Source organism: Strongylocentrotus purpuratus, unplaced genomic scaffold (genome assembly GCF_000002235.5).
Source record: "Strongylocentrotus purpuratus isolate Spur 01 unplaced genomic scaffold, Spur_5.0 spur5_scaffold_8, whole genome shotgun sequence".
Taxonomy (NCBI): Eukaryota; Metazoa; Echinodermata; class Echinoidea; order Camarodonta; family Strongylocentrotidae; genus Strongylocentrotus; species Strongylocentrotus purpuratus.
Window position 1 is genome coordinate 8726799 of NW_022145614.1, and position 72089 is coordinate 8798887.

Genomic DNA, 72089 nt, shown 5'->3' on the forward strand with positions numbered 1-72089 from the left:
AGAAACACATTTACCAAATATATGAATTAGTAGGCGGTTTCCCGGCAAATTTGTTATCATCATGTATTAGTCAAAACATATTCTTTCACATGATTGGTAATGAGAGCTTCCATTTCATTTTTTGAAATTGGGGCGTTTCCAATACTGGTCTTTACCTTTAAGGAAAGGGGGGGGGTGGTCATCGTAAATATAATAATGTATGGTTTAATACAAGGTATCATATTATTACCCCGGCTGTAGCTGAGCCGCCATAAGGCGCTAAAGCATTTAAGGAATACCTTCCTACCGGGTACCCATTAACTTCACCTGGGTGGAGAGTGGCAAATGTAGATTAATATAGTGCCAAAGGACATTGGTGCCGCGGCGGGAATTGAACCGCGAACCACCAGTGATCCACAGTCCAGTGACGTATTCACTAGACCAATACACCTCTGTATTGAAAATGGAACATTTACATACTCTCAATCTCGGGAAAGATTAGAGAAAACATTTCAGGTAGAATTTGAGTGATTATTCTCCAAATCATGGAGCATGTATATTGATTTTGACATGTGTCATTTTTACTACTGGGTTCAGGTTAGAATGCGTCTGGACACATAGTACATTCAGGAATGCTTCGATTTGTTATGATATGAAATATTTCACATAATTATTTCGGCTCTTTGTGTTTGCCGCGTTAATTTTGTATATCATTCCGTCAATCTCCGTTGGAGCTGGTAATATCAGATACTGGAATCAAATTTATAATTTTCACCACCTAATAATTATTTGTATTTGACAATTTAAGCATAAGGCATCGGTCTGATTGGTTCTCGAGCACGTACTTCATGAAATTGATTAACGGACAATTGTTGTCATACACGAAACTACTTTTTAAAGTTGGCTCAAAGATATCGGTCAAGTGATTTTATAAAGCACCTCAAACCAGACCACATTTATTGGTTTCTATTTTAAGACGGTCTTTCATTTCAAAACAGTACTGTTATTTTATTGCCCTTTTTTTTTGGGGGGGGACTCTAAAATTCTAATGGAAGTATACAAAAATCGTAGTATATATTATCACATTTTCCCGAATTTGTGTAATACGGTATACATTTAGCTGATGATTTTTATTACGGAATGATTATCCTCACCCCGGATACTGAATAACACGGAACCATAATTCATAGAGAAATAATGATTTTTAATGAGAATTTACTGGCTTGTAGATTCGCTCCTTTTTATCATTGATCCTAACTTTTCATTAATTTGTGCCTGTAATTCTTTGTCTTTCAGGATAGTTTCTAACGTTATAAGCAGTCGTGTAACAGTAGTGCAATGTCGCGTTGTCGAGTCAGAGTGAGGACAAAATTGGCTAGACCCAGACAATTATAAGTTGAAACTGTATCAATTTTCATCTTTCTAACCTCAAGGCATTCTGGGATCGTGGTGTGAAACGCAAGTTTTTTTCCGGGCTCTCAATTAAAAGGTTACAACGCCACAAGGGAAAAACATTAATGAGAGAAAATACTCCCAAATCGAAAAATATCAAAATAAGTAAATGAAAACCTGTGCAACCTTCATTAGTTATTATCCAAATATTTAGACAAGAAACAGAATCTATCTGAAGTAATGAGAGAGGTCAAATTTGGGTCTCCGGTATACTTGGGACGGTAAACAGCGAGAGCCGACGAGTGTCAAGTTTGGTTGAAGTCACCGCGAAGAAAACATTTTTCTTGATTCATAAGAATTATCAAAAGATGTCAAATTAATTCTAAGAGGCATGATGATATTTGATACACTCCCTCTCATTTGCGACCAATAAGCCTTAGATCAACATACCGTTGTATACCATAATTCAGAATCTGGAATTTTAAAATTTTAGCTCCATCTATAAAAGTTATACTGCACATTTACTCTAACCTGTATACCTGAAGAAGTATGGGATCTTATTGTACCACAGATTTATGATAATTATTTAACGAGAGTAATAGGTTTTTTATTTGTTAATTTGATGTGCTTAAACTATTGCATCGATTTTTATTGTCAGTAGGCTTGCATGTGCAAATATAGGATAGCACTTACGTGTATATCAACTCTTGCATCAACCTCGTTAGCAAATAACTCGGACCAAAATCCTAGAAACATTCGTTATGATGCTATTATTTGTTAACTTGTGTTACCAAAATCAAATTTAATTTGTGCCAACCAATCTCTTTCGATTAAAGTTATTACGGATCAATATTTTGTTCTGTGTTTTTTTTCTTCTTGATTATGTCCATCCTGCTTTTAAAGAGACAGGGAACAGGTGCCCTCAAGCTGTCGGAGTTAAATTGTTGATCATGCCAATAATGCGTTTGCTGCCCCCACCACATCCTCTTGATAAATCGACACCCCTGCTTATTTATATCTATCTCACAGTCTCAAAAAATGTTGAACTATACTTCGCAACATGACAGCCCACTCCCATTTCCTCGATTGCATTGTTACTTTCTCTGACCTCTGAATGCTCGTTGTATTTATTGATTTTAACATTTCCACTCTAGGTTAAGTCCTAGCCCATATAGTTCTTGGTGGGAATAAACCCACTTTTCTATCATATTTACAATCATTTTGTGAAAGTGTTCGCAATAATCATTTCCCGAGGAAATCCGAAAAATAACAATCACGCGGTCACATATTTCCCATGCTGAAGAAGTGCAGACTCATCCTGAGATTTGAACGAATAGTGAAAGACGGTGCCAAGTTTGTGACGAAAACAAACGTTTGATTTTCTTTTCCTAATACGCAACTGAAAGCAATGTATTATCGATTTGAATGGGTAACGCCCAATATAAGTGTATATAACGAGTTGTTTTTAAGACTTTGATGATTTCGTCTACCAATCCATCTATTGACATCTTATTGGTTGATCTACCATTTGGCATTAAAGGTTTTGGCATACATGTATGTCATTTTTTGTGTGTATATTGTTTTAAGCGAGATGTGTGAAAAAAAACGAAACAATTCAGCATGGAGGTCTGGAAAAGCAAGCAATGTTCTCAAGATTAGCGACTGATTTAGACCAATTAACGGTAATAACCATTCTTAATACCGACTATTTCCCGACATAAAGACATAAAGAAAAATGGAACATTTTAAATGTACCAATAGAAAATTGCTTCTAACTCGGCACTCTACAAATGCAATGAAAATCGGGAATAGTTATCGTAAGTGTGTTAAGTCAACATTCAACAGGGTTGGTGGATCCTATCAAGGAAAGGGCAAGTTTATGCTCGGCACATTAGTTTTAGTTGTTTTGTTGACTGTTGAGGTGGGCCGCTTTTGCCTATATCTTTCGTTCCCATCCAACCCCAAAACTGTGTCTCTTTATCAACAGAATGATATTGCTTCTACCCCGTTTCATGAAAAGTTCAGTGATTTTTTTTCATGAAATTATGTCGAACGATCCACAATCGGATTGAATTTTGAATGACTGAATATTCAAGGAAAGGTCTCTTTTTTTCTCAAGTGGCTATAAGGCCAGTTCCTAAGAGATGTTATAGTCGAGTGGCTTTAACTACCGACTGGGGATGAGGTGATCTTAGGTTCGATCTCCGGCACGGCACTTATGTCCTTCAGCTAGACATTCATCTACACATTTGCTTATTCCTACCGAGGTGTTAAATGGGTACCCGGTAGAGCTGATCTCTGTATAAAACACAGCAACAATGACTGGCCGTGTTGTGCTCTGGCTCCCGATATCTATTCACATTTTTCAGACAGCCATATTATAGATACACTAAGCATGGCAATCAGAATAAGGAAACATTCATATAGACCTACCTCAGAAGATATCTGACCCGTGAGGATATCCTTTATGTAGCTGGTTCATTATCCTCTGTGTTTTATTTTAAGAATAAATGCTTCGAAACAAAAGCTAAAGCATTAACATTTTTAAAGAAAATATGTCTAGAATCGAACAAGATTGTCACCCTGTACCATATACATGTATATACATGTAGGTAACATGAATATACCGAGAAAGTTTTATAACCTGAGTTATTTGTGTGTATATGGGGGGAGGGGGGGGGGTTGAGTTGAAAACCGAGGGGACACTGACCTATCATTCATATTCCTATCGTGATTTCTTTCACAAATACCTAACCCGCCCCCTTCCCTCCCTCAATATTCCACTCTTTATACACCAGCTCTTGCGTTTATAATTAAATGCATTTTCCTCATACGCCAAACAGGTGTGAGCCACTACGAGCTCGGGTTTGAGCAAATCTAAATTAAATATGACATCAAGGAGGGGTAAATCAGTTAACCAAACTATGATTTTCCTTTAGTATTTTCCCGGAAGCATCTGTAGGCAAAAATACCTCGCGCTCCGGTGTGCCCAAGGAAAAACTACTCGGTATGCCATGTTGTTTGGGGTTTTCTTGACCCTCAGAAACTTTGAGAGGTTTTCCGTCTTTCGAAATGCTTATTACAAAATGTATTATATTCTTTATTCCGTGTCTGTATTGTAAAGTAACTCCTAATATCCTAGCAGTAATGTAAGATAGAAGACATGTATTTTCGTATGTATGTATCAATTTTCCTAACAGTATGTAAACAAAAATTGTATAGCGCATTCAAAATTATGTAGAGCAGTCAGATTGCATGTTTTCTCCAGTAATTTTAATCTTTGAATTTCACATAATTTGGCTGAAGTTATTTTTGTGCTATGAGTGAATATGAGTTACATGTGTTTTTCTTTGAACGGATATCTGAAATCTGTGTGATTACAAATATGTAATTTGTTATGTCATTACACATATTAAAACATGATTGCAATGTTCAAGGTAACTCGGTCTAGAAACCACAGGTAACGTAAAAAAGATACAAATCATTAATAAATCAGTGCGCCAATTCATTAATCTATTACTACTTCTCACCGTCGTCATTGAAATAAAATAATTAAACATAAGTTTGAGTCCTGGGCAACTATTAATTGTATCTTGAAAGAAATTGTCTAGAAGCGATTGGGAAAGCCCGATGATGTAGTTCATAAAACAAGTGTACACTGTGAGCTTTTGGAATCATTAAAATTAAAAATTAATTTGACTCAGTTCTACAATAAGTCATATGAACTGCACACAGAAATGGGTACATGGGACTACACAAACATGTGGCATAACAGTTTGGTCCTATCTTTTCAGCTATTTCCCGTCATATTTTGAATAAGAGGTCATTTGAAGCGCACATCCTTTGCAGCGGACTTTCTGATATGATCAAATATTACATCAAAGAATGAGAAAGCTTACAAATTGTGTTTCATGTTTATCAGAACCGAACCTCCTCTTTAAAATAAAAGATGTAGATCTGGCCAATGACTTTTATATATCGCACGAAATGATGAACTATTAAAACAAATATGTGTGGTCATCACCGGTCAAAGTTTTAGCATAGTTGACTAATTTCATCAACTGATGAAATGAGAAGTTGTAGATGGTAATTGATAGTGAGATATCGAGTCAGAGCAGAGCTTCCACCTGCATCCTACTCGTCTGCCTTGCATGCTAATGAGATATTGATGTCATATGTGAAAGGGGCGGGGTTGGGTTGGGAGGATAATTTTGAATGTAATTAACTAATCATGTTAACTAATGTTATCCGATAAGCATAAACATTCGTTCAGCACTCCTAGTGATGTATCAACAGTCTGAATCGATTAATATATATATATATATATATATATATATATATATATATATATATCAGTGGTGCTTTGTAGTGCAACCCTCGAGCAAGTATTAATTATAATTCGTGATCAATGAGTTAGTATTTCTTTTGTTTTCTTGTCTGTTTGGTTGTTGGCTGTTTGTTTTTTGTTTTTTGTTTTTGCTATCTAATGTCAAGTGAAGTTTCGGTATAAAGAAGCGACAGCAAATATTCGTCTTATTATCATTATTCTCAAATTATGACCACTACAAGCATAATCTTTATTAGTGCGTGCCTCTTCGAATTTAGAACAAAATTTCAACTTCACGTGTCCCAAATAAATGATGACCCCACACAGTCGATAATTTCACGACTTTGGGATTTTGCCAACGTCGGTCATAAATTTAAGGGATATTTTGTCTCCATTCCATTTTTAAGAAAGAAAATTGATACGTGTGCATTTCGAAGTGAACAATATACGAGTACTGAAATACGTCAATATCAAGATTTCCTTATTAAGAATTGATAACTATTCAAACGCTGTTGTCCTTAAAACAGCTCTGACATACCAGTGAATTGCATTTCAATCTTTTTATTTTAAAGACTTTAAAACAATGGAAGTTCCCATTACCTACAGCACCGATCGCTTTGATTTACTGTTCGTAATCTTTGCGATAAATTTTACGATGGTTATGAATGCCACTTCCAATATCAACATAGTATAAAGTAATGAGGGTTTAAATCATCGGAAATATACCCCAAAGTCGGCTGGCGCAACTGAGCTAACTAAGTTTTCAGAAGGAGAATGAATAACCAGAGATAAGAATGAGAGCACGTTTGAGAGATACAGAAGTAAGTGAAATTATGAAAGTCACGTTTAAGAATTTAATTGACCATAACATTTATTTGATCATAATTCTTAACATGTACACAATAACTAAATATCAATCAACGTAGTTATTACATTTCCAATACAAAAACAAAGTACAGAATATCCGCAAATAAATGTGTTTAGATTCTATAGGGCGTACCCCAAAAATGCGCTTTGGGAGAAAATTGTCAATATGTATATCTTCAAATATTATTCAGTTGATTATTCCATAGAAAAAATAAGATGACTTTACAACTGAATTGATCTTGAATAAATAACCAAAATTCCTACATAGCCTAGTCTTCATAATTTCATTACATGCTTAATGGTTATTCTCTTTCCCTTAAGTATTTTCCTGCAATTAAAATATGGACAGGACTAATTTCTTTACATTAAATTTGTGATAGATAACGATTTAAACGATTTTAAAACCAAATAAGTGTTTACCATTTGACTGGTTTACCCAAATGTGTTTGCATGTCTTTATTTCCGTTACCGATCAGATATGTGGATCACTATGTGACCTACAACTACATGTGCGTAAAAAGGGTTTAATAGTGCGTCTCAAATGTTTTGGGGTGAAAAGAAAATAGAAACATATGAAATGAACTTGGAAAGGGGGCAATTAAGGCTAAATACAAGAGGTCCATGGACAAATACGTGCTTCAGAGAATGACTCTTCTCTGGTTTGACCTCAACCTTCACTCACTCAGCTCAGAAGTAAGAGAGGAGGATGAGAAGAAGAAGAAGAAGACAAGTGAGTTGGAAAGGACGAACACTGTTGGCGGGAGATTAAGAATGGAAACGGAGAGAAAGTGATGGAGAAAAGGGAAAAAGGATTATGGGGAAATGCTTAAACCAGAAAATAGGTTTGTTTCAGAGATGTAATGCATGGAATAACTAAACCGAGAAAGGCATCGAGAGGGATCTGTTTACTTGTGGACATTTGGAGATGGAAATGAAGAAACACAGAAATAGGGGTTTGGGTATAAAGGATAGACATAGATGAACGAAAATACATTAAGAATATTTTCATCAAAAAATAGGCATACTTCAATATGTGAAATAGGATAGGGTTGTAAGGAAAACAAAGTCAATTTATATTTACCAGCATAAACAAATTAATTTGATATAGGAGGATTTGAAAAGGACAGGAATTAAAGTAAGATTGAAAGATACAAGCAAAGTGTACATTTAATACGGAAAGACTATCCGTTAATATTTTCTTTAACTAGAAGATTGTGAGAGAACAAGAAAGATGAGAGAAGAAAAGAAGGAGAAGAATGAGAAGAAAGAGAAAGGAAAGAAAAGAAGAAGACGAAGAAGGAAGGGGTGACGATAATGATGATGCGGCTGCTGATGATGATGACGCTGATGAAGAAGACGATTAAGAAGCGGGAAGAGAAGAAGACGAAGATGAAAAGAAATAAGATAGAGAGAGAGATGACCAGACATTCAGAAAGTCATCTCCACTCAAGTCCAAACCGATAAACTTGAAAACGCCTCTTGAGATATGACCATGGCGACAAAGCAGATCGTTTCTTTCTCACTTATCACCCATATTTTAGACCAGGATGTGGGACCTTTTTGTTTATTTATTGTGGACGATTATTAACGGGTCAAGTTTGACAGGTATCATGGATGTTTTATCAGACTCTTGACCTCTGACTGAGATTAAACGGTAGAGGCAGAGTTTGCTTGTTGAGTGCGAGTATCTCCATGTATGGAGGGATAGGGCTATTAGCATCCCTGCCCGAATGGAGAGACGGGGATGGAATGTATCTTAATTCTCAATGCCGTAGGCCTATAACACTATACATTTTCTTTCTAGCTGTTGTGTTTTGGTAATTGGTGTACCGTTGGTTCAATTACTGATGAGGCACTGGTGTCATTGTCATGGGGGTGTGGGTTTAATGCGAGGGAACAAAGAGACCGAGTATGGACAGTTGTAGAAATGGGGTCGCGTATCATATTCCATTCACTTTCTTTCACTTTTTATGCTTTTCTCATTCTCTTGGGGGCATTGTCCCTCATGCTCTATCTACATGCTGTCCTCTTGATTCATCCCTATACCATTATCGTGAGGTTTTTTGTTTTTGTTTTGTTTTTGTTATTCGTTTGTTTAAAAAAATATTTACAATTAATTGGCATTATAATCAACTTCTAATGATTTCATATTGGGTGTGTATTGCTCTATACTAGGTTATACATCCACTCTCGAATAATCTTCAAGCTGGAAATATAATTTTACTTTTCCCTCAGCATGAAGTTAGTGGTAAGGGTTGATTACCTCCGGGACAAGTTGCAGTGATAATTCCGCGGACAGACAGTTCGCCTCACACCTACATGTCTGTAGTAGATTTGAACAGTAAGTACTAGACATGGCACATTTAAAGCAAAAATACGAGGAAACAACTCGGATTTCGTTATGAACCCAATAAAGTTCAACCGTCAGGCTGATGTCGTAGGCGGCAGAACATTTTACAGGACAAATCACATGCCTACTGTGAAGTATGAGCATGACGATAGTACTTTTGCCGCCAAAGGAACAACTAACCACAATTATGTTACCGCCTCTAATTATCAAGAAACTTAATTAAGACTGAGGTCTGAGGTAAAGATAAAGAATTGCATAATGCTTTGTCATGGACTTTGTCAGGGCGACGATCCCAGGAGGGGCAACAGGTAGTAGAACCAGTGCCCGAATAATTACGACATTAAATATTTGTGTATCTTTTCCTGTGTTTAATCATGTTTCTTATAAACGAATTACCTCCCCTTCCTATCCAAGCGAAGGAGAAATGCCCATGTGGACAGAACACCTTCGATTTTAAAATAACAAATTATTAACATCTCTGCATGTATCGAGGAATATCATTTTCAGTCTCAAATGATAGCTCTTAAAGCCTATCTGCACTAGTTTGGCCAGGAGGGATTAGACCTCCCTGCATGGTCACTGACAGGTGGTTATCTCATCAAATCAGCTCTCAATTAACATAAAAAGGAGACCATGGGGTACTAACTGTCACTGATTAGGCAGTGTTTGCTATATAGAGGTGGCAAGTAGCTATTAGTAGTGCAGTGGGGCTTTAAAACGTTATTTTCACAGAGAAATGCAGACGAAATGTCTGTACAAACAAAATTAGCAAACACTAAGCATTTAATTTGCACAGCTTTTATCGAAGTATGAATAAAAAAAAACATTTTTGTAGCCTTGGATTTTTGAGGTAATTACAATCATGTTTTCAGTGTGTAGTATTTAAGAATTTTGGTCATAACAACAAGGGAAACACTTTGCGATTGAACATATGAACTTTAAAAGCTGAAGGCCAATAGTACAACCCTTCCCTCTTTAAGAAGTGCTCTTGTTCGAAAATTCCTATGGTCGTCATAAGCAAGTAGAAAGACATCACTATTCAGATGCAGACTGTTGATAATCGTCTCTGTATATCCGCCTCGAGAAGTCGTCGGCTGTTACATCAGTGTCAAAATTGTCTGTTGTGGAGAAACACTTGCTCGTTATAAAAATGTGGTAAATGTCACGGCGTCCATATGACGATAATAAGGCACTTGTTAATTAGTTGAAGAAGCCCAAAATAAACTTGGCAATTATATGCAAGGGGTTCTGTAAAAGGTGATAAAAAGTAAACGCTATGAAACGCAACTGTGTGTATATCCTCCATGTTATAATGACCTTTGTTTGTGAACTTCTTTGTTAGTAAAATGTTCTGAATCTTTAGCATGACGTCGATTATTATTACTATTTCCTGTTAACACTAATTACCGGTTGCAGAATGATGACGGTCAAATATTTTCGCGGAGATTGTAAACAAAATTCCAGATCATTACGTCTGTTGTCTCGTAACTGTGTGGCTTTTTCATTGCTCTCCCGTTTTCTCTTCCATGTACGTAAGCCACAACGGAGGGAAAAAACATAATTCCACCCCAACCCCTCTCTCAATCTCACCCTTTTGTACTTAGATTATCCTTTTATCATTTTCAGATTGAAAAAAAATGATTCATTGCAACTATTTAAAATATTTCGCTACCAAATAACATACAAAGACAACGAAATGAACAAACAAATAAACAAAATGTTTTAAGATGTAAACTAATCTATCGCTAGACAATTTGTTGAAAGAGTATTTTCTCTAAATGATCATGCGAAATGACTTAAAGGTTAGGTGGATCACATGTCTTGCTGCACATCTTTCAGCGAGGCCCGTGAACCCGGAAATGTAACTGTCGACGGGTCTATTTGACCCGGAACCGATTTGTGACACGATTAGACGGGAACAAAAGATGTAACGAACAACGCTCTGGGAATCAAATTGTTGAGAGTGAAAATCGATGTAGAAAAACGATGAAGAATTGTACACGAATCTTCAGAAATACGAGCAAAATTAATGATACCCTCATTTCCATCTATTGGTAGTTAAATCAATATGTAATATAAGTTTCCAACCTTCAATTATTTTTTATTTTATTTTTAGAAAACAGGATCGTAAAGGCTTTCAAGAAATCAACCCCAAGCGGTTTCAATAGCCTTAGTCGTCAACTATTGAAATGTGCAAACATTTCACAAACATTACACAATCCAAACATGATATCTACGGATTTCTTAAAAGCCTTTGCGATCATAATTATGTGAGTTGCAAGAACACCACTATTTTGTGCAGATGTATACAAAATATTCGAATAGGACCAGTGATGATGCCCATATCCCATCCATAATCCAATCAGGAAGAGTGTTATATGGAAAGGAGTGAAGTGGGGAAGCTATGGACGATAGGGACCTTGACCATGCCCGGAGGACTGGGTTTGTTTAGACGGACAGGCAGAGCTGAATCATCGTAGCGTGAAGAGTGACATAGAACTTGTCACGTATGAAAGTCACGGCTGCAAGGTGAGGCAAGGCAATGGGAACAGTGGCGTATCCAGAAATTGATGAACGCGACGAGGAGGGCCGGGGGAGGGGTGTCCTTCCCAGCCGCAAGTTTATACAGCTACATAATGATAATGGCCCGTATTCTGAAGTCGTGTCTAACTCCTGTTTAACTAAACAGTTGTTTAACTTTAGACATGACTAAGTTAGACACGATTTCAGAATACGGACCAATGATAGTATGGAATGGATTGATTTGAGCCGAGTTTCGTTGGCAACATTCGTGAATCGTCTTGGAAAAAGATTTCCTAATTCATTGGTAGAAAATCAAAATCTGCAATTAAACCATCACAAGGAATAATGCGATTCTATATGTTTAAGGGACTTTGACATATCGAAGACATAAATTATAAACAAATTATTTACCACTCTGAGACAACAATATTTTGAGCTTTAAATAATGTGTAAAATTTATAAGTCGATCACTTATTGTGACGTAGTATGATCGTACTTTTACTGATAACTGTTCTTGTTTGAAGGCCCAATATCGACCTCATTTCTATACTTACCCTGTTTTACTTTGCCATGCACGAGACCCCCAAGGGTACTTGAGACATGACAGAAAAAGGGGGATAGGAAGGGGTTTTTGAGAGCAATATTGTGAGTGATGTACCGTTCCCTAGGGTCTGACCTCGAATGACCCCTCCCTCCTAAACCCCCTTCATAATATACAGGTTGGTCATTCTCATTTGTATTCAAGGGAGCAGTGGCGTAGCGAGGGTTCGACAATTTTTGGAGGGGCAATGTTATCCTTTGGGGCGCAAAGATGGGTATAATGCGAGAGAAATAAGGGCATCAGAGTGTACAGAAGAGGTTCATATCATCTTATTTTCACCTTTCCTACTCCTCCGACTCACTCTACATTTCTCCCTTTTCCTTATCCGATGGGGGGGGGGGGGGTACGCGCCCTGTCGTCTCCGTGAATGATGGGCAAGTGAAATATACGATTGTATGGTAGAAACAGTGCACTTATCATGGTTTAGATCAAATCAAACCTTTCAGCCATTATTTTCGTAGTTGATGTTTGACCTATTATTTGAATACTTCATTTTGGGGCTATAAAATAACTGAGAGCATACCTTACGGCTATCCAAGTATTATTATTTTTTTTAAATATCTTCTTTTGTAAGTTCTTTGCCGGAGTTTTAATGTAATTAATTAAAATAAATAGTATATAGGTCTCAAATTTTAATCAAATTCTGCCTCACTTTAGTTGCCCATTCTTTGTGCTTTAATTTAACGTTCTTCAATATTTTCGACATAATATCATTTTAAAAATATGATTAAAAAAAAGTAGAATCTAACAGACCTGTCAGTCAAGATGACGTCATTTGTTCTGCTTTGAGCTCTGCTTTGGTATCGCGTTTCGCTGTCCCCTTCACGCTATACCCCTACCAGGTCAGAAACCCATTAGACGTGAGGTGCAGATGGCCCCCTCCCTAACCGTCAGTAACCCCTCGATATCTCTGAGATCGACCCTATTAAATGATTCTAGATACAATTTATTGAATACCTAGTTCTGAAGAAGTTATAGCGTAATCAGATAAATGAAATAGAATTCACAACAATGAAAGGAAAGTTCGAGAGACCAATAAGGTATGAATAAATAAAGCGAGAGAGAGAGAAGGAACGAGAGAAAGAGAGAGAGAGAGAAGGAACGAGAGAGAAAGAGAGAGAGAGAGAGAGAGAGGGAGAGGGAGAAATAGATAGAGAGAGATAAAGACGGGGGAGTGATACAAAGGGACAGTGTCTGATATATCCACAAATTGATAGTGTGGGGGGGGGGGGGGGCTCTATTGTATCAACATTTATTAGTTATCCGATTTTGCTCAAACTTGTTTTGATTGGTTTGTCTGATTTTTCTGCTTCTATTGAAAGTAAGTTGTTTTTCAAGTGGACCTGCCCTTTAATTCTGATTCTTTAATAGAGGGGCGGCGTTTAAATAAGGCTATACCGTGCTATATAGATAATCGAGAGAAAAGAAGAAGAAGAAGAAGAAGAAGAAGAAGAAGAAGAAGAAGAAGAAGAAGAAGAAGAAGAAGAAGAAGAAGAAGGAGAGAAGAAGAAGAAGAAGAAGAAGAAGAAGAAGAAGAAGAAGAAGAAGAGAGCGAGAGAGGTGGGGGGGGGGGGCTGACAGACAGATATAGAGATAAAAAGGTACACAGAGTCAGAGAGAAGGGCAGTAGACGAGCATTTAAAGCATGCACTGGCACAATATTTTGAATTAATTGGTCCCAAAGAGGTCGCGGTGATTCATCGTGAATTTTACTGTGACCTAATGATGCGATGAATGATCATTTCAATTATAATCGGTGAAAAACGGAGAAATGAAGGGGAAAACTTCTTAAAGGTCATAGACAGACGTCAACTTTTACAGCTATGTGGTATTAACCAAAAATAATTGAATATATATATATATATATATATATAAAGAATGATGTACAACAAATGGAATTATAGAAGCATAAACATTAACATATCATGTGAGGCCATTTTTCGTGATAATTAATTTTGTGGAGTAGATTTTGATTTTAAGTTCTTTGTCTCATCAGTCTGCATATGGTAAGGAAGCCCTATATTCCTGATTCAGGAGGCCAAGCATACCAAGAATACTAGTCAACTTCGTTGTGGTGGTGCTAGGTTTAAAAAAAAAAGCAGTTGTTTTTCGCATTCAAAGTGTTACAAGTTACGGAAGGACAACATCACATATTTTGATGTCGTTTATAGCAAGTGGCATGACCAAATTTACATTATTTTCTTTGAAGATTCGGTGAGACGTGAGTCGGTGGTAGCCCCCGGGCCCGTGACCCGGTAATGAGGTCTCGGCTCCCTGTAGGGAATCGTAAGCGGCGTGGTGCTAGTGAAACGCTCCAAGCGATGTATGATAGCTTAAAATCAATCTAAAACAAACATCACTTTGTCCAAAACCAGATATCTTCAAAAAATATTCAAAACTTCAGCTGTGAGCCAGCCTTCGTACATTCCTCACTTTCAAAACAACATATCATACCCAACACAAATTATGTGCATTTTCGTCTCCACGATATTAAAGGCGACTTTCATACAATTTTCATTTAGCCCATTTTGCTCGTTTTCAAGTTTTGTTCAAACTATTATTAATCTCCGACTTTACCTTTCATGACGATGATTTTTTTTTAAAGCACCATAGAGGCATCGTGTATGAAGAGGTTGGAGAGAAAAAAAATGTACTTCTGTGTAACAAGACTTGTATTAATTTCAGAAACGGGTTAAGAGGGGCAGGGAGGGGGTGGGGGTAGTGGGCGGAGGCCAAATGCATCCAGTGTAAATCCGATTATCTATTTTGTCTGTGTACTCATTCACAAGCTAGCGTATTATGCCGTTTGTTTGGCAAATGTCTTTATTCGCTCATTTCCTTTCTATTTTTAATCCTTTGTTACTATTATATAATTCTTTGATAGGTTCATTCGTTGGTATCACAGTTCTGTTTCCGGTATTTTCCTCTCTTCTTCTTTTGATTTCATGCATGCTCTCTTTCAGGTAATTATTTCTTCAAAACAAACACTTCAGTTTATTCAGAAAGGGAGACTACATAGGAAAGAGAAAGGGACATCATTATACGAGAAATAAATAGAGAGGGGAAAAACAAAATGATAGACAGATTGAAAAGCGGGAAGGAGAGTAAATGGTGAGAGGAGAGGGGTACAGATATATATATATATATATATATATATAGAGAGAGAGAGAGAGAGAGAGAGAGAGAGAGAGAGAGAGAGAGAGAGAGAACAACAAATTTACAGAATGGGAGACAAGAGCATCCGTCATACACGAGAGAAAGAGAGAGAGAGAGATAGAGAGAGAGAGAGAGAGAGAGGGGGGGGGGGGAGATAGAAAGAGAGACACAGAGAGAAGGGGCCGCGGCGGGGAGTATGTGGGGGGGGGGGGGTGATTTTTTAACAGAGAGAGAGAGAGAGAGAGAGAGAGAGGCAGAAATGGGATTACGAAGAAAGAACAAATAATAATTAATGAATGAATTAACGAATGAAGAAAAAAAAAGAAAGAAAGAAAGAAAAGGAGGGAAACCAATGGAGAGAGGGAAAGGGAGTGCAATTTTGAAAATAGATGGGACAAATACTTTAAAAAGTAGATCTGGTGAGGGTAAACGGAAGGGAGAGGGGGAACAGAGAAAAGGAAAGAAACAGATAAAGAGGGAGCGAGAGAGGGCGAATATATATTTAGGCCTATATATATATAAGAGAGAGGGGGAGAGAGAGAGAGAGTGAGAGAGAGCGAGAATGATAGTACTAGACTACTAGTTCACTACATGTAGTATCTTCGTCTGGGGATCTGCACCCTTGTCTATGACATTTTCTTCACGTGATGGTTTCAACGGGGTGCGGTCTTTTAATCGCTAATTCAACTCGACATGATTCTTACGCTAAAATCTTAATTAGGAAACACAGGTAATTAATGAAGCTCAGAATATATCGTCCCTAATCCAGGTTTTCGAAGGAAATTCCGGTTTAGAGATAACCATCGGTTGTCAGAAGAGTCTGAAGAAATTTCGTCCAGGTATTTATACATACGTACTGAGAAAGGTTAGGAGTCTAGCTCTTAGGAAGTGTAATGCTACATAGGCCTACTATAGGTACCACAGCGTCTATGTAGAAATAGAAATGAAATTGAAATGACCTTGTTTTAAAAGGACAAATCAGATAACAATTATTTCGCCCCGAAACAAAATTGACGGTATTAATTTCCCAAAAATGTCAACTGACATTCGACTAGATTATTTATAAATAAATTGATACTTGTTATCGTTATAAAGGACCGAGCTGTCTATTTCAATTTAAACAGAACAGATAGTCAAATCCAACTTAAAAAACTTGAAATGTAATATTTCAAACTAGTATGTACTAATAGCGTTCATTTTTAATTCAGTCGATTATGAAGAAATAAACATTTTTTTACAATTAAAAAAGAATAAATTTGGTAATGTGGTCCCTCATAGGATCGGGGAGGGGGAGGGGTGAGCTTCTTTGAAATTTTTGGACTAAAAAGTTATCGAAAATCCGGAAGATCTTTTTTTTGTGTACTTCTTTTTTTCTGGGAGAGGGAGGGGGAGGGGGGAGGTGGAGGGGGTAGGGGGAAGATTTGTCAGAAAATGTTAGGAATGTTATGCCCCCTCTTTTGCAAAACCCTGGATTTGCCCCTGAATGTCGGTAGTTTTACAAGGAACATGCTGTAGCCTCTCCCCTCACGATGGAGATGTGCGTTGCATCTCTCAGATTTATTTTTGGTTTAGCGCCCTCATTCATTTGATTTAACAGCGCTCTCGGAGAGCGAAGCTTTGTATGCCCTTCTTTCTCTCCATACATACTCTTCGCTTAGTAGCCTCCTTGCGTATTTAGAGATAACATCCATAATGTGATGATTATAGACAGGGAATAATAGTTGATGAATAGTAATACAATTGATATAACCCATGCAATGTTTTTTGATGTTTCATCCATGTATCATGAAAAATAACAAAAATTCCGGTCCTGTTTTCAACCCTGTCACTGTGAACACGATCACAAAGAATTTATAAATTATAAAAAAACAAGTTCATGGTTAACTTAGGATCCCTATTGAAATTGAATATCCCATATAAATCAAAAATATCGGATAACGTCATACGTCATTGTGATGCTCACATATTTCTAAAGGTGATAAATAATGCCTGATGTCGATTTTTTAAAGTCCGGTTTGCGAACGTGTTTATGGTATACTTCCAGTAATTTACTCTGATTGGCTCTTATTTAATGATAACCACGATAATGTTCCCACATTTTTAAAGAAAGTCAAGTTCGTTTTGCTTCTGAATAAATAAATAATTGAGTAAGAATAGAAAATGAGATAGACATATCCCTGTTACATAATAACCCTTACTTATTTGGTAATTACAGCCAATAGTTTAGGCCTTCTTTCCCCAGTGTAATATTCAAAATTGTATTGTATTTTCCTCAATACTCTATACTGTAACAGTAGCTTTGAATGGTTACTGCAAAACGATACTTACAGCCAGATTTCACTCGAATTGTACGTAAACAAACATCCTCATCCTATTTTAATTTTGGTCTCAAGGGATACGTTAAAAAGTAATCCTCAAACAAACGAAATGCAAAAATAGAACAACAAAACGATCAACAATCTTCGCCCTGACAAAACATCTAAAATGGGTCTTTTCGATGACATGAAAACAAATCTATTCTTAGGCCGCCACCGACAAAACTGTAGTACCCGTATATTTAATTCATTAAAACGGAAATGTAGCTTATCCCACTTGAATCCGATTATCTCCGAATAGCTCCGATTAGTTCCGATTAACTTGTAGATTAGTTCTTTGAGCTTCCCGATTTGACCTCGTATCTCAAAACAATCCCTTTTAACGGTTTTGCAGATGTGTAATTGGTGCTATTTCAAACTAAGAAATCACTGATGGCTGAGAAACGGAATTGAATTCACTGAAAATCATACGATGGGTGGGGTCTTGAATTACTGCTATTGACTGAATTAAATGTTGCTTTTGATCTTTTGTAAACATAATATTTTTGGGATGAAAATGAAAGACAATAGAACAAATAAATTACATAGGCCCATTATAAAGGAAAGGTACATTCTCTTTCGAATTGATTAATGACAACATACTTGTTAGTGTAAAAAAAAGAAATCTATGCATCAGTTAATCCAATGACATAAATTTAATGTATAAGTGCATAATCGCCATTGATTTTGAATAAAAAACGATCAATGCCACTATAGTTGAATATGATTGCAGGATAAATGGAATATTATCAACATGAACATAACAAAGACATAAAGAGACTTCATGAAGTTTGATTCACTATGTGTAATTGTCTGTGTATGATGCTGATCAGAATGACTCATGAAAATTGAAGGATATGCGTTAAACTATACATACGTAGGTCCTAACGATGTAATGGGTGCGACTGTAAACCCGTGCTTACTATTAAACTACTAAGGTCATACTTGGGGATTTATTTTTATATGAGTCAATTTAATTACAAATGAAATGGATATCTGCTTGAAATTATTCGTCATCGAAGTCTTCGTGAAACAAAGCGTCGTGTAATATTGTATAATTGAGATTTTTATTCGTTTAATATGTTCAATTCAACAGGGATACATGTATTCAAATAAATAATAAATAAATAAATATCGGTCATAAGTACTTTTGTACTTGTCCGAAAAAAAGGATTTTGATTGGCTGCTACGATGAACAAAAGAGATAAAAGAAATGGGCGGTCGCTATGAGTATCCTGAGTATCCTATTGGTTGAAGCTTTATGTGGGCGTGTCGGTACAGTGGAGTACTACGAGTGCAGTGAGTCACTTGCGTTTTTATGCGACGTATACCGTACATACCATGCAGTGCAGCAATGCACCACCACTTACATAGATATTGTGTCATTCAGTGGCGAGGGCATGCTCAGGCTGTAGTACCACAGGCGTTAGATCTTGGTTTAGAGACGAATTCTGAATTTGCTCTCTAAAAAGATCACCCTTGTTGGTTTATTGTCCTTTTACACATTGATGCCAGTCGCCACTGAGGATTTTACCTATTTGTTATTATTTTGTTAAACACAAACTTCAGTTTTGGAACCAATTCGTCCTCGTTTGCAACTCTTCTTACACTGTATGCAGCACCCATCATCCTGTGTGTTTGGTTTGACCTGGGTTTTAGGGTTTGGACCTAGGGAGCTGGACGCTGGAGCTTCCCCAAAATCCAGGGATCAAAATCTTTGTTTGTGGAGCTCATAGTCATACTTCAACCAAAATCAGGAATACTTTCCTTCCAAATCTTCAGCGAGATCAGAGTCTTTGAAAGTTCCATCGTGGATTATGTGGCACTTTCTGGCTTGATGACTCGCCGCATGTAAATCGAGGATAGGCCTACTTTTCTTGTTTGACATGGTTGGATTCGTCAGGCAATTTTAACCCTCTTCTTGGAATTAGGATGCCCTAGATCAAGGATATACATACACTGGATTTATCACAGCCTACCCTAAGGAATTATTTGTTGACCAGAGCCTTTACAGACTTCCAGCAAAATGGAAACGTGTTCAGATATATATGGTGCTAAACGTCAACGGCAGTGGACCTGTCGTTTACGCCAGCCATGCGGGGGTGGTTTCCTCCCGGTGCCCGTGTGGAGTGTGCTCACAGTTGCTGTTTTGATACTCTCTTCATGTCATATGGGAAGGACTGAAAAGGATCCTCTTTCATTATTTCAGGCACGTGTTAATTCAAACAAACGTTTGTTAACCTAAAGAAACATAGGTTTATTCTGGCATTGTATATGTGCATGTTCCGGAAATGATGATCACTGTTATTTGCCCTTAATTCTGCATTCCATATTTGCTTTTGTCTTTTTTCCTCACAGTTTTCATTGTTGAAATCCCTTGAACCAATTTTGTCCTTTTTTGGCGAATGCTTCTGGCATACTTTAGGTGTTTGTTTGATCCATGTAACACTGAATGTAGGAAATGAAAATGCAAAATATGTTGAATAATGAATGCCTTAACATTGGTAAATAAAGTGAGGAACAAAAGCAAGTGGTAGTCATTGCAAAGAGGTTATGTAAACTTTTAAATCAACAAGAATTATTGTTAGTCTATATTTGCGTAATACAAAATCAGTGATAAAATATGAATTGTCTATCATGCTTCTAAAAGTTGACTGTATTAATGGAAATACACTTCATTGAAGAACTATGGACCTGTAGTATTACATCTGTAATTATCTAGACCAGATAAGAAGGGATATTTAACTGGGTTGAAAAGAGACATATTTTCACCCACTCCTGTTCTTTTGAGAAAAAAAGTTACTTGCCCAGATCAGTGCAGTCATTGAAGCAAAACACACCTTTTAGTCTTACTTCAGAATCTTCATAACACAGGGCATTCAACTCAGATTAGTATAGTATAGGGCAGGGGCTTTCTTGAGTGGGCTTGTATTCAAGAAAGTCAACACAATGCTATACATTATGTAGATCTGCTTTGGAAAGACGTATGGTGGGTGGGCAGGATTCATAACTAGTAGTACTGTCGTACTACTAGTATTGTATTGTAAAAATAAGTAATTTAAATACTAAGTTTTTTTTTTGTAAGTATAGGGAACAAATGAAATAATAAGGACTGAATTTCTTTTATGCATTTGCTGAACCTCATTGTAGTTGTATGTCTTACCAATGAACGAGTTGTATGCATGGCTTGTGTACTTATGAAAGCATTGCAGCCACTGGTTTTGTTTGGGAGGAGATCATGAAGCACTCTAAATCCAGGCCTGGCATTTTTTTCTCTCCACAAGACAATATAGCAAACACAACTGGATTACTCAACGGTTTGATTTCTTATGCAGAAGCCAATCAGCATAGCCCGTCAGTACGTAACTGGGACAATGATACCAATTGATCCTCATTATTTGTCTATTTGTCTTTTAGGATCTATCTCGAGGGGCTTCCCAGGACCTACAATTTGAAGGTAAGCCTATCTTTCTTTTCTTGTTATACTTTTCTATACCTTTCTCCTTCTCTGTTTTGCTTGGTCAAGCAGTATATAAGTTATAACCCTAGGACATAACGGTATTACATGGTTGGGTGAGAGCCAGAACCCAGAAGGCATTGACTCTGTGTTACGAGTTAGTACCCATTTAACTCCAAGCCGTGACAAGAAAATGAGAGGCAAATATTTAAATTGGTTGGTGATATACCACAGAAAGTTTGCCGAAAAAGATGGGCTGCCTCATGGGAGACTTTGTTTGTTGGTGAATTATGCATGGTGGGAGGGAAGCAGAAAGAGGGGATAGAGAAGAGAGAAAGAAAGAAAGAGAGAGAGAGAGAGAGAGAGAGAGAGAGAGAGGGGGGGGGGGGGGAGAGAGAGAAAGATAGTGAGAGAGAGAGAGAGAGAGAGGAGAGGAGAGGGTGTATGGGGAGGGGAGGGGGAGAGAAAAAACAGGGAGGAAGGGTAAAGTTCTCTTTAAGAGGACATTGGGATTTAGATCAGTTTATTGTTACTGAGAAAGAAGACATGATTTATAAGGGGGAACTCAATAGATAATTGGAAGCCGATGCAGAGCCATTTAAGTAATTACTCATTATTGTCTAGATAATGACGGTAGCTGGTCTCTTTATGTTTTGGAATGTGAAGGCTAATACGTCACTGAAGAACACTAATGATGTCAGTCTAATGTATAGACCAACAAAAAACACCATCTTTTGAGAATCAGATGGGCCTTAGCTTTGTATAAAAGTATATGATTTAACACCCTTCTTAATCTCAACAGAAACATGTTTCGTTTTATGTTTGTATTATAATGCAATAATATCAAATTGATGTTTTATAATGGTCTGGTATGGAATATGATAAAGGGTAACTTGAAGAGTTCACTGTTCGTACCAAAGGATCAGAGAGTCCCCAGTTACTTAAAATACATGTTGCCAATACAAATCACTTTCAAAACGAAATTGCCAGATTCACAGGACACAGTAATATATATGCTAAGGTCAACATATATTTTTTTATAACAAGAGATGTGGGTATAATGGTGAACAGTTGAGGCATCATTAATTCGTGGGCAAGGGCAATTTGATTTGCTTGGTGGCTGGTGCTAACAATGCGTGCCTCAAGAAAATTGTGAAAATCTGATTTCGTGGTGGTATCAAAGAAAATCTAGACCACATCATTATGAATGTCTTTATTGTCCCTCGCTTGTAGAATATATTATCTTTTTTTGTTTTAAAGGTGATATACTCTTCATCATCACAGAGTTTATCTGGAGTTAATGGTGTAAAATAGTGTAGCATAGTGGAGAACAGAAGCATTTGTGTGGTACGATCAAGGAGATATCACAGCCTTGGTATCTCTTCAAGCGCGTAGCCAGGATTTCATTTTAGGGGGGGCGGTAGTGAGCACGCGAAGCGTGCGAATCACTTAAAGAGCGCGCGAAGCGCGCTCCCTAGGGGGGTGGGTGCAGGGAGGGGGGAGTTTCCCCCCTCCCGCGCGAAGCGCGGAAGCTTTGAAAGAAGACGATTCGTTGTACCTTTCTCGACTCATAATCCTTGTCTGAATTCAGTCCCTCCCCTCTCTCACGCGAAGCTTTGACGTTTCATTAAATTATTAGAGAAAGAAGACGATTCGTTGTACCTCTCTCGACTCTTAATCCTTATCTGTATTCAGTCCCTCCCCTCTCTCACGCGAAGCTTTGACGTTTCATTACATTATTAGAGAAAGAAGACGATTCGTTGTACCTCTCTCCACTCTTAATCCTTATCTGTATTCAGTCCCTCCCCTCTCTCACGCGAAGCTTTGACGTTTCATTAAATCATTAGAGAAAGAAGACGATTCTTTGTACCTTTCTCGACTCTTAATCCTTGTCTGAATTCTGTTCCCCCCCCCTCTCGCGCGAAGCTTTGACGTTTCATTAAATTATTAGAGAAAGAAGACGATTCGTTGTACCTTTCCCGACTCATATTTCTTAATTTGAACTCAGTTTCCCCCCTTCCCGCGCGAAGTGCGGAAGCTTTGACGATTCATTGTACCGTTCTCGACTCCTTTTCCCTTCTTCTTCCTACGTCCTCTTTCTTTTTTTTCTTCTCTTTCTCTCTCTTTTTTTTTTTTGGCCGGCGTTTTTGGGGGGGCGACCGCCCCCACCGCCCCCCCCTGGCTACGCGCCTGTAATAATCTCTTTGGTATGAAGGCAGATAGAGAAAGGAAGAAGAGGGAAAGAGTAAATCATGAGGGGGAGTGGGGGGGGGGGTCGCTTTTAAGAGTCTTTGTAGGGTAAACTTTTGTCATTTATTTGTGTGTGCATTCAATCTCCCCACCGCCAATGTTTGGCGTCTCTATTTGTAACATTTGTCAGGGCTTGTTTGTCTTGCTTTTATCAACGCGGAACATGAAAGGGAGAGAACTGGGATGATTTATATCTTAAGCTTGCGTAAACTTTGTGTAGGTTGGGTCCAGCTATTGTGGAATAACCGTCGGTCGGTAGAGTTTGACTTTTTTAAAACTCATGAGCTATCTCCATCTGTCCTTTTTTAAAATGCCCCTTGTTCAATTCTTGCACTATAGGCCCTGGCGCCAAATATGAAACTCTCATCCTTTCTAGGATTGTTATTTTATTTGCCCCTTGTCTGTACTCTGTAGTACTTAACAACAATAAAAACGCATGTAATATCAATCTTAAATTCAACTTCATGATGATATTAAATATGCTGTAGGCATATTTTCAATCATTATAGATAACTACATTACCCCTGTTTTTTGTTTCCCTCTTTCAATTCCCTTTCCCAGTTCTTTCTTTAGTTAATAAATCATGTTTAAAATGCCTTTCTCATGCATGTACCGGTATGCTATGTAAATGTCAGCCATGCAACATAAATCTCATCTCTTAGACATTTCATACTCTACAAATCTTCCTGATAAAATCCTTCCCCATTTCCCTCTCTCTTGTCTTCAATTTACATCAAGTAAAGTATCTTGTGTCTTGTATTTTCCTCTCATATCCTCTCTTTCTTCTGGTTAAACATTTACACCATCTACCTCTCATGTTTCTTGTTCAATTTTGTTTGTTCCATATCGCTTTCACCTCGTGTTTTTGTCCTCTCGCCCTCCCCGTGCCCTAGCAGTCATTGAACTATTGTCTAGTGAAAGTCTAGTGAAAAATGAGAGTGAGAGTACAGGCAAAATGTTATTTTCTCAATGCAAGGAACTGTGCGTCCATGAGGTAGACCCGTTGCCATGTAAACAAAAAAATATACATGTGTAGGCCATTGGACATGCTAGTCTGGATTCCAACCTCACATTTCATGTAGATATTCTAAACCATTTCACCATAAAAGTACAAAGGAAACAGCGAGCTCGACAGTACAATCAGTTTCAACGTGGGTCTATAACCTGTACAGGAAAATACCTATCTCCTCAGGAAAGACAAATTTCATCAGGAGAAATTGCTACCTTGAAATCTTTTTAAAGTTGGAAAGAATTCTTAGCACTGGAAAAATTGTGTTGATTGATTGCCATGCACTCTTAACCTCTCAATGATTTGTCAATGCTTCGATCGATCTCCTTTATCCATTCACTGAGTTCAGTGATTTTAGTGTTAAGAGGTTGATAAATAGCTCTACCCCAAATTTTGATTTACATGTAGTATCTAAACGCAGGCTCATTCTATCATAATAACAATATTTAGCTACATTTATATTGCATATTGTGCACATAGTTATCCCAGGGGATGCTCAAGGCACCCGCTAAGTACAATGTAGTTTAACTATAAGTTGATACTTCATGGTTGATGACGATTCCTATGTTGAACACTAAGCTTACATAAGAAAGAAAAATTTGTCAACAAATTTGTGTGCTAAGTGAAAAACATTGTAGTGTTTAATCTTTGTAAATGTATCAATCTTGAATTTTTTTGTTGTTGCAACATATACTTTATAATGAAGTAGTGCATTTCCTTTTTTTCTGTAATGGACTACTGCTACTGCAGTTGTCTCTGTTTGGAGCCAGAGGGGCATTAACATGTGCTGTACATAACTCATCATTTTACACATACACAGAGTTAACACCCTTCTGGCTACAGACAGACAATAATTATATCAATGTTGCCTGTATCCACTGAACAGGATTTGATGGGGATGGGGGTGTGGCTCTTGTGTATTTAAGAAGAGAACATCAGTTTGATGTATCAGTTTGATGTTTGAAGAAGACTCCACTGATGATCCCGGGCTTTATTTCCAACCTCAAAGTCTTGCTTGCTTGTTTCAAGATCTTCATCCCTCCTGATAGATTCTTGACATCCGATACGAGATGACGAGATCACATCCTGACACAGGTTCTTGAGAAGTTGAGAAGTTGAGAAAGGAGTGGGAGGGATGTTAAGAATGATCGGGTTTAAATCATGATGGAGACATCTCATGTAGCAAGTTCAGATAGAAGTTTTCAGAAAGAAAGTTAAGCTTGTTTAAATTCTCACAAACTGCTCTTTCCTCTCTACAGCCCACTCCTATAATGTTAGTGGATTCCTCCTCTCTACCCAAAGTTTAAAGAAAATATGTGGCTTGCATCCATTTAAAAAGTATGACAATGTCTTACGGAAGATCCTGTGAGAGGCCTTGCAGATGGGTTGTGCTCTCAAGATTTGGGAAGTTGCTCTGTGAATGGGACATCATGAAAGTATATATATTACTCTCTAATCCAGACTCATTAACAGCAAACTATTTTACCATCATACAGTGGTTACACCTAAAAAGGTGAAATATAAATTCTACTCTGCAGAGAGATGACTTGTCTTGCCACCTTCAAGTTCAACAGATCAGTTAAACCACATTTTCCCGCAGTTTATAATCTCTTTACAGGTATCTACTTAGTTTTTGAGTAATTTATTTTTGAATCTCTTTAAATCTGTAATTTTGTTAGCACTTGTTTTAGCACCCCTGCATATTGGGTATTATCAATATCAACATCTTTTAGAAAAGTATGTGACCCCCACCCCCCCCAAGGAGTGCAGTTTATGTCAAACTTCTAGGACATTCAGGATTATAGAGCAAAATATTATTCTAAGCAGGAATTTAAGGTTAAAATCCAGAACAAAATGATGGAGAAGGTGATGTCCTCGGCACATAATTTGGTTTAGACCGCCCTGATTACAGTAGAAGCAGTTGCATGTGTTCATAGGCACGTATCCATAGGATCAGGTGTCAATGCAACATGGTAGGGTTTCAAGCTATGTGCACTTAAGAACTCACAAACAGAGAGAAAATTGTCAATTATTGGAAAACGTGTGTGCGTCATGATGATCTTTTTTCTTGGACCATTCTGATTCTCTTTTTTCTTCTTTGTAAAACGAGACAGAAAACTGTTAGGCAAGCCTGTAAATTTTAAAATGTGTCAATAGTGCCAAAGCTTAGATTGAAAATAAAATATTTTTCTTGTTGAGAACTTTGATGATAAATTTCCAAATTTGAATGCAATAACCTCCTCCAAACCTTGCTCATTTTTAGGTTCATCTGTAAATCAATGAAAGTAATGAAAGAAAGGTTTTGCTAGGTCAAAGAACAGATGTTTTCCAATTAAGTTTCCCAGGTTAGAATGGACTTTGCCAAACGTTGCTGAATAAAAACCTCTCGCTCTCACAAACCTCTGTTGAAATACGGGACCAAATGTTCCAAATTGTTCTCCAGAGTGACATGCTAGCCATGTGTTGCTATGAAGACCAAGGCAACCCTCAAAACAGTGGCATGTGATAAATGATGACCCACCATTCACATGAAATCCACATCATGTTTGGCATCCCCTAACTAAACACATGATTTTACCTTATTTCATTTTACCTTGAGTGTGTCAGCTTGTATTTAGGAAATGTGCGTTTGAAATGTCTTACTGCATGTGGGGAAACAGTTGAAAACATGAAATGTTGGCGAAAGAAAGAAAGCAACCGCCTCTGTTTTGTAACTTTCCTTAGACATCTGTCATGCCACTGATGCCAGTGATGTTATTAACAATAAGGAAATAGTTTTAATGACCTCATTTACAAGGTGAAAAGTGAACCCGTAGACAGCTGGTTACAATACATTTATTAAATTATTAAAAAAAGTGTTTGCAAATTGATTTTTAGAAGAAGGAACAATAATTAAAAGGAGAATGCTGAACAATTAGAATTATTTGACTATGACTTTTAAGCAACGAATTGATTAGATTGTTGATGCACAATTAATAGTCAAACTGGTTACTGAAACTGTTAACAAACAATGAAGTTCCAAATCGGTAAAGCAAAGATGTTACATTCATTTTACTTCTGTGTAAATAAATACCTGTATAAAAGTATGTTGTTGGCTTTCCGCAAAAAGGCTGTAAGAGCTATGTTTCGTAATATGAGTAACAGTCTTCTCAGCCGATGACAATGTATACTGTACAGTACATGCATGCAGTGATTTCACATTCAATTTCAAGTTACTATGTAAATTTGTAATCACATTTTGCTTTGGTCAAGCGTGAGAATTTTCTTGCAAGATATTTTCGCTTTTTATAGTTCGTAAGGTTTCTCACCTGTCATTGGTCAAGAACGGGGTCAGGTCAGGTCATCAAGGGCATGGGATGGGCAAGAGGGGTAGAGTGTCCTCAAATGACCAGACCTACATGTGGACTGTAGAGAGATAGTATAATGAAAGGTTGATGCCTTCAAGCTGCCTCCTGACCTCCAAAGTTTATAAACAAAGGATGATATTATGCCATGTTTTATGACCTGTCTTTAAAAAACCAGAACCAGTGTGATGATTGTCACTTGGCATTCATCTGGAGTAAACATCCAAAGACAGTGGGTATTTTGAAGATGATTTGTTCCCCTGAACTTTTTGGAGTTGCTTTCAGAGTGAAAATATGTCTGCCTTGAAGTTGATAATGCTACCCACTGGAAGCAAACCTGGGATGCCATTCATATTTCACCATTAACTGTTGTTCCTTGATTGGACCAATGGCAAATGAAATTAAAGGTAAAGAGGTAGAATTGAATAGATGGATATCACATACTGTATACATGTATATATGACACCGAAGTGTATAGGCCTATACATGTACACAATCCAGTGAAACAAAACAAAACAAAAATAAAAACAAAAACAAAAACAAAACAAAACAAAACAAAACAATAAAAATAGAATATAAATAGAATATAAAAATAACGAAATTTGTTTTAAAAAGGAAAAGCCATTTGAGAGAATAGTAACATGTGCTGTGATGCTGCATGAATCAGTTTTAAAGCGGCTTAGTGGTGGCAAACTTCACACAAATTATTTTCTTGTTATGCTTTATATGCTATTTATACCCCTCAACTCAACTTCCAACAGGCGCAGGAAGGAACAGGGTGTTCAATTCCAATTTGGTGTACTCATCTTACACCCTTCAGCTCTAGTAATCCCTAATGAGATAATTATCAAACTTTTTTTAAAGAGTTTTAAAGCTGAAGCTGAAGCTGAATCAGAAAAAGAGGAAAGAGCAAACATGGTGTATGCCATGAATAATGAGGAAACCGAATATAACTCAATTAAAGATGCTAAATGCTATGGGTGAGGTAATTTGAAACGGCAGAAAACCGGGAGGGTAATTGGTACTTTCCCCCCTTATTAACGGGGAATAAACCCTTTGTGCGAGTGAGATCTGTCTGGATCTTGATGACAGATCATGATTTCAGAAAGGTAAAGCTGACTTAATGAGTATTACCTTGACAGATATATATTATAGCCTGTTAATGTGTTATTTACTTAGTTACCATATAATTGTCAAATCAAAATTACACCTTTTTTTATTAAAACGAAAGTGGATAGAAGACTGCTGGAAATCTTGGAGACCACCTACACTTACCTAGACATGAGGGCTATCCAGATCCGGGCCCTCATTTCATAAAACTTCTTTTCGATAACAATTCCGATAACAATTGTTATCACAAATTTGCTCTCAGCCGAGCTAGAAGTGTGTTAACTCCTTTACTTTGACCCAGAGTTCATGCCTTCCTGGCTTTAAATAGATGATTTGTTCAAAGATATAAAAGGAGAGGACTTAATTTCTGGAAAAAAAATGCTTGTGACAAGCGATCACAGTGCTCTATTAGGCTTACTGGTATGCTCTACAAAACATTACTTGTTTCAAAATTAATGCACCCTCAGGGTTAGAAAAATTGTCATAAATGGCCCTGCTTGAATTTGTTTGCTCCAACAATGAGTCAAAGTCTTGTAACAACAGCCGGCAATTGTCACGTTCAAGTCAGCTCCGTATGTCAAGACTCAAGAGCGCCCAATTCTCTTGAACATCAGCTTTTGAGGAGGGACATCCTTTCTGTGGTCTTGACACCCAGGATGTGTGTCGGCTTTTAATAAGCCTTGTCCAGACCCCTGAGGTGGACTAGGTCCTGTGATCCCCTTGTTTTGGACCCAGCCCTGTGACTAACACTAATGAGGATAGAAGCAATTCATTAATCGTTGGTGAAGTCCTTTCTTGTGGTTTTTATATGTTCCTTGGGATAGAATCATGATTAAGCTTGAGTAAACAGCAGGCAGTGCCTTTCCCTATTTTGATTCTGTGGGAAATACACTTTCAGTATTTATTTCTATTCTCTGAACACTTCTTCTGGTCTACCCTCTTTCAAAGTTGAGCTCTGTTTCATTGTCAGATTAATATCTTTGGTAATTTGATGATATTGATGTCACAGAATTCATTTTTTTCAGGACCTTTCATCAGTTCATGTTGTGTTTGTCTACTTTTAAAATGTAAATGGGAAATGCAGTAATCAGTTACATGTAAATACTACCCCTGAAATATTTTGGGGTTGGGGTCCAAAGATAAATGTGTTGTATACCCAAATCAAATGATGTTTAATGGGTTAATTTTGCAAGAAAATTGTTAGGCAAAGAGTAAATGTAGGTACTCTCACTAGCATTTCACACCCTTTTAAAAAGAATCAATAGATAATTAAATAGTGCTTTGTCATGTATTATTTTATGCTAAGTAAGTGCATGAACTCTTAATCACCGATCAACTGTTGTACCCCTTTAGCAGGATAGAGGGCCTCCGCCCTTGATTAACTTGTTGATATTGATTAACTTGTTGATACCTTGATCATCCCTGCTTGTGATATTAATTATTCCTCCTGTTGAGGAGTCACCATGAACAGGCACGAGTTACTCACATTCACAGGGGCATCATCATCATCGTTCCAGACTGTTTGGCCCCATCCAGCAAGCCTGGGTCGATCTTGACTTTCATGTTTTATTCTTGTATTTCCTTGGGAAGGTAAAGGGATGAAGAAGAACTTGACTTCTTTGGTCTGTATTAATGTAATGTCTGGTTTGACCATGTTCCACTTTCATCCCACTCCTCACCCAGGCTTCCCCACCTGCCCAAATTTCCATCCATCTCAGACAATCTTTAACAAGAATGGATTAATAATTAGTTGAAGGGCAGTGAAGAAAGAATAAGAGAAAAAGAGAGAGATAGAGAGAGAAACAGAGATACATAGACAGATACGGTATACACTAGAGAACAAAATAGGGGTGGATGAAGAAGGAGGGAGAGATATTCTGGTGTGGGGGGGGGGGGGGGGGGTTGAAAAATACATATAGAAATAAGGGCAGGTAAATACTTTCATTTTCAAGAGAGAGGGAGGGAGAGAAGGGGGGGGGGGCGTAATGAGAAGACAGACGAGGAGGAGGTGGTGGTCGTGATGGAAGGTAACAATTTTTTTTCTCCTTCATTGTTGACCGTCTGCCCTCTAAGCACTCACCAGGCCAGCATTATTAACCCCTTGATGTCAGGGATGTAAAGATTTAAGAACGTGGACAGGGGGGCTCCTAAGCTCAGGTGACTCTGCTGTGGTTTAGCTTTGACATAGGCATGTTAGAGAGGGATTAATACACTCATCCTTGGATCAATGTGGAAGTCACAAGCACTTCCTTCATATGACAATTGATAAAAGCAAGGGTAAACTAGAACTTGCTGTGTTACTTACCAGGTTTTTAAAAGTTGAGTGAAAACCAAGTTTGAGAAGAATTTCACAAACAATTTTACCCAAGGGATGTAGTGAAAACAAGTGGAGTCATTTGATTTTAAAGTGCATTGTAAGAAAAATAAACTGGAGAATATTGTTGAAATTCTAAAGTTATGTCTTGTTGTAAAGGAGGTCTACAATTTACAGTATGTTTCCTGTCTGAACTTTTAAATGATTTTCAATCGTCTCCAGAATTCATTTATTGATTGTTGAATTGTACATGTTTGATAAAATGCTTGATGCCAAGCATTTGCTATCTCCCCTTCTCACATGATCAGCCACAACATTTCCATCAATATGATTTTGTCAAATCACATGACACTATGCGCAATAAACAATGTACATGTATAGCACGTGAAGAAACATGTTCATTATTAGATAGAGTTAAAGTACTTTTTCGTTAGCTTTGCTGCCTTGAATTAAAAATGTATCCCCCAAACTCAGTCTGCGGGTGAAGGGGCTTTGAGACCCCCTGTTGATGCATTATGGGAAGGTCGATCATGAAGAGGACTACATTTCGTGGATAACCTTGTCACAACCTTGCAGTTAACTCCACTTTGAAAGCAAGGTCCTTAATACAGGACTTAAGCCATTGGATAGCGAGCTTATATATTAACACTCGCAATCTCCCTATTTTGTTTAAGTTTTAAGTCAAGGAAAGAATTAGGCATGTGTACTTGGTTAGCAGTGTCCATTTGGTTATGATTTGTAAGTACATGTAAATCAGAACAATGTGGGCTTGTTAGGAGCATGGTCGTTGGAAGGTTTAGCTTCGCCTGTAAGAGGATAAACTGGATTTTGTACGATTGATGTTGAAGTGGAGGTCAAGTTCCATTAGGATTCTGAAAAGATTTTAGGAATTAAGTTGACTGAGAAACATGGAAGTAGAAGTATAGTGGTCTCCACTCTTAACTGGAGATGTGAAGGTTGTGAGTACAAACCATGACTAGGCAGCGGCATTTCATTGGCATATACAACATGTAGTTGATCTATATTTGCCACTCCACACCCAAGAGAGAAATTGGGACTTGATAGAATGCAAAAAAAGTGATTGTGAATGAAAATGACATGACATGCCTTCACTGTGACAATATGACTACCCCAAAGGTGAATTTCCATTCCTGTACATATAGATATCACTGTTTGGAGCCAGAAGGGCTTTAACTCATGTAAATGTACTTTAGCACAGAGTTAATGCCTTTGTGGCTTTGAAGAGACGATATCTTCTTTCTTTCCAATGACTCTCAGTAAACTCCAGAAAACTCTTTTGCTAGAGCTCTCTGCACTGAAGCCCCTTAATAGCTTGAGATGGATTTTAGCTGGAAAACCATAATTGATTGATACCTGCAGGAAACACTAATGTGCCCACTTAATATCATAATATTACCACAATAATGTACGTAATCCCAACACAATGGAATCCATCCCTGAATCCAAGTAAATCAAATCTGTCTGGTAGAATAGAGTTAATTGAAAAGGTTACCTCCTCTTATTTAAGTATCGTTATTAACTTGGGAGGGTACCACAGCCCAGATCACAAGAAACCCATCCAAAATTGCCCTTGGTGCATCTGTGGCTAGACATTTAATTGGTAATAATTAAATATAAGCACTGCGATAACATCCGCAGTTCTTCTTTCGTCTTGTCTGTAGCAGACAATGGCCATCACGGAATTGACTTTGAAATTTAAAAAGGTCGTTTGATATAAAGTAGTACCGCTTAATGATCGATTCAACAAAGTCGGGTCATTGCCTTTGGTTATAAAATGCAAAGCCACAATATTAATTTTTCAGAACAAATGATATAATGCAGTCAGTTTGAATAATCACCGCTAATAGATTTTTTGAATAGATTTAATTGAAATTGTGTAGATTTGATGTTTAATTAGCAAATTTAATGTCCATGTGGTTAATTCCTTTAAAAGGCTTTTTGATACTGTCAATTGTCCATTTGAAGTTTGGAGTTAACTTGTATACTTTGACATAGAGTTAACGCTGTTCTTGCTTTGAACAGACAAACTGAGATAGGGTCACATACATGTAACACCTACACCTGTACATGCACTTTTATATTCCAAGGCTCAGTCTTATTGATGAATCATCGGTGTACAGTCTGGAAGTAAATTAATCATGCACAACATGTGAGCATGAAATTCTTTCATGAAATTCTTTCATGAAACATACCCGAAGCGATATCCAATTATCCTTTCTTCTTTCTCGGTGGAGCTCAAAATTTTGACAGTAACATTCACTCACATTATTTTGATATCACTTCCACTGCCTTTGAAATTGACGTTAGTGTTACAATTACAATACTTCATGCACAGATTTATCTTTGAAGTAAGAATATGAATGATATTGATGCTTTTTAGTCAAATCAATAATTCACTGAATGCTCGGGACTAACCGGCTTGTCACATTTTGATTCAGATTGATATTGGCAAAATTTGAAGTCAGATTGGATTTGAATGGGAGGTGATTGGAGTGACGACATTCTCGTTCAAAATAATCAGAACACGTCTGCATGCAGTAATTGACATGATTTTCAAATGCCAGGCAAGAAGGTGAATGCTGTGGTAATCATCAGCATATCAAGCAAGCTGGAAATTGGAAATCATTATGTTTAACCATCATGCAAAAACAGCATGATACCCAGTATAAACATCCTGGTATTTAATCTTCAGGAAGTATATATTCCTCAATCAAATAATTATGGTCATATTTTACGTTTCACTATTTTTTCTGTTATTTTTGTTGAAATTTATATATTAAAAAATGTTGAGGGGGAAAAGGATATTGAATATGCTAGTTTCATTGAGCAAATTCAAAGCAAACGTACAGGGAAAAAAGAGACTTGCAAATCAGATTTTAAGGTAAAAGACAGGCATAAAGGATATAATCAAAGTTTACTGTATTTGTCAAAATAAAATATCTCAAAAGAAATGATTACCAGTAAGATCATTTATATCAAGACTCTGATTCTACCTTTTAAATAAATGGTTCAAGAGTTTAATCTCTACATGGAGAGCTATTTAAAGAGCTTTACAATGTTGTGTTAATGTGTGTTGACGATGTACTCCATTTCAAAGTTCACTAGGACACGAAACTTTTGTTATAAAGATTGTACCATACTGCATGAGAAGTATATAGGGAGTGCTTAATCAGCCAACAATGAAAATCTGTTTTTTTTCAATGATGCAATTGTGATTAATGTATTCCAAGTCAGGAATGTCTGAAGGTTTGTTTCTATTGTGTTATTTCTTTGTCAGTTTTCCATTATCTCTCTTTTGCTCATTCCTTCAGTACATGTATTTCTGATGTGTTCTGTTTGTATATTGATTAAACTGTCCATCCCTAAATACCGTTAATCAAGCGTAAATCTTTGCTTTCTATTTTTACCATATCTGCTTTTTGGTTCGTTTACACCAGTTATTTTGTCTTGAACTTTGAGTGAGACTCTTTCTGCTCAATTATTTCTTAAAGCCCCACTGTACTACTTGTACAGGTAGCTACTTGCTCCCTCTATATAGAAAACGGTGCATAAGTGATGCCCGTTGGTCCCCCATGATCCTCTTTTTCTTATGTTAATTGAGAGCTGAGTTGATGAGATGGTCACCTGTCAGTGACCACGCTAGGTGGTCTAATCCCTCCTGGCCAACCTAGTACAGACAGGCTTTAAGTGCCCCTCTCTTTCTGTCATACCCCTCTCCCTGTCTCCTTCCCTGATATATTTCTTTTACAGATCACAATATTTTTCCTCTTTCTATTGCCTGCACCCTATTTATGATATTCAACCATTTTATTCCTCCTATTAATTTATAGGCATTTTCTTTTAATTCCAATGTTAAAGGCTTGCCAATCGTGCAAAAAGTAAATTCAAACCAAGAAATAGCATACCTTATATCTAAAGGTGCATGGTATAAAATACCACCTTCACAATGAACCTGAGAAATTCACAATTGGGTGGGTTAAGTTTTGACAGGGAAGTGTTATCCCTGCATGAATTTTACACTTACTGCCATGAATTTGACTCCTAGTGTCATTTTATTTTGACACCAAAGCCAGAGAGATATCCATATGCTTTTGTGTTATCTGGGATAGTACTGAGATTTAACAGCTTTTAGGAGCAAAATTTTCATTTTCAGAATTGTCAACTTTTATATGTGTGACATTTAAAGGATATCAGACACCTATAGCTGCAAACTTGTTGCACGTGTCCCTTTAAGATCGACACCATTGTAGGCCCTGTAATCCTAGGGAGGGATGGATGGTGATGAGCTGGAAGTATTCTTTTGTTGAGAGATAGCACATAAAAGGTGTTTTTAATTAATTTTGCCTGTGTGGGTCTTTTTATGAACCCACCCAACCACATCCCCTAAAGAAGGTGGCAACCTGTCACGGAGCAGCTTCCGTTGGAACAGATTATAAACATTTTATGGGAGGGTATTCTTATTCTTACCTTTGTATCCACCTTCGAAATTCACCATAATTATAAAGGCCAAATAAAGTTCAGTGGTTTTAACAACACAGCCTCAGAACTTTGGATTTTTGTGTGAATTTGTTACATTTTTTGTATTTGTTCATTTATTTATGTATTTTATATTTTTGCTTTTTGTGTAAAGTTAATGATTTTGGTTTGTAATTATATTGGTCTTCTATTCACCTTTGGCTTTCGTCTATCTACGGTCCAATTAACCACTAAATCAGAATATTCTGCTCCAGAAGTTCATCCTAATTTCTTTCCAGAATATTTCATCTTTCATATTTTTCAGTTTGTCTGTTTTGCTTTAACTCAACACCCATCAAATTTGCTAATTTCACATCAAATCTGTACTTTTTTACAGATTAACCCATTCGCTACGGGAACCAGGTAATTCCTGTTCTGAACCTATATGAAAGATACAATTCAGTAGTCAGGGTTAGGATAATTGTGATACAGTGAAGTTAAAACTCTATACCGTATTGCGCTAAAATATCTATTCAAATTTGTTTGTTTAATTGAATATGATATGATGTAATCAGGCAAGTGGTAATTTAACCCAATGATCTAAGAAATTGACCTTTTGTGTTTTTCAAAAAGCAACTGTGAAAAGGTTGACCTAGCCCTAGATAGGAATCTTCATAACCAATTATTTGGAACCAGCAATTAATCTTGACCCACATTCAATCCATTTATCTGTTAGGAGCCAGAAGGGCATTAGCTCATCTTCTTCAACACAGAGTTAACGTCCTTCTTGCTCCTACTAGATTGAATTGACCATTGCTCATAGGTGGGAAAAGTGGAACTGTTCATTGTGGTATGCTTGTGGGATGCAAACACAAGCAGGCCCATCCCTGCTGGTTACTGGTGAAAATTATAACAACCTCACAAGAGTATCCACAAAGGAAAGTCAGTCCTCTGACCTTCACTTCACATCTCTTGTCATTTCCACTCAACACGGTAAATAAGGGATTGCAGACGGAAAGAAAAGTGGGGGATGAAAATATTGATGGGTTTGATTCTTTTCATGTATACAGTGAGCAGAAAGTGGCTTAGGTATGGTTGAATGATTGGTGAAGTGGGAAGAGAAAGATTTATAGGGAAACCTTTTTGTTTGGTACCCACATTATGCAGACTTGAAGAGGTAAACAGGAATAATTGGTGCTTGAGAAATGAGAATAGTTGGTGTTGGGATTCAGTGCTCCATGCCCCATTGCATAGAGAACTTGATGGTCCCAGTTATATGGGAAGTAGGGGGATGCAGCAGTCACTAGGTGACCTACTGATTGTCTTGATCAATAGTTCTGGGGGGGGGGGGGGTTGGTAGTCACAGTACTTTGTATGTTTTGCTTCAAAGCTTTGAAAATATGAAACAAACTTCAGTCTGTAGCTTGTCTTATTATATTGATATTTTGTACGTTGATAATTATGACGTATTGGTCAGAAACCTATATTGTGCACTGGCCTCTCTTAGTAGAACATTATCAGGTGTGTTTTACATACCGGTAAATGTTCTGGGGTTTTATTTCATTGTAAATGTAAGTTATGACCACTAGATGCATACCAAGATTAGTCTGTATCTCATCACAGATAACATATTATTCTGAAATGTCCAGTCTGCTCAAAGTTTTCTTTATTTGTCTGTTGGACAGCCTTCACGTTAATGAGAAACCTTCATGTAACAAAAGATATTTAGTATTATGTTGACACCCACGCACATTAAAATGGTACTTTATGACTTTTATGGGCCCAATTGATTAGCTATTGGGTGTCCAAATAAAAGAATACTGTCCAATTTTAGGGGTTTATGTGTACATGTAATCAAGTGTATGCCTCATAATGCTATAAACCTTGTCTTAATTTGATTCACAAGACTTTATTAGCCCATCATTATGTATGGTTTGTTGTGTTGATATGCAGAAAATGTTAGGTAATGTTTTATTGTCTGGCGAGTGGTATAAAACATGTTTATAAACGTGTTTATAAACGTGTTTATGGTGGATCTAGGTTTTCTGAGACATGGTTAGGTGCTAATGACGGTTCCACATGATGGGCAGAAGAATTAATGTTTATGTGTGTTGTAAAGATTAAATGGAATTGTAATCTTCATTCGCCTACGTTGCATCTATTTATCCTTCTGTCTGTTTATCTATCCATCTATCTTTCTATCTATCCATCTATCTTTCTATCTATTTTGTTATTATCAAGCTATATCTATCCATCTATCCTTCCATCTATCCTTTTATTTATCCAGTTATATGTCTATCTCCATTTACATTTATATTTCATATCTTTTATAGTCCTACCAAAACAGGATATAGTCTATTTGTGGCCACAAGAATGTTAAATCTTTATATACATGTAAGTACATTTTACATGTATCTGAGTTAATGCCAAGTTCTGGCTCCACACAGACAATCTTTTGTATTATGTTGACCTAAAACATAGTCATCTTTACATTAAAAAAACAAACTTTTAGTCTCTTCTCAAAATGAATTTATATTCAGACTATAATGTACCTATAATTTCACCGAAAGGACCCGCATAATTTTTTAACTACATATTCATTAAACCATAAAAGCCATAAGTGCAGTTATACATTAACAATACAATTGATTGTATTTTGTGTAAAAGATATCAAAATTTCATATTTTGAGTAATTTTGCGCAGACTTGGTGCCAGTATTGGTAGTAAAATCATTCTTTTCAATGGAATCAGGGCAGTTTAAAGTCATAAATATCAGATAAACAAGATTTGCAATCTGTCACCGATGAATGATTTTTACTATTGGGGTGGAAGTGAAATAAATATACAAAGAAGAAAGAAAATTCTAAAGTAGCATTATTTCTGTTTGTCAAAATTATTGGGGAAAAGACGGATGGGCAATGGTAGATTTACTCAATTCACCATATTCTTTATATGTACAGTGTATGTCAATTCTAATACCTTCAGAGTATTCATGATTGATTTCTATTCCAAAGGATGGAACAAGTTAGGTATAAATTCTCACAGAGACACATAGTCGAGATTTTGAATGAATTCATACATATATTTACCATAGGAGATGATAATTACTAATAAAAGACTACAACAAAGTTGGGTGTCTCTTGCCAACAGATCCATACTGGTAACTTGTAGGCTACAGATCTATGCTAGCTGTTAAATGGCAGTTCAAAAAAGAAAATCACATTTCATTTCATTCAATGGTATCTTTTAGTATTAATCAACCCCAGACCTTTCTTAAATGCCATTCTCTGGAAATTTATTAAAGCAATTACAGATTGACCCTTTACAAGTTAATTAAAGCTTTGTTAAAATTCCATCCCAAACCCAAATAGAAACACATCACCAACTGATATTTTTGCAGAAATTGTCTAGACCATTCTTGTCGTTGACATCCTCATTTTCATGGTCAGAAAATGTCCTGGTATATGTTTGCATAATGACTGCAGTCTAAGCTGATAATTTATGTAATGGTGTTTTTTGTTTAAAGTTTAGATTTATTTATCCATGGCTCGCCCTTGTTCAAATCTTCTCCTTTGCACACATAAAACTGTCTCCAGGCGTCTATTGAGCGGGCTTCTAATACATGTCTTGTAACACAGGCCGTGTTTACTTTAACAACAAAATTGCATGCACAAAATATCCAAAAGGACTTTGCAGACCTGCATAAAGACTTGTGCTAACACTTTCTGTATACATTCACATGCTTGTTCCACAGATTAGAGAAAGACAGACTGTAATTGGCAGAAATGAGTTTATTTAAGAGTTCCATTGTATCAATAGGCATTGAATGTCTTTAGTTATTTGATTTCCGAGTCTTAGATGTTAGCCTTTCTCATCGTCTTAAGATGAAAGGAATTGTTTGAGCATGTTTTGCGTCATGTTCTTTGCTTTTCTGGCATTCTGCTACATTGGCCAGGAAAACCCTCGATTATTTCAGCTGCATTTGTGATTAACGTGTTTGTATTTCTTTGTCACAGTTTCCGCCAAATCATGGGCTAGGCTCCAGATTTAACTTTTGAAAAACATTGAGGTTTACTTCATAGAATCATTGACCCCCCAAAAGTTAAAAGAAGCCATTTTCAAAGTAGAATAGACCTATCAAATTCCACTTAGCTTAAATGTAATTGTGAAATGTGATTTGTGTTGGAAATGTGTATTCTTTGATAATCACTCCTAGTTCTGGCACATATTGTGATGGAGCTCACGATAGTTGTTTTCTTAAAAAATGAAAATTATGTTAGTGGTGGATATGAGTAGGCTACCAGTATGGTGAATGTAACATTTATGATTCTCATTTAAGGTATGAATGTTCAAGTGTTTATGGCTTAAATCCTAAAATAATCATGTGTTTTTGGTTAAGAAGAGTTGTTCCCAAGGTAAAGTAACTTGAAAAGAAAAAAATCAGGTCAATATGGGGACAATTTTAGTTTGTCAAAATGTATTTTTTCATGGGTTGAAAGATTGAATACAATGCCCATTATGTATTGTAGATGACTCAAATAACTACATGTGTGACAAAAAAGTGGAAGTTACATCATACTCTGTTTTTTACTAAAATAGTTCTCACACTCTTGACTTATTTTCAACCTGAATTCATTTGAAAAAGAAAAGAAAATCCTTTTCAACAATAACAAAAAAGAAGAAATAGGAAAGAGATTTTATGATCTTAAATACATGTAAGTCAATTTGATGCTCCATTTGCACATGATAATGAAGTGTCTATACAGAGCTCAGCTGTAATCATTTATTCTCACACACTACAATGATCTTGTGTTAAAGTTAATCCATGATCACAGTTCATTTGTAAAATTGTGATCTGTACTTTTCATGCTCCAGTTGTAGGCATTAGATGCATTTACCGTACAATTTGTCCTTCATTCTAGGAGGTACTTGCAAATCTTAAATATATGGATGAAATATGGTTTTGAATTCTTAACAGGAAAGAATATATATATAGTTCCTTTCTAATACTCGATAAAAGTAACGGATTATGTTTGATAGGGACCAAAGTTCTTTTCCAATACTTCATGAAATTAACAAGTCATTTGGAAAGGGATACAGCCTATAAACCTTACTATCATTCTTCTCTGATATCCCGTGAAATTTACAGATTAACTTTGATAGGGATTCAGAGTGAATGTTTGTCTGTTACTCATGTTCAAAATCACCTCTGCGCAAGTGGCTAGATTATGGTGCTCTGTATATTTCAGATCTAGTTGGATTGTGATGTTATTGTGATAGATCTTACAAAGAACGGTAGCTTTAAAAAGTGTTTGTCATTCTCTGCTTTCTCTCGATGGCATATTGTAGACTTCCTGAGTATTCTTACGGGCAAAAAATATCACTCTCTTGACTATTTAAAGTGTATTCTTTTTTTAATAATAACCAAAGTTATTAATAGCTCACAGACAAACACAGACAACATTTAATTGTCCCTATACTTATTTTTGTTTGAGTGTCTATCCCAAGTTATAAAAATAACATTGACTGCAGTATGGACTGTATTGGAGGGTTCAAGGGTAGGTAAGGAATTATTTTGATAAATGATTTATCTACTCACCGGAGCGGTCTGTTTCTGTCACTCTGAAAAGACAATCGTCATTCTGCTATTGGCAATGCAGACTTCCCTTCATTTCCACCACAGACAAGGATTATGAAAGGCAAAGTGTGCCCCGTGGAGGAACAAATTAGACACTTGAACTTCACTGAGGGCCTTGCAAGTGCAATTGTCATGGTTGTTTTGATAGAATGCCCTAAAATTGGTCATATGGATGAAAAGTACAATTTCTTTTGCTCTCATTTTTCTTAGCGTGGGCACCATGTTTTTCGATTTATATTTTGTGTTTGCGTATGAGGTAGAGCTTAAATGTACATGTACATGGTTATGTTACATAATGTCAGCTACATTTTGTAAGAGATACTTGATTTTCATTTTGAGATTAAGCTTCATTTGATAGTTGACCAAATTAATGATGATGACGATAATGATGATGATAACAAAAATAATAGTAACAATAGCGATAACAATAATGATAATAATGATTTTAATGATAATAACACATTCATCCACCTCTGTGACATTGCTTAGAAATACGATCCATAAAACATAGTTTACGCTATTTATTCTGAGTTCAATGCCTGTGATGGATTGCCCAAAATGTTCAGCCTTTTTAACAATGCTGTTGGAACTTTTGACATAACCGGCGGCTACCATTGATACCAGCCAAGTCCTGTGTAGGGGTTGATCGATAACCTGATAGGCCAAATTAAAAAAAAAGAATGTTTAGCGGTCCTGTTCTTAAAAAAAAAAATTTAAAAATCAGAAATAGATCTGTTTTAGCAGTGTTTTTCACGTTTTTTTTCATCAAAAAAAAAATCTAAAAAAAAAAACCTTTAAAAAGAATTAAAAAAATTAAAATATGAAGAAAAAAAAAGAAGAAAAAAAGGAGGCGGCCCCCAAAAAGGAAGCGGGCGGGGACGCTAAACATGTAATTTTTTTTAAATGGCCATAGATCCAACGATTTACAGGAGAGGGTGGTAGATCCACAGTGTATGACCAGCCTGGGCTCCCAAGGGACTAGACACCATGTCTGCTTTTCTTGTCTTTCTGTAAAGTCCAACCCTCAAACATCCATGTCAATACGCAAGAGATTAAACGCCACACTTTACCACGCAGGTAAATGGGCTGACCCTAACATCAAAAGACCATTAAACCATGGACCTACATGATTAAACAAAGCTTTAATGTCTAATCAGTCCAGATAGGCAGAGTGTGTGATAAGAGGGGCATTGATAATGGGATTTGGGGCTAGTGATACCCCTATTGATGATACCCCTATCTGTTAATGATAGGGGTGCTTGAGTGGACTCAAGTGTAATGGATATGGGTTCAGAGAATCAGTGTCTTAATTTCTTCATAAGCCATTCAAAGAGGGGTCTGTCCTTTATACAGGGTAACTGCAAACAGTTACATTTGAACCCTATCGAGATCACCATGGAAGAAATCAGAACTTTTTTACAGGTCATCTATGGCCTCTGGTAATCTGACATTTGCTGTGATACTAGTTTTGTTGCATCAAAATATTAGGGTTAGGGTTATGTATGCAATAAGGGTTTAGAAACTTGTAGTCTCAGTTTAGGTTTAGGGTTAGGCTTAGAATTATGTTTTGTGTTTTGTACAGGGTTGAAGTTAGGACTTTGGTTAGTTTGGAAATCGACTGCAGAGCAAATGTCACCAAAGTGTGTGTTGTGCAACTATGGCCAAGAGCTATCTACAGATTGACTGCAGAGCAATTGTCACCAGAGTGTGTGTTGTACAACCATGGCCACAAGCTATCCATAGTCTTACTCATAACAGGTGTACAGGGCCACCTGCATAATGAACAATTGCAAGAATGTTAATTTGACTGACTCATATAAACTAATTATTGAAAGGCGGAAACTTCTTTTACATTTTAAGAAGATGGTTTCTATTGTTTGATTATATTTCTATTGTATCCAGTAACCATGATGGCTATCTTTACATTATATGAGGTTGGATATTAAATGTGGAAAGATTCAGTAATGTTCATATGACACCTCTCATTCACAAATTAGTTCCTTCATGAGACACTACATCTCGTATATAAAGCAGATCACATTCTGACCATAGAACACACTGTGGAAACAGAATCACACTTTCATTCCTGTAGAGAACATATAAATATCCACATGGAGTGGAGATGGTGCACATTGTACATGAATGAATCCAATGACCTGGGTAATGAAATCTGTGCTTAGAGACGAGCGCTAGATATAAATCCACATTATAATTGTTATTATTTAGCTTTGAGGTTCAAACTGTCCTGAACGCTAAAATACATTTACATGTACATTTGTAGTTATTGATGTTTTTTTTTCTCATTTCTTTCTATCTTTCCAGATTATGAAATAGCTCATCCAGTTCAAGTGGATTCTTCAGGGGTCTACCTCACACATCATTTAAAACCAGTGAGGAGAAAAAGGAGTATAGACATTGAAGACATTGAGAGGACAAATACAAATATTTTATCATCACCAAACTTTACAGACTCGACAGAGCGGAAAAGTAAAAGTAAAAGTAGGCTTCAAGATTCAAGTGCCAGCAAAGGTAGCACGATTCATCTTAAATTTAATGCATTTGCTCAGGAATTTGTGCTGGAGCTAGCGGCAAATGAGGAGCTCACGGCACCTGGATTTAAGGTGCAGCGCCGAAAGGATGGCAAAACGACAGTGGAAGAGTACATTCCGGAAATGGATAGTTGTCACTACCATGGCAGGTTAACCTCTCACAAGGATTCATCGGCAGCAGTTAGTCTCTGTGATGGCATGGTAAGTGGAAATGCTCCTTTTATTTGTTTTTCAACCTCTTTAATAACATGTTATTTGGCCTTCTTCAACAACCAAAGTTTGGAACCAGATTGATCTCAAAGTTCACAGAGACTTTTGAAAAATCAACCTTAGACATTTCTGATAGCCTTGTCTATCACTTTTAGAAATGCACAAACATGACAAAGAAATATTACGTACACTGTAATCTGAACATGACTTTTATGTGATCTATACAATAGGTAATTATAATTGCCCTTGAATCCAATTCTCAGAAATCTTTGAGATCATGTTCACACTAGGCCTGTTCTCATCGGACCGAATTTGCAAATACCGGTAATCTGGTATTTTCCCAGAAGCTTGAAATTGTGTTTTCACCAGACCGATACACTCATAGCCCGCTATTTCTCAAATAGCGGGCTATTTTGGAAACAAGACCAAGATTTCTCATGATATTTTCTCAACCAAATAACCCGCTACTTGCAACTGCGGGCTGATGAAGACGCAAATTAGCTGGCTAATTTGAGATCGGGCTAGTTAAAACTGTGGGATATTTTGCAACTTCGGTCTGATGACGTCAGACCTAAAGGTATTGCCCTGATCCGGAGCAGATTGGGCATTCTTCAGAAAGAGAGTGTGCCAAACAAGTTTATAATTTTAAATACTGCATAGACAGTCATTAATCATAATAATTAAACTCGTCAACAAAATATTAGGAATTTGTATTTTGGTTAATCATAGGTCTATTTAACACTATATTATACAATCCCTTGTAAGTCCTTTTGCCCTATAGAAATTCAGTGGATGAGAATTACTGGCCCCTACATCAAGGGCTTCTGATGACTGGTTGTAAGAAAGATTAATGGGCTAGTGGAAATAACAGAAGCCATGGAAGTATTGACTGTATCTGATTGCCTACATGTTGTTGTTGTTGTTGATTTCACTCCTGGTATTTATGATCTGTTTACATGTTATGCCTGATAAGTAAGTAAGTTGTTTATTTGTTTTCATCAAGATTGCACTTTTTTGACAATTTTGTTTTTCAAATTCCGACTTCCTTTGTCGGCATCAGAGCATATCAATTAAGGTCTGCTCTCTTTTGTCAAAACTCAAAGTATTTAAAAAATATGTGTCTAATTGTGACAGTGTGTGATGCTTCAAACAAAATTTGTTGTGATTATTTGTAAGCAAATATCTAAGCTATGATCTCAGGAGCTTGCATTTATGGATCACTTCACGTGGAATGTTTGATTGAAACAATGATTTTTCTTGTTTTCTTTATTTTGATTGCCAGCTGTCAGATGATGATGATGAAAATAAAAGAGTTAAAGTTTCTAAGAGAGAAATAGAGAGAGAGAGAGAGAGAGAGAGAGAGAGAGACATTGCAAACAGCGGTCAAGATGAGAGGAAAACAGTTGTTTACCAAATTTCCAAAAGTATGCAATACTGAAGTGATGATTGCATTGAAAATGTTTAAAAGACTGTCAGCAGAAAATGATTATATTTAATCTTTGAAAAAAGTTTGGCCCACAGAAAAACTACATACATGTATACATGTATGTATCGGCTTTATACAGTCTTTATCTGTTCCAAAGTCGTTCAGACCTAGAGAGCTGAATTGCAAGGTTAATAAAGTGTACATGTAATCCCACTACTCTATATATATCAATTAGGAGATTATTGTATCGCAATCACACCTTAAGTTGGTCATTATGTCATTAGGTGGATAGCATAACTACATGTACATGTTATACTTTAAGCAGAGCAGGAGTAAGTCAACTTTTTTGCATCTTATCTAGACTTGAAACAAGATACGCAATAAGGTGTACAATGTTGTTTGATAAGTTTTTTCAATTTTCTTCTTCCCACATGTTATGTTTTTCTTAATTATAAGTAATTTACTTTACAAATGTAATTTGAAAAAGAAAAAATACACCCCCCTCGAATACTCATAATGTTTCTGTATTTTACACACATAGATCTGTACACTTGGCCTTTAAGCCCCACTGCACTACATATAGCTACTAGCGCCCTCTATACATCCAACAATGCCTCAGTGGTACCCGTTGATCCCCATGATGCCCTTTTCCTTATGTTAATTGAGAGCTGATTTAATGAGATAACCACCTGCCAGTGACATCGCAGGGATGTCTAATCCCTCCATGCCAAACTAGTGCAGAGGAGCTTTAATATATAGTTTATGGGTCATTAGGCCAATTGCCAAACATCAGCCCCAATCAGAGGGATATGTTATTTGTTCACCTGAATGGTTACCATAGCTGCCCCTTGCAAATCGAGCTTTAGCACTCAATCTACAGTTCATCCTACAGTCATTTTAAAGTTAATTATGTTATAGCCAGCCGTGGCAAATCCTTCCAAACTTAAGTTTAACACGATCAAAGGTAGTTTCGAAAAATCAACTCAACAGCAATTTTAATACCCCATTGTACATCCCATAGGAATTATGTTCGGATTATGTAATACATCATTGTCATGTTTGAACATAGGTGAGCCACAAGGCTATTGCTATTGTCTTAGACTGATTTTTAAAAAAGTAGTTAGAATCATGTTATTTGTGTAATGTGTACACAACACACTTAGATTATGTTTTATACATAGGAAGAGCATGCCTTCTCTTTCAATAAAAATAATAATTAAGTGATTCAATGGAACAGTGTCCTTTCAAGGTGAAAAAAGAGGGCGGGGGGGGGGGGGGGGGTGGCCATATTTAAAGAAAATTACTCCAAAAGTGTAGTTTGTGATTCAAACTTTATGATACATGCAGTAAGAGTTGAGCTTTCTTGGCCCCCAAGGCCTGAACAAAATTCGTATCAGAGAGCCTAGGTCATGAAAGGCTACATAGCCCATCCCAAACCAGTTTGCTAAAGAACACACCGAGAAGTTCCAAATTGGACAACTCCAAGCCAGACCCTGAACGAGCTAAGATGCCCCAAAGCAAACTCTCTGACTTTCACCCCTAAGAGGATGCCGACGACAAGATTGTCTGATCCTGGCCGACGGACATTGGATTATCCTCCCAATTCTATTGCCGAAGTTTGCTCGGGCCAACAGGCCATGTTTGATATCTGGAGTGTTTTCTCATACAGTTTCATATTGCTAGAGCAGAGTAGAGCTGCTAAAAATATCTTAGGCACGTGTGGGAGTACTAATTTGTTATTTCGGCGAGCTGCAAAGCTATGATATGTGTGCACTGCACTCTCCGTGTCCATTTCTAATCCATTTCTAATCCATAATACCAATTTGAATTGGTATTATACAGCTTTTCTGTTTTTCACCTCTTCGATTCAACCCTAGTTTGGAAAACAAGATAATGAATGAGTGTCGTAACCCATCAGCAATTTATCATGATGTTATCAGTTGTATTGGGTTGAAATCTTTAATTAACTTTGAGGTTGACAAGATGTTAAGATGGTACATGTTCTTGTTCTACACATGCAGCTGAGGTATTAAGAGCTTAGCTTGTGTGCCTGATACTAAACCTAATAACCTTGGTATATACCGGTAATTAATCTATTGCACTGGTAACAAGTGCAAAGGTGTGATTTTCTTTACACATTTTTGCTGTGGTAAAGGGCAAGATCTTAAATTGTTTTCTTCAGCGAAAGAGCAAATTCTTTCAGCCTTTTTAATCTGTTATTTGAACTGTGATTGACTGATTGTGATACTTTTTAGCTCACTGCTGTTATATAATTAAGGAAATGGAAATTGAGGAATCCCGAGATAAGATGTCCCAAACGAGGTCATCATAATGTCCCTCTTAAACATCATTAGAAGATTACCTTAATTTAAAATCAGATTTTCTATGTTAATGGTGTACCGTACATGCCTGGTTGAACTAGTTTAGAAAAGACATGAAGTCTTTATTACATAATTGTAATTGTTTTATAATGTTTATTGTACATTTACAATGACAGTGATTATGAGTTACTATTGGCATACATGTGTCCATGTATGAATATGGCAGCAAATCTCTTGTAATTTTTTTAAATACAAGAATTTAATTTGCTAATATTAGAATCTAGCTCTAGACTCCGTGGAATGAACTATTTTTGTCTGTAAAACCCGATGATGAATGCTCTGATATATATGTCTGAGGCATTTCCCGCAGCCCCTTTTGATTTGGCCCGACTCTGAGGTCTAATCCCTCAGTTGTTTGGGGATTAAGATTAAAAGGGGGCTGACTTAATCCCTGAATAATATTTCATTTCCGTTCTGCCTTTCCCCCGAATCCCACTGCAACCGAATAGAAAGATAAAAGATGATGGATGTAATAGGGTGCTGAAAGCTGTCCAACCTGGGAGGCTATGGGGAACATAATCTTTGTTTGCTTGTGAATAGTTCTGCCAATGTAGAGAATGGACTAATCATGATAAATGAACACACTATAGTATTTGAAAGCATTATTATGTTTTTAATGTAATAGAATGATGTAAAGTTTGAGAAGGGAGTGTAGTACAACCCCCCCCCCCAAACAAAAAAAGGTTTTCTTTCCTGTTGTTGTGGATTATAAAAAAAGAAACTGAATCCTACGCTATCAAGGCTTCAATATACAGACCCCCTTTTCCTCATTTTGTCCTTTTGAAAGCCAGGAGTCCTGGTATCAACTGTGTGCTATGAGAGAGTTAACACTCTTCTGGTTCTTAACATACAAATAATGTAGCTCTTTCCATAGAAAAGCCATCTTAATTATCATTTAGATCATTACCGTACCATTATAACCTGTGTACTTTGAACATGCAGTGTTAGGAGGATGTAGGCTTTATCAATGGGTGGGCTTTTATTCACAAAAAACTTCCATCCTAACAAAATGAGCTGCTTCTCCCCCTAGCTCCCCCCAAACCCCTCTCTCGTGTTAATTTATCTTTTCATCAGGTACAAAGCATGGAGAAAAAGCCCCTCCATGTCCGGCAGCTATGCAAGTCAAAACTAGGCTTATTATATCCACACACACAAAAAAGAGTCCATATATTTGTCCCACCCCTTTAAAACTTTTCAAAGGCTTCAATTGACAATGAAATGGGTCTCTTTCTTTTCTATGCAGCACGGAAACTCAAACTGTTTTGGGAGTGAATTGTGAATGAAGAGTTATTGTGTCTCTTTCCATTTTAATTTGTGTACTCACTCTTTTCGTCCGCAACAGGTATAACACTGTTGTTCATTCACCATACTACAACACAGGCATGTACACATGCATTAGGGGAAATGCTTATTCCACCCTGAGAATTGAAATATTTTTATGTGTTTTAAGTTTTCAAGTTTTACAGATTATGAAGTTAGTATGAAGGATGGTTATTATGGGACCTTTGACATCATACCTTTTATTTTTTTAGTTCTCTATGGAGTTGTAAACAAGTGATTACCAAGAATAACTGCTAAATGAACATGAATAATAATTAGTATCATTAAGAAAATCAATTATCATAATCATTTTCATTGTCTTGATCCATATTTACACTTTCTGCACTCTCTGTGTAATCTTGTTTACAAGCAGGTATTATAAATAAATCTTGTGAAAAAAGTATTTAAAGGGTCTTTCTTACTGTCCATCTTGATTATGATAACAGTATTTAACCTCATTATTCATGGAGCAGTTTTGAATTTCAGGACAAGCTTGTCAAAGTTCAAAACTTGTATCATACTGTATTAAGAAAGATTTAATTTATTTGTTGACTTTTGAACTATCATATTTCCCATAACCAACCGGTTCCAGGATACAATGGGTCACGCATGCTACCACCGTCACCACCACCACCACCACCACCACCACCACCACCACCACCACCACCACCACCACCACCACTACCAAAATTAACACCACCACTTCCACCACCAACACCACCATCAATGACATTGGCATCAGACAAACATCTCCATTGTCAAGAAACTCCATAGAAATAGAAAACGGAACAACATAACAGAGAGAATAGATCTTTTGATAGAAGAATTTTAAAAGCAGTTTACAAATAAGATTTTGAATTGTGTAGTAAATTACCAAACTTGCAAACTTGCAAAAATATAGTGTCTGCATTGTTCAACGATCACTGAAGGAAGTGTGAGAAGACATAAAAGTTCTCCTAATTAACTCTATTCTTTCCCCAATAACCCAAGTGAAGCAGGGGCTTAAACAACACAGCAGGGCTTTTTGTACTTGAATGCACCCTCTGGGTTTAAATTTCACGGATGAAGTGCCGAGTTATCCGTGAAGGAAGCTCTTTCAGTTAGATTTGTTAAGGGACATATTATAGATAATTTGAAGTACATAATATGTTTGCTTTGAGAAAGAATGATACTCATTATTCTAGTACTGTAGGACATCAATTCTCTTATGTATCCAGAATAATCACAGTCACAATGCATCAGTTCAGAGCCAGAACTCTCAATTGAGTGTTACAGTAAATGAGTTTATGCCCTTCTGGCTCCAAATATATGATTTATTATAATTTTTATTAATCAGTTTTTTGTGTTTTATTTATATGTATCCTTTTGAATCTATATTTCATGCAGTTGTAACATTTTTTGCCCTTTAAATTTTTTTTTTGTGAAGAAAAATGAAAAAAAGTACAGAAAAATGGGATTTTAATCTGAAGGGAAATTGGTTTGTGGAGCGGTTAATTGGAGATGCTTACTTTCAGGATGGGTTTTTATCTATTACTTCCTGCAGACCTGCACTATCTCCTGTCATTGATATACTGACAGCCATTCAGAGCCAAAAGATAATATCTTCTTTTTGTTATTATTTAGAATGATGGAAAAAAGTGACTTCGTATATCACATCATTGCTTTCAGTAGGACAAGTATTTCCTTTTCACTGATTTTTTTCATGTTCATTTTTGTTTGTTGCTAACCAGATTGATTTCTAGATAAATATGTTAATGCTTGTTCGAAAAGTTCCTGTTAATGTGATTGTTTAAACTCCATATTTCCACTGATGTGCATGTATTACTTAACGCTAGTAGCAAGAGGTTTTGTTATTCTAAAGATTACATGCCGGTTATAAAAAAATACAAGATTCACTGTGTAGCCTATGGAGAGACAAATTAGCATTGGTTGGGAGTAGAATCTGTACCAAATTAATTATTTATGTTTCACAAGGTTCTTCCCCCCCCCCCAACAATCACAACTGCCTCCATAGTATTCATACACAACGTCACAAGTGTATGTGAAGTATGTTGATTACCCAAAAGTTGGTTCCAGTTTACATGTCTACGAGTGTACCAAAATGAAATGCCCACACCAAACGGAGCCTTGAGATTCATACGTCTAGACTTCCTTTTCATCAAACTCAAATGGCATGCATTTAGCTGTAGCACCCTAAAACCTTCCAACAAGTGGTATTGTTCAGTACTCTGATTACATAATTTGTATTCAGAGCCATTTCTTGATTTGTTGGAAGGTGGTCCAAAATCTCTTCCATTTTATTCCCTGCCTTTGTTGCTGAGACTGCTTTCACTTTCATGAAAGAGAAATCTTTTATTCGATGCAACACCTTAAAATGCCGTGGGCAGTTTGTCTTTTGAGGAGCAAGGAATTACTGCTTCAGAATGTTACAGGGGATTTGATTTCACTGAATGTGTTATATTATCATTTCAGGATGGTGGGTGAATTGTTTCATCACATAGGCTTCTAGATATATGTTAAGAAAGCATCCCCAAAGTTTCAGGTAAAACAATCAAGGGAAAAGGGAAATTCCCTGTTAGAATAATTACAGTTCTATTCATAAAATGTATCAGATAAAAAATATTTCAAATAAAATCATATTAACCACAAGAGTAATTTGTAAGAAATTCCATATGTCTGATACCACTTGTGTAGCTTACATAATTATACTCTCGATACTTACCATTGTCTTTTTGACTGATATTAAACAATTTCCTATTTAAAAAAACTTGAACTGTACCTTTAACAGTGATTGTAAAGTCTTAATTCCTGACTTGTTCAGGAAGCTGAAATTTAGTATTGTTGAAAGAATAACAAAAGGAGAATAAGAAAGAGAAAAGAAAAGGAAATCCTCTCAATTTGGTGTTCTTGTTAAAAAAGAAAAAAGGAGAAAAGAAAGAGAAGAGAAAAGAAAAGAAAAGAAAATCCTCTCAATTTGGTGTTTTTGTGCTTGAATAATAACCATTCAGGAGATTCTAGGTATTGTGCACAAACCCCTTGAGCTCATGGTTTCTGAATATCATGCTGCAATGACTCTTCGATAACTCTCCCTATAATTGTTTGGGGGAAATGCATCCTTCGTACATTTCATTTACGTTGGCCATAGATATAATTCTCATTCATTTGCAGGGCTCTGAAAACTGGGACAGTTTATTGAAAATACAATATCAAGAAAAAGGCAGAACCACTATGATGTGATTTGATATACCAAAATGGTGTATTTCTTGATCAAGTTATTACTGAAATAGACAAGTCAGAATGTATCATCTGTTAGGTAGAGCCAGAAGGATGTAAATAACTCTTTATAAAAGAAAGTATGACTTAAAGAGAAGGTTGAGTTCTGGGAAGAGGTGAAAAATAATTTGTGAGCGTTATCATTCTTACGGTATTATGCAAGTGTGGAAGAACATCAGATAAGACATGTTCCCTGAAAAGCATGGCTCTTCAAATGCCTTCATATTCTAAATACGTCATGTATATCGTAAAACTCAGGGGGGGGGGGGGGGGGTAGGTTTTTTACACCACGTGTTCGTGTAGTCCCATATACATCTTTCTGTGTACAGTGTTTGTAACTTTACCAAGACTTGGCCAATTTCTTATCATTTTGATGATTCCAGACCCTTGCAATACACACAAATTCTGCTAGATGATCAACCTTTTCTGGTCGATTCCACACCGTTTCTTTCACAATGCAATCGCATGACCAGAACTCAACTTCATCTTTAATGCCCTTCTGGCTCCAAATAGATGATATAAGCTTATTTATTGCAATCGCTAGCAGAGAATATATATTTGGTCTTTATCCTTGGGTATAAAGGTGTTGCTAGGTAGAGCAAAACCACCAAGTCAGCATGACGCTTGAATGTTGGTGATTACGTGGGCCCTTGGAGGTAGGGTTCCAAAGCCACTATCTGCAAGGGCTTGTCGGGAACTAGTTAAGAGATATATCTGGAAAGGATTCAACTTGATTAGAAACAATTATCGATCAATTGCCTACCTTGGTGTGATGATGGAGGATTTGATAGTAAAGTCTTCTTTTTGCTGTGATTTTTCTACAAGTCATTACGATATGCACCAATGTGAAACATCTAAAAATACCTTATAAAGCCTTAAAAGAAGAATTGCACTTTAATATGATCGTGCAGAGTTACAGACAGATTGATATGAATTGCTGTCATTGATTTTTATTCAAATTAGGAAGGAATAATGAGTAATGGATTTTCCATTGGAACATGAGCAGGGCAATACAGGGTTGTAAGAAGAGAACATACTGCAATTGCTATTTGTGTAGGCCTTTATACATATTTCATGGAAAATATTGAGAAAATAAAAACTAAGTCGTCATCCCACTTCAAACTACCCTGTCACTTGCCACATATCTCAATTTGATATTATCTCAAGACTCAACAGAGATCTTAAATGTTTTGAAACTCGACTTCATGGTTGGCCCATTTTGAAATGTCAAGAGTTGAAGGTATTTTTAGGACACAGCTACAACCAATATATTTTTCCTCCACACTTTGTGTAAGAGTGGTGAATGTGTCAGTCAGTGACACTCTCATTTTCAGCGGCTTCCTTCCTTCCCGTCATCTTCTCTTCTTGACGACGTCACTTTCTCATCCTGGAACTCTTGTTGAAGAAGTCACCCTCGCAGGAAGTACTTCCTCTGTGTAACAGAGTGCTAGAAATAAATGAATAGGAGAGGGGTTGGGAGGGAGGGGGAGAGAGGGAGAGAGAGAGAGAGAGAGAAAGAGAGAGAGGCAGAAAGAAAAAAATGGAACTGAGAAAGCAAGAAAGATAACATGAAGGAATTGTTTGAATTATAGAGAGATATTATAAATAGGGAAGAGGGAAGAGAGCGGGATATAGAGAGAGAGAGAGAGAAACGGGAGGGGGGGGGGGGGTAGAGAGAAAAGGTGGCAAGAAATTGAGGGAAAGAGAGAGGGTGAGGGAGAGATGATAAATAGAGAGAGAGAGAGAGAGAGAGAGAGAGAGAGAAAGATAGAGAGGGGGAGAGAGAGAGATGAAGAGGAGATGAGAGAAGAGAAGACTGTTTCATACTTTTTTTTCCCTATAATCCAATCATGAATGCGAAGAATAGAGAGGATGTCAAGACTTTTTCTTCTGAACCTGCAGACAGACATCTTCCCAGTCACAGGCCCACAAATTACATCCCCTGTCAAGAAAATACTTTGAGAAAAGTATGATGCGCATCTGAAAGTTGTTTTCCACTTGCGGTATCATCATCATCAGCATCATCCATGTTATTACCTCCCCTTGTTCCTCTCAAAGTTAGAGCACCTCACTAGGCCTGTCATCATCATCTCGAGATTGCCAAATAGCCCACTGATTTGGGAAATAATCCTCAAGTTACAAATCGCGTCTTCATCAGCTCGAAACTTGACCTCAAAACTTGAAGTTTTAAAGTGGAGCTCAAGAAATTAGCTCGAGATATTTTGCTCAACGTTGGTGCATAGTGCAAGTCTTCGGGCTGGTGAGGACGCAACGGACAAATAGCAAGATATTTTACCAAATAGCGGGAAATTTTGCAAACTAGCACAAGATATCTTGGGATGATTATCTCGACCAAATATCCCGCTAATTGCAACTTTGGGCTCAGAAAGACGCAAATTAACTGGATAATTCGCGATCGGGATAGTTGAAATAGCGGGATATTTGGCAATCTCGAGCTGATGAAGACATACCTACTGGGATGAATGAAGTCCATGGATGAATGAAGGTCATCAAGTTCAATCATAAACCAGACTAATTCCAGACACAAAAACCCTTCAAATCTGCCCTCTCCGCATCCATCCTTCCATCATGTTTTGATCCAAAATAACAAATATTTGATTCCCCTGCCCTTGACTCTTCCAAATGAAATTTGGTTTGGTAAGCGGGCGGGCGGGCGGGGATGGGATCTTAACTCTTTTGTAGTGGCAATCCATCTTGAGTGGATCTAATAAACCATCAAAATATGGATTTTAGAGCGGAAGACATGTTGGGTATTGATTAACCTTCATGGTTTTCATGTACTGTTACAGGGTTTACCGCTGCTATTTTCGGCGTTTTATCGACAAGATGTGAACTGGAAAGAGACACGAGGTCATGGAGGCATTAGGAAATACCACCACTCATGTTTAATAATGATTGGACTGCCGAGAAGGCAGACAGTGGCAGACTGACTGACTGCCCATTTGAAATGTATGGCAGAGATATGCTCTCTAAACAAATCTTTGAATGTTCCATAATTTGATTTATAATTTGATTTATGATTGGATAAACACAGGCATGCAACGGTTTAGTACCGGTGGTTTAGGAAATGTAATTGCTGGAGATTTGTTACTTACTGCAGTGGATTGCTGTGTGTGATAATGCGACATTTGATTTTCATTGGAACAAACTGAAAAAAACAAATAACAGAAGAATATTTGAGGTTATCCAATTGAAGATCGAGTGTAGAAATACTAGTGTATTAAAAAACCCATACATGAAAATGGAACTGTTTTCACCAGGTTGAAAGTTCATAGAAAGGCCTGTTGGTAATGTGAGTGTGATGAGGTTCATATTCACATCCTTCCCGAACATATTATACCCCATTTCCACTTCCACAGGTAGATTGATGCCATTTTTCCTCCATGGATGGGGTGGTACATGGTAGCCACAAAGTTAGGGTGACAAACATCTGCTTTTGGTTACTATGAAGTATTGGGTTTATGTTTTTGCTCTTTCTCCAGTCTTGCTGGCATCACACCCCTATACCCTCCTCTCCTTCCTCTTCCCCTCTATCTCTCGCTCGTTTTTGTCTCGCCTGCGTAGCAAAAAGCGAGACATAGGCGCCGCTTTTCCGGTGACGGCGGCGGCGACGGCGACGGCGACGGCGACGGCGGCGGCGACGGCGACGGCGACGGCGACGGCGTCAACATCAAAAACTTAACCTAAGGTTAAGTTTTTGAATTTTTGGTATAATTTTTAAAGTGTAAGTTCTTAGTCAATGAAACTTTGACTATAGGGTAATCAAGTATCCCCAATCATGTGAGTAGAATTTCAGATCACAACGTCAAGGTCAAAGGTCATTTCAGGTCAACAGACTTGGACTATGTTGTAGCATCATCATCGAAAACTTAACCTAAGGTTAAGTTTTTGAATTTTTGATATAATTTTAAAAGTATAAGTTCTTAGTCAATGAAACTTGGACTATAGGGTTATCAAGTCTCCCCAATCATGTGAGTAGAATTTCAGGTCACTAAGTTAAGGTCAAAGGCCATTTAAGGTCAACAAACTTACACTTTGTTGTGGCATCAACATTAAGATTATTTTTCAACCGATTTTGATTCTGATTGTTTCATATGATAGGGCTAGGAGGGGATTTAAAATTTCTACACAGAATCATGAAATTCATTATATATGCTAATTTATGCAAATTTATTCGAAATCACAAAAAAGGCTTCTTCTCCTTCATTTCTCGACCGATTTTGATTTGATTTGCTTTATATCGTAGAGCTAACTTTGGTACACTAAACTTCTACACAGAATTTTGAAATTGTTCTCCATTAATTAATTATGGTAATTTATGCAAAATTATTCCAAAAATAACAAAAATTGCTTCTTTTCCCTCATTTCTTGACCGATTTTGCCTTATCTGGTAGAGCTAAATTTGGAACAATAAACTTCTACACAGAATTGTGAGATTTTGCTCCATTGATTATTTATGGTATCAAATTTCTATTTTTTGACCAGTTCAAAAGTGTACCACATAAAATTTATGATATTTGTTGTTGTGAGATGCGGATGAGCGCTACGTCATTGACGTTCTGGTTTATCATATTGAATTGCGTTATGCAGGCGAGACCGCCGAGAGCATTTCCCTTGTTTCTCTTTCTTCCTTCTTTTCCCTTTTTTCTCCCTTTTTCTCCCTCCCTCCCTCTCTCCCCTCCCCCTCTCTCCCCCTCTCTCCCCTCTTTCTCTTTCTCTCTCTCTCTCTCTCTCTCTCTCCCTTCTTTCTTCTCTCCCTTTCTCTCGCTTTCTCTCGCTTTCTCCCACACCCCTCTCCCTCTTCCTCTACCCCTCTCTTCCCCTCTCCCTCTTTATTTTTCATTCACTCTGTCTTCCCCCTCCCCCTTCCCCCTTTCCCCCTTTCAAAGGTCCTGCTGTGTAACCGGAATAGACGTGACCACAGCCTAAACAGTCTAATGAGTTCATAATTTCCCCTTTTATTCTGCACTGTCTACGACTGCATCTTGGCTAATAGATACTGATTCTTGAGCTATTGGATGTAATGAGAGAGGGTCAAAAGCATACTGTTGACCAATCCCATACATGTTCTTGTCTAGCAGATGAAAGCTGTGATCATATTGCCAAAGTTTAAAAGAACAATTGGGCCGATAGAGTGAACAAGCAGGTCTTGTATCTTACGAAGTAACTTCTTTTAAAGTTTATGTATATTAGCCAACGACTACACAATGTGTTTTGTGCAGTTGTCGTTCATTGAAGTTAAATAATGATGATGATAATGATTATGTTTGTAGTGGCTTACTATAAAGAGCAGCGCTAATAGCCTGATATAGAGTAATAATGCTCTTGTCCACCATGTCCGGGATATTATTTTCCCAGTCATAGTTATATTTGCCTAACAACTACTGCGTGAGAATATTGTGTTGGCAACGTGGCTAACACACTATTGCATAAGAAAGAACTGGGTTCTGCAAATGTGCATTATGTGAGCTCTGAATACATTCATTATTATTACAGGCAAAGGGAACACGTTTCATCTTTCTGTCTGCACCATGACCAGGGGCGCAACATTACTCCCCCTTTTCTCCTCCTTTAATCCACTTGACATTTTCTGGGGTGATAGGAAATGTGTTAAGAGTCAATACACCGAATGATTCATTTCAAAACCGGTGTAAGGGAAATTAAAAAATGGGACAGTAAACTTTGAAGTATGTGAGCGAAAGCATGATGTCATGGATACATACAAGCATCGTCTTAGCCTCATTCAGTGCTGCATGTTAATTTTTTTATTAGGAATTCAGTCTGTCTGTGAAAATTGGAGCACTGTTTGATTTTATACTCACCTTCTGGTGTCAAGCAACTCAACAGCAGAATTTTGGAACGAGGAGTTAGTGTTAGCCTTCAATAGAATAGCTATTGCGAGCACACTCCAGTTCAATGGTTTACTTCCAGCCCTTCCAGCTTCAACGTGGCTCTTGATAATGGTTCAGATTACACCCTTTCATAATGAATTAAGTAATAAGAGCCCATATTGTATCTTTACACCACCCCCATTGTTCAAAGTTAAAAGACTTTTAAATTGAAAGCAATATGGGTCAAGGGTACCCCATTCATCAGTGTTTTATTTACTTCCAGGCAGCCTGGTCCAATTTCTGTTTTTAAACTTCACCGTTGTTTTCTGCCCTAACCTCCAACTTGCTATGAGAATAAAGTGAGAAGCTGTCGGAGAGGTTTTTCCTGTTAATACAACATCCCCTCCAACTAAGATCCAATTATATTGCTGTAGTTTGTCATTATAGTTTAATTTGTTTTTCATTAAGAAAAGTGAAGCAAGGCTGAAGGCTGATAGAAATACCCCAATCATTGAGACAGTCAAGTCAGTACAAAGATCAAATCTGTAATAAGTCAAGTCAATATCTTGCAAGAAAATAAAAGTCTTTTGACAGCAGATTTTAAATCCAGGCAGAGTGTTGCCCGTGTGGGATAGCGATGAGCTGGAAAATTGTGTGCAGTCTTGTGAATTTGGGTGGTGATTATAATTTAACAAAAACATGCAGTGTTGCTTATCAGTAACATTGAACACAATTAACACTCAGAGATCGCCATGGCGATTGCATGAATTCATTGCCAAGTACAGGTATGTTTGATGAGGATTGATTGACAACACCAAGACAGACTGACAGAGTTAACGGCCACTTCAAAATACACTTGTAGTAATAATGTACATGTATGCTCATTAGAGGGATTAGATAGCGAAAAGGTCAGAGTAAAGAACAACAGGTAGATAAAAAAGAGAGACTGGTGGAAGAAATAGGAGAGTATTATATTGAGAGAAAGAGAAAGGCAAAAGATTACATGGATGGAGAAAGTATAGGAATGATACAACAATAACTAAATAAAAAGAAAAGAAAATAGTTGTCAAGATTTCATTTTAAAGGAATGGCAAGTGAAAAATGTGGAGAAAAGATAGAAACTCAAGTACATAGAATTCTTTTGCTACATGTAGTTAAATGGGTAAGAAAAAAGGGAGAGGGGCAGAAGTAATTGAAGGCTCAAATCTATTTTTTCTTTCTTTACAGATTGATCACATTCTTTAATTATGGAGAAAACTTCAGTATTAAAGAATACGTCTTGATTGATTGATGATATTATTAAACATCCTACTGTCAGATTGTAGCTCAACATCAGACTGGCTTCACACAGATGGAAATAGCTTTGCACTAACATTTTACCGAAATATAAATGTCTATACGACCTATCTTCAAAAAGGTGGCATAGGCAGTAGTCGGACAATGGGAGTTCAGCAAAAGGGTATGGATGTCCATGCTAAGTCTTTGAACAAGCACTTCTTGTCATTGATGATTTATAAAGAGTCTCAAAAAGTCTTGAAGACTCTCAGAGTGGTCGTCTTCGAGAGTCTTGGTGCTGTTGGGCAAAGGACCAGTACTTCAAATTCAAGAGTTTCATGCCATTGTTGGATCATCAGAATCTTAAAGGAAGGGGAAGTTGGGGGTAAACATTTCAGGAAAAAGGTCCTTGGTGATTACCAGAGAGACTGTTTGAATATAATGTACTGACTTGCTTCTGGTGCACCTGGTACTGCTACACTGCAACACTTGAAGAACACCTGATTAAATGATCTGGATAGGTTTTTAAGTCTTTTGAGAAGATGGGTAGGAAGTTGTCATGTTTATAACGTGTGTATCAAGTGGGATGGAGGAAAATGAATGTTTGTGGAAGGGGAGGGGGTGTCTTAATGGGCTGGCCATAAGAAAAGAAATGTTCATTCTTTTGAAACTGACAGAACTAAATGAGCTAAAGGAGTACGAGAGACACAGACAGAGAATGAAAGAAAAGAGAGGGAAAAGAGAGAGAGAGAGAGAGAGAGAGAGAGAGAGAGAGAGAGAGAGAGAGCGAACTAGGGCTGGTTAAGGAAAAATAGAGGGTGTGAGAGCGAGATACATGTAGAGTATATTTTGAAGTCATCTTTAATTCTGAGGCCTTTCAGAAGAAGTGCAAAATGACAGAGAGGAGGGATATAGTGATGAGAGAGGCAGTGACTAAAGCAAAAAAATACCAGAATATCACCACCATGTGAAACAAGCCATCAACACCCCCCTTGTGACCCAAAACAAATGAAGATCTCATTTTCCTACTTGTACAGGTTAAACCTACTCCTCCAGCCAAACACTCCCTGTCAACCTATTCCTCTATGTTATGATCCGTGTTATGATTCGGACAACGACACCTCGGGCGGGGCCCTTTTGTCGTCCAAGCGGAAAGAGCTTTCCACGAGTCCTCCGCATTCCCAGAAGAAACTTGTACCGTGACTTATTCTCTTCTAATTTCTCTTTGTCACAGACTTTGTCTCACCTATGTCCACACCTAGGTGATTTCTATAAAAAGATATGTGTCAATCAGATTGCTTTTGTCTCCCCCTCGTATTTTCCTTCAAAACTCTATCTCTTCGCTGATTGAGTAGACAATGGCGTATTTCCCATGGCATATTTTTAAACGAAAAGCTTGGCACTGTCTGTCATATTTGGCCAGGCACAGAGGTGAATAACATATTGATTTGAAAAAAGAAAGTTGTGTTCAAAATATCCAAGTTAAATTGGACAAAATACAAGACTTATATGAAGTGCACGTATTGATAGTGGACCGTACCTTGTTCATAATGAGAGGGAGACTCTGTAAAGGAAATGCAATATTAAGCCAAGTGACCTACATTCATTTACAGGACATGTATGATTTATTTTAGCTTTTCATTTGGTACATTTCCTGTACAAGTCTCGTTTGGAACTAATTAATTTTCTTGATGACCTCTTGCAGATATTGAGTAGTAGCTAAGTCCATTCACCCCTCTTAAATTAAGGGGCTATGCCAAGTATCTGGATGAAGTAATTTGGGGAATTAAAAATTTGTCTCCTGTCTTTAACTTGATCGCGGAAAAAGTGATAGACATTCGTGATTAGGATTGTATAACATATGCTATATAAAGACCTGTCAATGTGTGTTTTTTTGCAAGTAATGCTTTGGAATTTTGAATTTGTATAATAATTTTGTAAGTAATTTCTCTGTTAAATACTTGTTTATTTCTGAAATAAACATGGCATCATATTTCTTCTTTAACTGACACAAACATGTTAATAAACTATCAAGTGCTTGGATAAAAAAGTAGACCTAATAATCATTTTCAGGACCAGGATGTAAACCAGTCCTTTCTGATCTTGTTATCCTGATGAAATATGTTCAAATAAATAAATAAATAATAAATCACAAATGCCATAGTATTCTTTTTACAAAATGTTTGTCAGGGCCCCCTATAACATTTTCAATTGGAATTGATTGTTTGTTTTGACCTGACAGCTAAGTAAGCATGTTTATGCTCATAAGTAATTGACAAAAGAACCTACAGCTTCAAGTCCTCTCCGAGGGATCTGGTAATGCCTTAACAAAGGGCGTTAACTATCACCTTGTCTTGGTTTCGAAACCTGGGAGTGCAGGACCACTACTGTACCTCTAAGCCATTCAAAAAAAAATTGGGTTACAAATGTTGGGTGGGGGAGACCCATCAAGGAAGGAGGGGTACATTGCCTGAAGTTCAGTCTCCTCTCAGTTGGTATACCTACCCCCATTAGACCCAGGAGGCTCGTTATTACACCCATAGGGGGATCATGTTTTTGTGTGCATGTTTCATGTCATGTTTCACAACTCATTTTTTCCTTCCTCCTTCCTCCATGCACATAGGACTAGTACAACCACGCACCTACTTATTAAAACATGAGAAAAGTAGGTTATATCAATACCATGGAAAATTATGAGCTTTGAATATGTTTAATATCAAATCAATTGCTGAGAGCCAGGAGTGCATTAACTTACATCATTTTAACATTGACTTAATGCCCATCTTGCCCGCAACAAATTAAATATATATGTGCTGTAAGTTTGTGTATTATCTGGAAGTGGCTCATAATGATTTCTAAATCCATTGGAGAGAAAATTTTGTATTCTACTTTTTTGGGTTTAATACAGACAAATCTAGAATAATGCACTTTTCTAGATAATATTTCTTGTATTCTTTGATTTATCTGTGAATGTTGCTGTTGACAATCTCAGGGAATGTTTATTTAAAGAATGGTATAAGGGATAGGTTAAATGCTGAAAAGGTGTATTTGGTATTCGCTTTCACGTCATCTAGGTTTAGTAAAAAAAAAACACGAAAGAAACGGATCTGTCTTTCAAGTACCGGTATAGAAATTCACAAATTGTGATCCTACCTTTGAAAAGGGGAGAAAGAAAAACAGTATTACTGGAGCTGATAGAAGTATTTGTCTGCAAGGGATATAGGGCTAAATTGGCAGTATCTATTTTGAGGGGAAGAACTGCTGTCTCAGTCAGTTCAGCTTTTTGAGAGGAAACTGACAGGATTATGAACCTGACTAGATTTGTGTCTAGTTGACCTGTTTGTCATAGTCCAAAATGTTGATGTTTTAGGGTGCAGTTTTTGCTATTGATAGTATTCTTATTGTTTTCGTTATTTCCGCCTACTGTTTCGAAGATATGACTGGAAATGAAACTGTTAAGGCTTCTATTTCATCCATTTATCTCTTCATCACTTCCACATAATCGGGAAATTTAAAGATTGTCATATTTTGAAAAGAAAACAGGGTCTCTTGCTTTTTTTCCTCCAAAAGTGTGAGTCACAGTTGCCTTTATTTTCTCCTGCTTACTACAATTATTTTCATTATTTATTTCTCCATTTGATATTAATATATAGGCTTCAATCTTGTCTAAAACTTGAAAGAATATCTATGATATCCTACTGCTAGCACCAATTTTTGTACATAATGATCATGGATGTAAAATTTAATTCTCATCTTTTCTCAGCTTTGAAAGGCTTATTATGCCAATACTCACCTGATTCTAACTAGGTCTGTTTTGACCTGTTTGTCAAGAATTTTGAGTTTTGGCCATAAACAAGAATGCCTTTGAGTGTTTCTACATATCCCACAGGATAGCTACTAAAAAGTGCAGCATTTTTTGGTAAACTTGAAAGCCCCTTACAGACTGACCAACAGAAAATGATCATGGGGATAGTAAATCAATCAAAAGTTTAAACCATACTTTTGCTGAAAACTTGTTGATAAAGCTTTTCCAGGGGAAAATAAATGCCTATTTTGACAGCGCAACAGGGGAAAACTCACTTGTATAGAAAGTTTCCTCTGTACTTGCAAAAGTACAATAGAGATCTAAAAAGGCTAGTATTTTCATAAGCTTAAAGTCCAATGTCAAATAAGCAATTGTGTATTTAATGATGTTTAGACAGTGACTCAAAAGAGTTTTGACTATATTGTAGACCTTTCACTCCATATTGCTCTTTTTTCTGATCATATTTTGACAGGACGGTTAGAAATTATGTCACTGCGTCTATGGTGGATATGAAAAGACCCCTTTTCTAATGCATACAAGATTTTACTCACTTTGTTTTGTGCTGAATCAGACAATTTATATTCTGAAATTCATGAAGGAAAAAAAGTATTGGGGGGGGGGGGAGCTGTAAAAGATATTTCTTAGCATTCCTATGGTAGGTGTGAAAAGTCAATCTAAATGGCTGTTAGATAAAAAATCTGGTTTGTGTCAACTTGGCCATGAACTTGAAGAGAAGTACAATTTATGGCACATGTTTGGAAGGAGGATGGTGTATTTTATCACCAAGAAATAGGTATTGACCTGGCAGGGTTTTGATCTAAATTGTTTTGTTTTGTCCCAAACTACTAGTAGGTTATCATCTTGGATTGTATATCTTATTCAACAGATGTTTGTGTGTTTTCTCCTATGATTTGTTTGAAATAGACCGAAAATTGCACTTTGTGCTGTCACAAATCACCTCTCCCCCTCCCTCTCTCTCTCTCTCTCTCTCTCTCTCTCCCTCTCTCTCTCTCTCTCCCTCTCTCTCTCGCTCTCTCGCTCTCTCTCTCTCTCTCTCTCTCTTTTTCTCTTATCTTTTCTAAACAGAATGCAAGCTACTAGCAGGCAAGTTCATTGATCAATGTGAATTGCTCCTGCACCATTATAAGAAGTTTAAGTCTTTATGCAAAGAACTTGAAGCCAGAGAAGTTTGCTTTGGTGAATAAATAGCTATTTTGAGAGTGACTAACTAAACTGACTTTATCCTGGTATTTTATCTCAAAGCTGCACTCATGCATATTTAAAAAGTACTTGGATGCACTCGACAGTGAATAGGGTTGGGTTTTCAAAAGCTCATATATTATTCATGAGTCATCCCCCACTTTAAGCATTGTGTGTGTGTGTAGGGGACACTACATTCTTCTTGTTTAGCAGAGAAAAAGGATGTGTATTGAATGAGCTCTCGTGATTGGCTACTTACTTTTGACCAATCACATCCAGGCTTTCCTTTGATTGACAGATCAGTTGTAAACATGCTGCTATTAGGTATTCAGCTAATTCAGGTAGCTGAACTTCGCCGTCTAAACAACTTGACCATATTTTTTATGTTTTCCAGGAGAAGGTTATTAATTATTCTCCTATTCTTTGTAATATTCCATTAACAAAATTAAAATATATTTAGGGTCTTGGAAACCCACACACTTTGAACAATCTGTGCTGGAAATCGGAAGGGAAGTGGGTATGACTAACCCGATTTAGTTGTAAGAAGTCTGAGAAAATGTTATCAAGCTTTTTAGCCATAATGTTTTAATGTAGCATGAATGCTTAGTATATTACAGGAAAAACTAATTACCTAATCTAACCTAGACACTTGGCATTTATAGCGCTTGGTGTCGGCTCAGTGACAACTCCATCAAGATTGTCAAATATCGCTTCTGATAAACTTTTCAATATACCAATTATGAACTTTATTAAAGTACAAATTATTTGTGAAGACCTTTAAAAGGTACCTCATGAGGCTGTGTGCAACAGACCTACACAAATGTCATGTAAAGTACTTGTAGTAGCTGTAGAGTCTTAAGTATTTGAAAGTAATTAATGGTTTATGTAAAGTACTTGTAGAATCATTAATGATGTAACAATTCAAATTGATTTTAGCAGGGTATCAGGTATTTGATGGAAAACTTACAACTTTCCTATTTTAAATGGAATATACAGATTGTTTTGATCACTTATTCTCTCGGACAGGATAATGGAAGAAAGAGAGAGAGTTTAATTCCCATGTTCAATTTATAGGACATAACTGACCATTAGTTACTTCAAGAATACTATTAAATCATACACTTTTCACATGTACAAACACGTCTGTCTATGCCTACAAAGAATGTTCACGTAGGGCTGTACAGTAACAAAGCCTTTCAGAAAATAATTGTGCTTGGTTCAAAATTGGTGAAAGTTTCATTCATGCCATGATATATCAGTCAATCACATCACTGAATCTTTGCAATTCATGTAAATTGTCATTCCTTGAAAATGGCTAATGTTTAAAATTCATGAAAGTTTCATGGACCCACACAAGTAAGTTCATGTTGCAAGAGTGTCTGGTTTCAGAGTATCACAGAGTTTGGGGTCATGGCTATCATAATGTTGAAAACTTGGCTGAACAAATCAACCAATAAATTCTGAAACCAGTGTTGCTACTAAGAAGAGAAGACTATCTATTTTGACAAGTCATTATGAACGAGCATGAATGTTTTTTCCATCCATGACCACAAGGAGGAGGTATCGGTATAAATGTTAATTCCATCATGATCAGGACAAATTGATGCAGCCTTGGTATCGGTTACGGAAGCGAACATAGTGACCCCCTTTGATCCTCTCTCATTTGTGTTCGCACTCTGTAAAATCATGTAAAATCATAATTCAAAACCAGATGTATGAAGCATTGTTTGAAAAATGTCAGAGGTAAGATGTAAAAGGTAACATAGTGATGCTCTTTGATCCTATCTCATCTTGTTCATGCACAGTAAATCCAACGTATGAAATAATGTTTACAAAATTTCAGAAGCGAGACTTAGAAGGGAATTTAATTGTAGCGACCCACTTCAATCATCTTGCATCCCTTTTACAAAATGTGAAATGCTATGAATGAAATGCTGTTTAAAAATGTTAGAACTGAGATAAAAGGAAACATAGTGACCATCTTTCACTCTCTCACATCCATTCACACAATTTGAAATTCATCATATGAAACGATGTTTAAAGAAATTTCATATATGAGATTCAAATGTGAACAAAGTGACCCTCTTTGATCCTCTCATATCCCGTTCACACAATGCTAAATCCAAAATCAAACAAAATGCCCGAACAGAGATATCACAAACGTCATGTTGTTGACAGGAATTTCAAAATTTAGTTGCATTTTCATACTTTGTGTCGTGCGAATTGATGAATGACATTTGAGGGGGATTCTATATCTGAAACATCATACCATATATCATCTGCTGAGTGCCAGTAGGGCATTAATTCATATACCTTTACATAGTTAACGCCCTTTCGGCTCTCAATAGGTGATAACATCACATTCGTGGGTGGAGCTTAACCTATACCACCTTTGATAGCATCAAATTGTGTTGTTCAGGATTCAGAGGTTTTTCTTGGCCTCAGGTTTTATATGTCACTCAAATTTATGTCATGCATTGGTAGTAAAATATTGCATTGAATGTTTTCTGGGAATGAATGGTTGAGCCCCTATACAAATTTCTTACAAAATGCGTTTGACAATGCACCTTTTAGAACTATACAATGTGTTATGCAAACTGTTTGAACGTGAGAATGGGAAACGAGTTTGAAAAATCATCGTCTTAGAGCGAGCTGACTTCTGCACTCTCAATTCTTTCTCTCGAGGGGCACTTGCATGTAGTCAAGTTTAACCAAGAGTGCAGTCAGACAATGTGTATCCCAGGGGCCCAATTGAAAAAAGCTCATTTGAGAGATTCTTGCATGCACCAGGTGAAATATGCGAGGCATTCATGTTTTTTCTCTCAATGGTGGCACAGAACAGCTTGTTGACTTCATACTGATGTGAAGTTTTGATTACATCAATATTATGTTATTCATGGTTTCTCACAAAGAGAATTTGTGGGTCATTCACAGTATGTAAGTTGAATTGGAGTGTTATATATGAAACCACAACTGTTTATTGATCTAGACAACAGAAAATCAGGATGTCATTCAGTATCTTACTTTAGTGTAATAATTGCTTCAGCTATCATCTTTATCACTGACATTTGATAACAAAGGTAAGTCATATCATGTCGCACATACTACATGTATATCTGTCTGGTAATGTCCACTGTAAAAACAGCACCCACTCAAAATACTTTTCTCCTATTTCATAATTGATATAAAATTCCACAAATAGGGCTACTGTTAGTAGGACAAACAGGCATAAAGTATCTAACAACTTAGCAGGGATAAGCCCCCCCCCCCCCCCTCAGTCAACCCACTCCTTACCAAGTTGATCCAAATATTACTTCATTAATTTAAAAACAGAATTTCATCTAGGCCTATAAATATATCGTTCAACCATATCAAGAAGATCATACAACAACTGGACATTTCCTCTTCCTTCGGCCTAAATCATTGTACTTCCTTCGTATTTCCTTTGTAATTCTGTATGTTCCGTACAAAACCTCAAGGCTCATGCAGTGGCTATCCATATCATAATTTCATACTCCATATTTCTCTCCCATCAAATCCAAGATTGGTCCAGACATTTTGCCCCTTCGTTGCCCTCTTATCCTCCACTCAGTAAGGTCATCATCTGATTTTTGAGGAGGAGATGGAAGAGGACCAAAATGGGGACCAGATGTCTCGATGGATTCATGGATGCGGTTTTAATAGGAAGCAAGAAACCAATATTTCTTTCATATTTGGGAATATGATCATGTTTTCCTACTCCATACGCTAGTTTTTTTTTTCTCAGGAAGACTTTGATAGTCCACTTGGTGCTTAATAATCAACCTAACATTTGTTTGTTCATGCATTATTAATTTCAGAGCATTCCATGACCATTGTGAAATTTGACATACCCGGTAATACATTATTGTACCTAATATTTGAGTTAATTGCTCTAAATAATGAAATAGAAAATAGTGTATTTTAAACTTACAAAGAGTTTATATCAATCGCAACTTATTTGCTATTGATATCAATCGCAACTTATGTACATACTGTAAGAGATAGGAGACTGCAAACTTGCGATTGATTTGGATCAATCGATCAACTCTTTGTAAAGGCCCGGTCACACAGAGGGGACGCATGGGGGACGCACGGCCGGCGCATGGAAAATTTGCAATTTTGGCCAGTGCGTTGTCGTGCGCCCAACTTTTGTCGAAGCTATACAGCTAGCTGACACCAAATGCATAGCGCGCTGGACGCATACAGGGCGTACACAGGGCGCACACAGGGCGCACACAGGGCGCACACAGAGCGCACATGAAAACAACTTCCACGAATGCACAGCGTGTTGCTAGCGCGCTGGACGAATGGTCCACGCATGCACCGCGTTCTACGACGCACGGCCAGCGCATTGGAAATCGGAAAAGAACGTGTGCCTAACTTTTGTCATAATTTTGGAAAAGCTAGCGAGCTGACACAAAATGCACGGCGTGTAGCTAGCGCGCTGAGCGTATACAGGGCGTGTGCTCCGCGTTTGTCTGGCGCTGGTCTAGCGCGCTCCACGCATGTCTGGCGCTGGTCTAGCGCGCTCCGGCGCATGTCTGGCGTGCCTTTGGCGTGTATATTCATGCGTCGAGCTCGGCGCACGTTTTTGAGCATGCTAAAAAAATCCCGACGCACACAGCGAATGACGACGCATGCATAGCGCTGGTCCAGCGTTGGTCCAGCGCGCTCGACGAACGAGTAACGAATGATGACGCACGCCTAGCGAACGACAACGCACTGGCCCAAATTGCAAATTTCCAATGCGCTGGCCGTGCGTTCCCCATGCGTCCTCCCTGTGTGACCGGGCCTTAAGACGGGCCCAGGAAAAGATACAGTAATACCATGGAGATATAAGAAGATATATATCTCCATGGTAATACTATTTGCTTCTGTGCTTTTTGTATTGAACTTTTTTAGTCTAGATTCTAGAACAACATCTGTGTACCTCTTTGGGAACAATAACAATGGGTCACAGACAAATTTTTGTATTAATAATGAAGTACTATATCTAAGGTGAATTTACTATTACAAGCTAGTTTATGCCTTGAGAAATCATTCTCCCCCAACATGTTCTGTTCACATGTGGCTGTAGTACATGTACAGTGTATGTGATCACATGTTGATGTTGATTTTTATTCCAGCTAGGTCGAGGAGCAAAAAATTATGACTCCTGGGTCAGGGCATTTGTGCGCTGTAAGGACAGATTAACGACCGAAAGATACACAAACAGCTCATCATTCTCTAGGATGTATGCTGGCTGCTTTGGTGGCCTGCAATCTGAACTATAAAAGAAATAATGAATTATGAGTATGAGTATGACTTTTTTGTTTGTTTCGGTCTCATGAGATGATCATTATTTGCAATGAACAAAGCCGAGGGGATAGGACATGATTCATGTTTAAAGTGCTGATCTCATAGATCATGATATGATCCTATGCTACATTGTTTATAGTCTCAGAAGTTTCATTTCTGAAAACCCTATCTTGTAAGTACACATTGTTCTTGTGCTTTTATAGTATAGGTCTATTCTTTATATTTCTTGGTCATGAACCTTAGTCTTACAAGATAATTTGGGGAATGTGCAAGAAATTAATATTTTGGTAATCTAAGAATGTGATCCAAACTTCTCATGAACATTCACCATTGAGCTCAGATATCACCTCTCAATACTACATGAACAAAGTACAATAAGCTTCTCTTCCGAATCAATTAACTGTGTTTACAGTTTGAGTCGATTCCAAAGGGCAGTGCATGCATGCCTTTATAGCCAGTGCAGTTTTCCTTACAAATTGCCTACGAATAACCCCAATAGACCATCATGAAAAGGTTTATGACATAAGATGATGAACTAGCAAACAAACTGAATGAAATCCCCAGAGCAGAATCACAGGTAACAATATCGATGGCGAGACGTAACTCCTTCGTCGCACTCCTGCAACAAACAAATATCTATTCCTGTTGCTCAAAGTAATGACTGTTTGTATTGTAGGAGTTAAATAGATAGGAAGTAAGGTAGCCAGGGGCTGCTGGAAAATTGTAAACATGGATCTATTTTTTTTCATAGAGGGAGATTCCTGGATTCATATTCACTTTTTGGCAGTATGGGTGAACCGAGGTTAATCCTCACCTCCCTCCATGCGGAGGTCGTGCAGAGGTCAAGTTTACAGCTGTTGGAATTTTGAAAGTCTATTCCAGACCCAAGAGTGTGATGATCAGTTTTAAGGAATGGAACAGCCTTTAATTGTTTGCGTAATAGACAGATCTATAGCAATCGCCCAAATACTGCATGTTCCTTTTAAGGAATGGAACAGTCTTTAATTGTTTGCGTAATGCAGATAACAATCTCACAAATACTGCATGTTCCTTGATGCAAAGAATTTTGCTATTTTCAAAGAGACGTCAAGTACCAAAGAATACCTTATTGAAATGAATTACCCAGCATTAATACATTGAAAGGCCTTATCAATCAATCATAATTTCAAAATGAAAATCGCAACATTTTCGTGAGATATGAACATTGACATTTTAGCATAACATTCTTTTTCTGCCACGTACGTAATACATTCCCGATGGGTGTTCAGATAAGTGTCATGGCATTGTTAGTTTTTCAAAGACATTGTTACATTGCATATCAAGTAATGTGCATTCAAGCTATTTTTATGAATTGCCTGTTGATTTGGAAACAGTTATGACTTGACAGAGCTGTCATGAATGAATATTCATATTAAAGCTGTGACAATTTCTCAAATGGGAGATGTATGTCAATGTGTGTTAGGAGGTGTATCCTCACTGCTTGAGGTTGAAAGTTACAGAAGGATGTATTCAGGATAGAGGGTATAATAAAATAATACCAGTTATTAAAGTCTTTTCAAAATATGCAATGAGTCACTGAAAATTACAACCTGGGCTCAAACTAGAGAATCACGTACTGTGTATTCATTTCAAATCCTGCATTGAGGGTGTAAACTTGTAGCAACAGCCTGAAAATGTTTACATTTATCAGCAGAAACATTTATACTTTGGTTCAAAGAGGATTTAGGAAAAAACACATGTTTAATATTTTGGGAAATATCTTGGACTCCTGGTGAGATGACCAGGTGTGAATGAATATTTCTTCCCATGTCTGGACCTAAAATATGGGTTTAATATTTCAAGTTTTGGAAGGGTGTGAAACGCCAAGTGGACTAGGATAAGATTGATTTTGAGGTGATGAAATGGTTCCTTTTGGCCCTGCATGTAATGGTGCTTCTTTAGTAGGGCCAAGGGGGCAGGTGCTAGAGGAAAGGTTTATTCCCCAGTATATATACCAAAGGCAAGAAGGTCAAAATCGCACCTGCAAATTAAGCCTTTGCTTGTGCATACACCTTAAGCTGTTTGATAATATTTGAATGGCACTGCTGATCTTGTTTGATGCTCGATCTTTATTTTGCATTTTGAGAGTCTGCTATGAGTTATATGTATCTTTATACTTTGGAAAGAGATAGTTATCTTGATTCATTTAATGAATAGTATAGAAAATCACCTACACCTGTTAACACTTTGGTGGTAGTGGTGTTGGTGGTGGGGTGTTATCTGTTGGCTTAGACTTATGCCTTTGTTTAACCTATCAGATACAATGTCAGTAATCTTAGTTCAATAATCAATA

At 37.1% G+C, this 72089-nt stretch overlaps 1 protein-coding gene across 1 annotated transcript; it reads left to right on the forward strand.

Annotated features, from left to right (window-relative positions):
* Positions 1-19165: 19165 nt before the first annotated feature.
* Positions 19166-43990, forward strand: LOC105444400. Its single transcript, XM_011678611.2, has 3 exons — positions 19166-19758; positions 20967-21006; positions 43470-43990. The coding sequence occupies exons 1-3, from the start codon at positions 19576-19578 to the stop codon at positions 43988-43990; spliced, it is 744 nt and encodes a 247-aa protein (XP_011676913.2). The 5' UTR covers positions 19166-19575.
* Positions 43991-72089: the final 28099 nt, after the last annotated feature.

Excerpts from the sequence above, each read along its gene's own strand:
- LOC105444400 (XM_011678611.2), top strand. The coding sequence starts at position 19,576 with ATGGAAACGTGTTCAGATATATATGGTGCTAAACGTCAACGGCAGTGG. Across the intron at positions 19,759-20,966 it reads ATCCTCTTTCATTATTTCAG|GATCTATCTCGAGGGGCTTC; the intron begins GCACGTGTTAAT and ends TTTGTCTTTTAG. Across the intron at positions 21,007-43,469 it reads CCAGGACCTACAATTTGAAG|ATTATGAAATAGCTCATCCA; the intron begins GTAAGCCTATCT and ends CTATCTTTCCAG.